General features: G+C 34.5%; 2 protein-coding genes and 1 long non-coding RNA gene across 4 annotated transcripts; 1 reads left to right on the forward strand and 2 right to left on the reverse strand.

The window, feature by feature from the left end:
* Nucleotides 1-14440: 14440 nt before the first annotated feature.
* LOC131660862 (THO complex subunit 5B-like) lies at nucleotides 14441-19466 on the forward strand. The gene is made up of 8 exons (XM_058930214.1): nucleotides 14441-14815; nucleotides 14907-15197; nucleotides 15317-15653; nucleotides 16128-16465; nucleotides 16578-16828; nucleotides 17275-17845; nucleotides 17929-18063; nucleotides 18313-19466. Exons 1-8 carry the CDS (start codon nucleotides 14570-14572, stop codon nucleotides 18574-18576), a joined length of 2433 nt encoding a protein of 810 aa, XP_058786197.1. The 5' UTR covers nucleotides 14441-14569; the 3' UTR covers nucleotides 18577-19466.
* An 11613-nt stretch (nucleotides 19467-31079) lies between these two features.
* Nucleotides 31080-34968, reverse strand: LOC131660863 (bZIP transcription factor 46-like). 2 transcript variants are annotated; one of them, XR_009301052.1, is made up of 6 exons: nucleotides 34767-34968; nucleotides 33065-34239; nucleotides 32637-32734; nucleotides 32367-32438; nucleotides 32224-32253; nucleotides 31454-31476 (listed from the first exon to the last, which is right to left on the reverse strand). XR_009301052.1 is itself a non-coding variant. In XM_058930217.1 (5 exons), the coding sequence occupies exons 2-5, from the start codon at nucleotides 34202-34204 to the stop codon at nucleotides 31402-31404; spliced, it is 1317 nt and encodes a 438-aa protein (XP_058786200.1). In that variant the 5' UTR covers nucleotides 34205-34239; nucleotides 34767-34968; the 3' UTR covers nucleotides 31080-31401. The 2 variants fall into 2 exon arrangements, 1 of the variants encoding a protein (XP_058786200.1); XM_058930217.1 differs by lacking the exon at nucleotides 32637-32734 and having other exon boundaries at nucleotides 31080-31476.
* A 16409-nt stretch (nucleotides 34969-51377) lies between these two features.
* LOC131655324 (uncharacterized) lies at nucleotides 51378-56189 on the reverse strand. The gene is made up of 5 exons (XR_009299727.1): nucleotides 55980-56189; nucleotides 55619-55687; nucleotides 54666-54771; nucleotides 53805-53882; nucleotides 51378-51876 (listed from the first exon to the last, which is right to left on the reverse strand). It is a non-coding gene; the product is annotated as an uncharacterized LOC131655324 (long non-coding RNA).
* Between the last annotated feature and the right edge of the window lie 9983 nt (nucleotides 56190-66172).

Genomic DNA, 66172 nt, shown 5'->3' on the forward strand with positions numbered 1-66172 from the left:
TTTTTTTTTTTATAAAATTGAAACAAATTTTTTAAAAAAATATTTAACATATAAGAATTAATATAATAATAATAATAGTATATAAAAAAGTTAATAAATTTAAATTACTAAATTTTAAAGTAACTTAAATATGGATTTTATTAAAGAAAAATTAAAAATGTCTGTTTATATCATTTTAGATTTATCAGCTAGTAAACTGTTAATTTTACCAAACACTTTAATTACCTTATCAGCCATAAATTATCGCCATAAACTAGCTTATCAATCACCTGTTATTTTTATCAAACAGAGACATAATATCTTTGGCTTTCGTCCTAGACCCTCTATTTAATTAAAAAAAATGTCTTAAAGTGAAGAAATTGTAGACTTTCCATCTGGTTGATAAAACTACCAGTGATGCTTTAACAACACATAAAACAACCCTTTTATTTCCTTTGAAAAATGTTACTTGTCTCTTTAATTTCTAAAAAAATTAAATATTTTTAAAGTAATTTTTAATTATTAAATAAAATAGGATTAAATATGTTTTTGGTCTCTAAAAAAATAATTTTATAAGAACTAAAACATAACATTTTTTTCTATGGACTAAATGTCAAATTTGAGATATTTATAGGACCAAAAACATATTTTAGAAAAATGAAGAAGATTTTTTTTTTAATAGGCAATTTAGGCTTAGCAGAATTTAAACCTGAAACCTTGAGGGAACACACCCTAAGACTTAAGCTTTCACCACCAGACCACACACACGCACGATAAAGTGATGTCTAAAAATATTAGGTGTTGGTGGTTTATTGTAAGATTCAATAAACTTTCAATATCAATCGTTCGATATATTTTAATCAAATCAAATGATTAAATATTTAAAAATAATAGGGTCTATGATTGACACTGACACTCAATAATATTGCATCATCTTAGACATTTATAATTAAAATTTAAAGAAATAAATTAAATTGTTTAACAGAATTAAATTTAAAACATTATTAAAATGTAATGTTTATTAATTAAGGGACTAAATTAAAATTATAAATTAAGTTAAATGATTAAATATCATTAAGTATTTTTTTTTAATCTATGTTAAAGTATGTGAAAGTGTAAGTATAACACTTCTTTGAAAAAGAATGACATATTTTTGAGTCGATAGCAGTATTACATAATTAATAAAAATAATAAACAATTTCTTGTTGTTTTTGTTAAAAGAATTTGGATCTCATTTTAAAATGTAGCTTTTGAGATGAAATCCAAACTTATTTAACATGATATTCAATTGCATTTAACATGAAGGTGGGTTTTGATGTTATATTATTGTCGTTGAAGTTGGATTGAAGTTTGACGTTATTTTCGTATTCACATTATAATGTGTATAAATAAATGTCTTTGAGTAATTTTATAATTTAAACTAACTTTCGAAATTAAGATAGACTCATTAAAAATATATATTATTTAAAATTATATATATATATATATATATATATATATATATATATATATATATATATATATATATATATATATATATATATATATATATTACCAAAAGTTATATTAAAAAAATACTCATATTTTAGTAACTTTCACATTAACATCTATAAATTAATGGTTGTGAAAAAGTCTAAATTACCCTTATTTAATTTTTTGCCACCACATTAAAATTGTGGTTTTTTGGTCTTTCTACAAGTTCTTAATTTTATTATTAAAATATTACAACTCTTATATTTTATCAAACTTATCAAATCTCTCTCTATTCTCTATTTTTTTTCTCTTTCATCTCTTTCTCACTTCTTTCTTCCAAACAAAATCTATCAATATATAATATAAGAAAATTAATGGTTGTGGAAAAGTACAAAATACTCTTATTTAATTTTTTGCCACCACATTAAAATTGTGGTTTTTTTATCTTTGTACCATAAAGTTCTTAATTTTATTATTAAAATAATACAACTTTTATATTTAATCAAACTTATCAAATCTCTCTCTATTCTCTATTTTTTTTCTCTTTCATCACTTTCTCACTTCTTTCTTACAAAAAAAACTATCAATCTATAATATAAGAAAATTAATGGTTGTGAAAAAGTTCAAAATACTCTTATTTTTGTAAATGATACCTAAACAAAATGAAGTCCGTATACGGTAAAAAATTTATTATTGACCTAAATATTTTCATATACGAGAAATTGTATTTACGATCAAATATTTTTTATCAAACAATGATATACGAAAAAAAATATTATTGATCTAAATATTTTAATATACAAAAATTTAATATTGATCCAAATATTTTTGTAAATGATACCTAAATAAAAATAATATTTGTATACGAAAAAAAATCTATTATTTACGAAAAATGGTATTTATTACCCAAATATTTTTTATTTAAAAATGGTATACGGGAAAAAAATTATTATTGATTTAAATATTTTTATATATAAAATTTACTATTGATCCAAATATTTTTTTAAATTATACCTTAACAAAAATGAAGTCTGTATACTGAAAAAAAAATCTATTATTGATTTAAATATTTTTATATACGAGAAATGGTATTTATGATTAAATATTTTTAATTCAAAAATGGTATACGGGAAAAAAATTATTATTGATCTAAATATTTTTATATATGAAATAATCAATTATTTTTCTAATTTTTTTAAAACATTTTTATTTAAGATAAATAATGTATCAAATCGCGTAACCGAACAGAACCCGTGCGTATGCTCGGGTTAAAACATATTTAACTAGAGCATGATCGGTAAGGGCAAGTTCACAGCAAAAGTTTAAATGTGAGGTGTCTCTGCGGTGGGGAAACAAAGTGCATAGGATTGTGTGTAAACGTAACAAGTAGAAATCGGAAAAGTGATGCATGAGAAATCCACGTGATAATCTGACAAGATTGCGGTGGTTGCGTTTAGGATCGGGCACGGAGTGATGACGTTGTTACTTGTCAACACCCAGACACGTGATTCCCATCTGCTTCGTCAACTATTTCAACTTACGTGTATATCCACGTTGGAAATTCATTCGGACAATTTTATTTTAAATGTTACTACTGCTGAATAGGTCCACTAAATCACCTTATTCTAAAAGTACTGCACTGGATCACCTGTGAATTGGTCCACTGTAATATAATATGTTATCATTTTAATCTGATGTGATGTAATAGAGTGTTGATTTTGTACACTTCTACATAAATCAATATCTATGTATTTTTTCTTTATCATCGGCTTATCACTTCTCTCTTGAAATTCCATCTTTCTCAAAAGTGTAAACTAACATTTGAGTTTTTTTAATGATTTTTTTTAAGTTTAATTAAATTCAATTAAACTTAAAATACAAATGAATTTTTGACTTAAATAGTTTTTTAATTTTTATATATTCCAATTTATATTATTTAATTATTTGAATATTATTTTAACTATTTAGTAAATTATCAACGTAATTATTATTATTCAATTATATTTAACATTACTATTTAAAATTTCTACCAAAACTTAACAATACTACATAATAAGAAAAGAAAATTTTAAAATTTTAAATAAAAAATTTATATACATTCCTATGGATGTGTTTGTTTCAAGGTTTCAAATTATATTCTTTAGAATAGTATTCCCAGGTTATTATTCCTTTCTATGTGTTTGGTATAAATTAAGGGTCCCTAGAAACAATTATAAATTTGTTTAATTTAAAATTAGAAAAAAACTAAAAATAAACATAAATGTGATTAGTAGTGGGAAGTTATAGTTGGTTGGTTTTATTCCCATGGGAATGTTATATTCCCACCCTTTAAATCTTGAAATAAAAATAAAGTAATCATGTGTAAATAAGATTCCATGGAATAACCAATCGTTAGTTGGTCCAGTGGTGATTGGCGCTGGACTTGGTAGGGAGAACCACGATTCCTTGGAATAAAAAATTTCTTGAAATAATTCTTTTAAACTTGAATCAAATATAAGAATATTGAATTCCCATAGTCATATTTCCGAAAATATTTTTTTGTAACTTTGAAACAAACACACCCATATGCATTGCAATTATAAAACACTCAAAACAAGTGGCATGGTGGAAATGTATGGTTGTTGTAAATAAGAGGTCCAAGGTTCAAATTTTTTTGGAATCATTGTTAAAAATTACGGCTTTTGCTAACAACAAAAGTTTGCTAATTGACTAAAAAAAGTTTGCTAATTTATTTTTTAAATTAAATGATTTGAATTAAAAAATAATTAAATTTAAATAGTTTGAATGAAAAAGACTTAAAATTTAAATGACATAATTGTTAAAAATTGAATAGTTAAATTATATAACTGAAAATGACTGAAAAATAAATGTCCAAATAAATAAATTAGTGAAAAAATTTCAAAATGATGTTTTGGAACAAAAGATTGATGAGAAAATAATTTGCTTTGAATTTAAAGTACATGAATTTGTACTTGTGATCAATACAATGATGTGAATTCTGCTTGTGTAGAAGAGACTGATATAGCTTTGGGTGTTGAATTTATAAAAAGTGAATGAATCTTCTAAATATTTGGTTTAGAGTTGATATACACCATACCTCATGGGCTAAGTAACTACTTAAAGTCGATTTCATCCCCTACTCGCTCGGTTAGGTCATGCAGATAGGAAGATCGGTTATCCCTCTTAATAGGGAGAGTGATTATTGTGAAGAACCATTACAATGTATATTACTTCCTATATATGTGGCCTAACTCGTCCACAAATGACCTGATGTTAAGTATGTAGGAACGGGTCGGACAATCCAGGTTTTAGAGGTGTTAGGCTAGGTTGGGCAAGCTCTAGTGCTTCCAATGTGGAGTCGCCCTAATTCTCCCACACAAGCTCTCATGGCGTCTTTAGGTCGGTGTTACTTGGGTCGGTCTCTTCCGAAGCCCAATAAAAATTATCCCAGTTTATAATCTCTTAAGCTGAGGCCTAAATGGTCGAAATGCTTAAGTTATAACATATCGACTCACAGTCTTTCTATTGTAGGGCAAAATGCTTTAGATAAGGAAACAATAATATTATGTCGACTAGGCTTGGAATGGTGAGTTCTTCGAGCAATGCTTGTTGCTTGTGTGACAAAAATAAGTTTTAAAATTGTCGTATCCATACGACCAGTTGTTTTAAAGATAAAGTAGCATAGATTGATTATTCTAAGTAATAAATGGATTTGGTGTTTATTATGATGCAGAAAAGTAAATGACAAGAAATAAATAATAGAGAGTAAAGTTGGAGATTTCAGTAACAATGAGAATGCTTATCGCGGGTAGATTTCATCATTCCGTATCTATCATGCACATCCATAAGTCAGTACTATGCTCATCTATCCAGCGTATAATACTACCACCTCATACTCTCATTCGCATCTCCTTTCGGTCTCCACGTCGTAGGGTCAATGTATCACTTAATTGAATGATATACGCTACTATTAACCAATATAGAGCATTAAGTTACAACAGTTGTAAAGTAGCGAGACTCCACACTGATCGTGCTACAATATGTATGGATATTAAGCATATACTTATGTCTAATCTTAATACTCAATAGGTGATTATCTTGGATCTAGTAATGAGAAGAACCTTTCGATGTCAAGTCACACCATGAAAACAAGTTTTAGGTTGCAAAGCTAAAATAAGCATTAAGATTAAATAGTCACCAATATTACAACATGAGTAAATTTACATATAACGACATGACATATTTAGTACATGAATATAATGACTACATCTAACTTGTTAATAAAAACTTTATCTACGCTTACACATGGTTAGTGTAACAGCTGGCCTTTCTAGAAAAATTGACTTTGGAAATGGGATATGCCATGTCACTTGAGTAGTGCTTTTTCCTTCAAACTTCCTTTTTTATCCTCTTATTATGGACTATAGTGAACCTACTAATGTTCTGTACTCCTCCGATCCACCAAAATTCTCTTTGAAGTGAACTGAAAACTTCTATTCATAAGCGAAATTCTGAGGCTCTTGTTGGGCGCACCGTCCTTGAGCCCAACACACCTACCATGCTCTGACAATACTGACCAACCTGCATGTCTTCCATGTGTCTTTGGCCGCCTTTGCTTTCCTAGAGCACCACCGTTTCGACTAGCGCGCCAAACCTTGCTTCACCGTGAAGTACTTGTGCCTAGTGCTGCCACCTAGCCCTACTGTATGCCTAGCAAGCCTGTCGACGGGGCCCAATGAGCCTTGCTTCTTTAGGGTTTTGCTTTTGCCTGTTTCCTCGTGCTGATATGTGATTTTCTAGTTCTTTTCACTTTTTTAGATAAATGCATGCAATAAAATCCTAACGGATGTTTCTTTACTTTTCATAGATAAATCATGGTATTTTTTTGTAATGATTGCTTGTGAAATAAGCTGATAAATTCAGATGTTTTGAACATAAATCTAGAACTTATCAAATTTCCCCAACTCACCCTTTTGTTTGTCCTCAAACAAATTATCATATTATTTAAAAAAATGTTCCATGCTTCTTTCGACAGGTTGACTGTGTAACACCCCTTTCTAATGTCCCAAATAATTAACATATAATCAGAGTAAATAAGCATACATATAAACAAAGGGCGTCACAATGACATTTTTAAAAACTAAAAGCTTTCAAAAACCAACATCATTCATCATCAATATACAATTACTCATGGTCATCAAGGTAACACTTTTCACTTGTCATCTCTACCATCCTAACATTCTGCATATCACAATAATTTAACTCTATGAATTATCCACCAATTGTACATATACATATTCATAACAAATATATTATTGACATATATAAGTCAATTATCAAATACAAAACACAAATTCCAATTAACACTAGTATCATACTATCTCATGTTAATTCACATTTGTCAAATATATATGAATACACACTTTCACAATCAATCCACTAATCACTAGGATTCATGTCATACGGCTACCCATATAGAACATTATCAAAAAAACATCATTGACATAGCAATATATTATTCTCAACATAAATATTCAAACCAAAACACAATTACGGTCAAATTCTCAAGATACCGTACTTTACCGACAAACCGAATAATTGATCTAAGTCCAAGTATATTTCAATCAATTAGACTCATTGAAATTAATTCAACTATTAATTTAACCAACCAATTAATAATCACACTATATTAATTTCAATTCAATTATATTTCTATTTCATTTTCCAATTTGTAGTATTCTAATGTACAGGACATTTTGTTCTACTAGGCTACTCTTTCACAATTCATTTCATTCCTAAAATATGTTTCAATTTTCATTTATATATGTACCACTACAGTGAAGTGGAGACACTCGCTACACTATGTGGGAACATAATAAGCAAGCTACAATGAATTGAAGCTATAGTGAATTGAATTCATACGCTACAGTGAAAGCATGTGCTACAGTAAGTGAAACCAATATATAGCACTCACCTCTTTCATTATATGCGCTATAGTAAGTGGCTATTATATTCATTAAGTTGTCGCTACAGTAGATACAAAGCAATACCTTATCAAATTGATCGCTACAATATATATATATATATATATATATATATATATATATATATATATATATATATATATATATATATATATATATATATATATATATATACCACTATAATGAACGCTACAGTGAATGAACAATTTACTCTCACTACAGTGGGCATGGAAAGATGAAACAGGAACATACATTGTCCAGACAATTATCGCTACAGTATCTATATTGGTATAGTATCAATATATGCCAATTAGTGATTCTCAATCATTCCCTAATTTCACCGATGTATCAATTACTAATATCAAAACATATTTCTAACATCAATTTTTTTTTATGGATTTCAACCAACAACAAATCTAATCATGTTAATCTACCCATTGATCCAATCATACTAACCCATAATAATAAAGATTCTCTCTCTTACCTCTTGAATTTCTTGAAACCCTAGCTCCCACCTTGTTCCTCTTTTGCTCCTCTTCCCCTCTTTCTCTTCTCAGCAAAATGGAAAATTAAAAATGATACTCCTAATCCTCATAAAACCCTTACTAACTTATTGTCATAATGGGCTTGATAAAATAACACCCCCAATTTACTTCTACTTCTAATAATTAGGCCAAATAGTTATAATCCTCTAATAACTCAATGTCTCATATTTCCGGTCTATTCTTAATTACTCGGAAAATTCCCAAAAGGCTAAATAACTCATTAATATTTCTAATACTATAAAAATATTAAAATTTTCGATTAATTATCGATCCTTTATCCCGAACTAATACCAACTAAATAGTCCCAAAACGCGAAAATTTTAATAAACATCACAAATGACTAAATTAAGCAAATAATTATTTTTTCCGGGCGTTACAGACTAACTTCAAGTCAAGAGTTTTTGAAATTTTATTTATAGCATGATGTTCTTTTTTCAAATGCAAGTTCATAATCAATATCATAACTATTCATGAAATATGGCATACAAATAAATATTTTGCTTGATCATTTATTTAAGAGTTAAATATGTTTTTGGTCTCTATAAAATTACCAAATTTTATTTTTGGTCCATATAACATATGACATATCTTGTTCCCTATAAAATTACTACGCACGTAGTTTTAGTCCATGTTGTTAAACAGTGTGTATTTTTGAATTATTGTTTTCCAAACATGTTTAGAACGTTATAAAAAGTTCCTCGAAAAAAGGAGCTCAAAATTTCATTTCTAAGTCGAAATTTTCATTACTTTTATCATTATCTTTTAAAATTTTAAAAATTCATATTTAATTCTTTTTATTTTAAAAAATTCTAAAATTTAGTAAAGAAACTTTCTATAGTATTCTAAACATTTACGAAAAAATTGTTTAAAAATTTAAAAGTTTAAGAATAATTAAACAATTTCTTAAAATTTTAGAAAATAGCAGGGACTAGAACTGCATGCATAAAATATTTGCAAGAATCAAAATTTATCATTTTTTATAGGAACTAAAAGTAAATTTTAAGATAGTTATAAGGACCTTTTAACCCTTTATTTAAAGTAAGATTTTTGAAACAAGTCAAAGTCAATAGTTGATCATTCATCAAGATTGTGATCTCAAAGAGTATCTACCATGGTGAATGTTTCCCTAAACTATTCAGACAATGCATATGCTAATGTAATACTTTGTATTTTATTTTAGCATTATCACAAGATATATCATAAGTCATGCATCACTAAGGTTTTTCTTTAAGTTGTAATGTGGTTGGACTTACAAAAAATTATGATTTTTCTTTGGAAATGAAAGCCTAAATATAAGAGAGTGTAAAATATTTCTTTTTCATGTATTTCTCTTTCTTTATTTCCCGCTTTCATACAACTTCTTTTATTTTAGTGCCTTTTTTTCTTTTGATATGCTAGACTTTTTTTTTTTAACTTTGGCTTTTGTCAATGCATTTTTTATTTATTTTCCATGCATAAGCACTACTTGAATTTTTTCTTTGAAACTTTTTCTTTTTCGTTTTCTCTCCAACTTTCATTTTTTACAGTACCTTTACTTTTTTGCTTTCTCTTTTATCCTTAAGATAAGATAGTGAACATTATTTTTCTATTTAAATTTGACTAAGGATTATAATTTTGAAAGAACAAAATAATTTTTGTGAAGTCAAGCTTCTCCAACATTCTGTTTTGATGAAGACAACTTTAAAACTCTCAAGACCATGTACATATATCAAAGAAGAAGGAAAAAGATGCATGACTTTATTCAAGCTTTGTGATCAAGTTTCAAGGTATATGAAATATGTAACAAATATAATCTTAGTGCTCAATCTTTTAAAATCATGCATTTATAAATTTCATATAAACTTTGGTAAAATTATTTTCAAATGTTTTTACAAGTGTTGGAAAGTATTGTTTTGCCATTACATATATCTTATGCATAATTTCAGTGAATTGTGAATTAGTTTAATTGGTTGAAAGACGTGTTTTAAGGAATTTAAAGGTCTTGAGTTTAAGTCTTGTGTATGGCATTTTTTATTAAAAATATTTTCAAAATATTTCAGCATGCATTGTAATACAATTTCCCTTCAATCGATTGAGATAAGGCTTTAATCAATTGCAATAGTGTATTTTCACGTGTATTTATTTCATGCAATCCATTGCAATTTTGATGCAATCCATTGCACCTGAGTTATTTTGAAAAATGTTGCAAGGTAAAATACCTTTTTACCAAACCATTTCAATTTAAACTAAATTATTTTCACGTAGGCCCAGCCATGTGCAGGAGCAAGAGGCTCTAGAGCACAGGGCCCAAAATTTTTGAAAAATCCATTTTTTTTTTTGCATTAATATTAATAAATATATAAATTGATATAAAAAAAATTCAATAAATCAAAAAAATGTTATCATAAAAATTCAATACAATAAAAAAATGAGATTGATTAAAGTCCAAATAATTATAATTAAATTTGTTTTGTTAATACATAATTATATTTTATATGTGCCATTTTTATTTATTATAATTATATTATTTTTTAAAAATTATGGACCAATTTTTTAAATTAGAATGAGACCTTCTGTTTGATTGGGTCGACCCTGTTTTCACGTAATAATTTTCAAACATTGCCATGTTTTATCAAGAGTTGTTTTCACTCTATAAAATGATTTTCAAATTTCATTTTACTGTAATCTCTTTCAAATTTCTCATAAAATTTTTGCATTATTTTCAACAAAACTTTCATATTTTGATACTTTGTGAGAAAACTTGCATACCATTTCAAAAGCATCATTAAGCACTTAAGAGAGTATTTTGTTATTAAATTTCATATTGAAAGAGAAGAAGTCCTTCATAAGATTTATATACTACAAATTTATTCATTCAAAATTTCTTATTTGTATCACATCACATCTTATTTTTTCAGGATTGTTGAAATTAAGATTGTGTGAAGTGTATTTCTTATTTTCAGGATTGTTGGAAACAAGAGGTTGAAAGTGAGTTGATTGTTCTCATTTCAACTTGGTTGATCCAAGAGGATTGTTCTTGGTGGTATTGTTGTTAGAAGATTGTAGGAGAAGTCTTGGGTTTAGGCTTGTACAAATATCTAACAATAGTGAAATCTCTTTCGTGTTGAAAGGGGATTGGAGTACTCTCGGACTGTGAGGGGAACCCGTATACATCAGTGTGTCCTTTATTTTTTTGCACTTTATTGCTTTCATAATCTCACCATAAACCAGAAAAATTATATCCTCCATCACTAAAATCGGATAAATTTTTAAAATCCTAATTCATCCCCTCCTAGGCGCACTCTTAAACTTACAATTTTTCATAAAGGGGTTTGTCAAAGGATTCTCAACCTCCTGAGGTAGGCTTTGCAACCCCAAAAATCAATGAAAAGCATGCTTTGGTTGATTTTATTTAAAATAGAAAAGAAGAAAACAACACAAACGAAGAAAATGTCACCCCTCCTCACACTTAAATCATGCATTGTCCTGAAGGAAAGAAAAATAATTATAAAAACAAGACAAGTATAAAATAAGAGTGAGAAAAAAAGAAGCTCCTTGTTTTAACTTTTTAACTGCAGTGTAAGTGGACTTTTCCAAGGAAAAATCTTCATTGTTACATCTTTAAGTGGTTTTGAACTCTCATGGAATAATTTGAGGTCTTGTCCCTTGGATTTGAAATTTTTATCAGTGCCTTCACTTTTTACTCCAGGATCAAAGATCATTCTTCTATAGGTAAAGTGTCGAATGGACAAGTGAATGTGGTTTTCTCTTGGTCCTCCGGTGCAATATGGATCTCATTTTTCCCAAGATCCAAAATCAAAGGGTTAAGACACCTTTGGGGTTGCCTAACTGATTTTTCTCATCCTCAAGTAGTATCTAATACATACATATTGACAGGCTAATGTTAGGATTGTTAGCCAGTGTCCGTCCAATTGCCTTCTTGTGCTTCTTCAATACCTGTAGCAACTTTTGTTCATATTCAAGTTCAAGTTTAGATGAAATTATTACATGCAATTTTTTTCCAATTCTAAGAATGCATATTTTAAATTTGTTGGGAGTGACTTAAGCTCAAAAGCATGTGGTCGCTCAATGAATAACAAAATTTCGGCAGCAGGAACTATATTTACATCTGCAACATCAACTTTGTCAATAGAAATCTCATAAGAAATATTAGAAGAAATATTAACCTGTAAAAGAATCTTCAATTTCAACACACACTAAACAAAAGTGAGTGTCAATGCATGCATCACAAGTGTAAGTATCATAAAAATCATAAAACAGTTCTATTTGAAAAATAGAATGCTCTTCCATGAGATGTTTCATAGTAACTAGGATGCTCTACCATATCATAGTTACTCTCGTCCATTTGTTGTCTTAACGCTGCTACGGAGTAATGGGTGAAAGTCAGAATTTCCTGGGAAGAAACATTCATTCCCGTGGACATAAAAGTTTGATGTAAGTTATTAACGGCCAAACCTGACCCTTGTAAAGGCGAAAAAAGTGGTTGTCGTCTGGTCAGCAAATGTCGAAGGTTGTTATACAGGCCTGCCATCATTGATGTTGGCATACCATAAGGCTGTTCACGACCATTTAAAGACATAGTAAAATTGGACATGAAACGCCTATGATCACTAGCCGCTGGCGGTCTAGGAGTCACATGATGACTCTGTGTAGTTATTAGGGATAATATTGTCCCACTCTGCACCGTCGACAGTATAGTCGTCGTACTCGTTGTGGAGACGATTGCATCAGTCGAATTTGTAGCGATTGTACCTTCCCCTGTTGTATTAGTAGGTTGTTCTCCATTGTTGTTATTCTTTGGATTTACCATCCTAGTATATTTTCTTTTCGCTCTATTAGGATAATCTCTTGAAATTCTACCACTCCTCAATCTCATACACACTTAAGACTCATAAGTTTTTTTTAGAACAAACAACTTTATGTGCTACTGAAAGAAGAAATATTAACTTTGACACAATATCCCACTGAGCGTGCCAATGTGTTTACCTTGAATTTTGGTAAACAACTGTTAGTCTTCGAAATAGGACTAGATTGATCCTACGACATATGTGTATAAATTTCTAGAGTTTGTTGTAGCTTGTGTTAAAAAATAAAGAGTTTGATATAAGAAAACAATGTAGAAATGGTTTCCAACAATGGAAAAAAATGTAAAAGATTTCGACAGAACAATAAAGTGCAGAAAAATAACTTAACAAAATTGACTTTGCATTGCATAAAAGAAAGTGGTGATTCATACGTACATTTCACTCAGTGACTATTTTATCAATACGCTAGATACTTTGAGTATTTTTGAGTTTGTATACAATTGAACACACGATTTCTATTGTGAGAAACCCTATTTATACTAAATTGAAATAACTGTCTTCAAACGGTCTTTTCTTCAAAAATCGACATGTTTCTGTCTACATGCATCTTGTTCTTGACTTGTTTCCACATGTATTTCGCCAGTGGATAAAGCCAACAAACAATTACTTGACATGATTTCAAATTACCTTGTTTGCAGTTGAACTCATCTTTAATTTCACTTAATATTTCACTAAGTTCATTTTCATGACTGCAGCCGTAGGATCTCCGATCGCTTTTCCGCAAACTTATACGTCAAAACGAATTACTTATGCATATATCTGTCGAACTAGCTTCAAGTTATTCTAACCTTTGTTCTTATTTAACACTTTTGTCTGATCATTCAATACGTCGAAAATATCCAACTAAAAAAGTGTATCCTCATTACTTTAGTGGAATGATCCGGACTGATGACTGAGTCAATAATCACATATATCATTGCGATGTTGCATGAATAATTTTGTTATCTTTATTAACAATGTTGTAGGATAGGAATTTTTCTATTACTAACAAGTAATGTAACTAGACAAATATGAGAAAATCTCAATCCACCCCTTGAATCTCTTAGCCACATGGCGAAATTTCATTCATGTCCTCTGTTTCTGTAGATGTACCTTCGAAAGCATTTTTTTTTAAAAATTCGTTATTTTCGTAGGTACACTACGGAAGCTCTAAAAACATAATGAAATTTGGAAATATCCCAAATTAATTGAGAAATCCAAATTAATTGGGAAATCTAAATTAATTGGGAAAATCTCAAATTAAATGAAATCTTCCGTAGTTATATCTACCAAAGGTTTTGAAAATAGAGTGTTCCGTAGATGTACCTACGAAATATTCTATTATATTTTCAAATCAACTACATTTCATTTCTAAACTCCAATTTTTATAACAAAAACGAAACATCAAATTATAGTAAATCACATAGTGCAATTGAGATTATCCAATTAATTAGAGTTTAGGAGTGAAATGTATTAAAAATTTCCAATTAATTAGAGTTTAGGAGTGAAATGTATTATAAATATAAAATGGTGGGTGAGAGATGCAATGAGTGGGGTAAGAAATCCTCACAAATAATTCGAATATGTATTTTGTTGTTCTATTTAATATTTAAAAGTATTGATAAAACAAGCATGTGAGACTTGTTTCCGGCTTTGATAAACTATAACGAAAACAAGCAGGTGAGAACCGGATTTAAGGGAAGAAGAAGGGTTTTAGGTCAAGCAACAGAAAAAACAAGCGAAAATGGAAGACGGTGAGATAGAAGAGGGTTCAATCGCCGTCGAAGAAGAACAACACCAACAACCGTTTCCCCATTCCTCAGAAGACCCCATCTCGGAGGAATCACCCTACGAAATTCTCCACAACAGCAAATCCTCCATCGAAACCATCATCTCCGATATCCTCTCCATCAAAAAAGACGCCAAACCCAAACAACTCCTTCGCGATCTCGTCACTCAAATGTTCCTTCACTTCATCACTCTCCGTCAGGTCCCTAGGGTTTCTTCAATTTCACATTTCCTCAATTCCATTCTCATAACACAGATTCGATAACTTTCAATTTTAACCTAATTTTTTTCAGGCGAATCGCTCTATATTGATTGAGGAAGACCGTGTCAAAATGGAAACGGAACGAGCCAAGGCACCGGTGGATTTCACGACACTGCAGCTTCATAATTTGGTGTATGAAAAGAGTCACTATCTTAAAGCGATTAAGGCTTGCAAAGACTTCAAGTCGAAGTATCCTGACATTGAACTCGTACCTGAGGAAGAGTTTTTACGCGACGCCCCCAAAGATATCAAGGATTCCGTTTTGTCAAAAGATACTGCTCATAATCTGATGCTCAAGAGGCTCAATTTTGAGCTACACCAGGTAATAAAGAGATATTCTGTTGCGAAATCATACATATAATATTCAGCATTTCGTAAATAGCTTAGAAGAAATGTGCATTAAGTATGCTTATGATGATTCTTATGTGAAATTTCTATCAGCGTAAAGAGCTCTGCAAACATCATGCGAAACTGGAACAACAAAAGAAAATCCTTTTGGATACTATTGCAACCCGGAAGAAGTTCCTGACAAGTCTCCCTTCACATCTTAAGTCTCTTAAGAAAGCATCATTGCCTGTACAAAACCAACTAGGAATTATGCATACAAAGAAACTTAAGCAGCATCATTCAGCAGAGTTGCTTCCACCAGCTCTTTATGTGATTTACTCACAGCTATTGGCTCACAAGGAGGCCTTTGTAGAACCCATTGATTTGGAAATTGTAGGGAGCCTGAAAGATGCTCAAGCTTTTGCTCGTAAGCAAGCTCACAAGGAAACTGGTAAGTGAGGGCTGATACGTGAAATTTAGCATTCTATAAGTATACTATATTACCAGATCTATTGCCACTGCTGACAGTGTATATTCTGACCCTAGATTATATTTATAAACACAATTTTTGTTTTAATTATTTAACTTCAAACTAGTGAATCACACTATCACTCCAAATGTACGAATAGGACATTGTTAGCTCTTGTAAGTTTTAGATAGTTGTAATGCTGACCTCAAGGTAACAAGTAAAGGAAGGGAAGTTTGTTACCAACAGTTAAGTACTGCCATGATTACCAAGTTTATTATTGGTCTTAAGTTTGTGTTTTCTCTGCTTTGTTTGCAATCTTTCTATGCATGTTCCCTATGTGGCTTTAGAATTTCTTGAGCATTTGAAAATTTTAAAACTGAATCTTGATTGATTTGTTATTTTCTTACTCAATTTAAAAAATATTTGCTATGATGTGATTTTGTTTTTATTACTTAGGCATTTCTTCTGTCACGGAGAGTTCTAAATTGGAAGATGATGTTCCTGATGATGAAGATGATGGTCAGAGACGTAGAAAAAGGCCAAGGAGGGTACAAGTCAAGGAGAGCTCTGACCAAGGGGGCATATTTCAAAGTCACCCACTCAAAATCATTATCCATGTGTATGAAGATGAGACTTCTGATCCTAAGCCTGCAAAACTAATTACTCTAAGCTTTGAGTACATGGTGAAATTGAATATTGTAGGTGTTGGAATAGAAGGATCTAATGATGGTCCAGACAATGACATCTTATGCAATTTATTTCCTAACGATACAGGCCTTGAGCTTCCTCGCCAGGTTTGATTGCTTTCCTGTTACGGGCATGGTCTTCATTTCACTATCTGCATCTTTGATGTATTATCCTACTAATCATTTATCTTCCTTTTCTTTCGTTTAAATGATGATGCAGTCAGCTAAGCTCTTTGTTCAAGATGCTACAACGTTCAATGCTCAGAGAACTTCACGTCCTTACAAATGGGCTCAGCACCTGGCAGGGATTGATTTCTTGCCTGAGGTATCTCCATTGCTCCCCACTGACAACAGTGAAGTAGCAAGGAGCGAAGATGTTATATCTGGTCTCTCATTATATCGCCAACAGAACCGAGTACAGACAGTTCTGCAGAAAATCCGCTCAAGGAGAAAAGCTCAATTGGCTCTTCTGTGAGTCACGGCTCTAGCATGTTTACAGTTTTAGAATTTTAGAATATCAAGGATCTTTTCTTGATGTTCAACGAAGATAAATACTGTAATTCTATCAACCTAAGATTTGCTATCAGGCTTTGCTTTGGTTGTGTTTTTATCATTGACATCTTAGTAATGTTTCTTTGTTTGCCCCCCTCTTCTGAATCTTTTAGTGTTTATGCTGCATGTAAGATTTGCCATCAGGCTTTGCATTGGTTATGTTTTTGTTATTGACATCTGAGTAATGTTTCTTTGTTTGCCTCCCTGTCCTAAATCTTTTTAGTATTTATGCTGCATGTATGACTTTTTTTAGTCTATTTACAGAAATTAAATTATATTTTCAAGGATCTCTAGTTTATCTTGATTATCCACGTTGATGGGCATGCTGAAGTTAAAATTTGTGGAATTCCTTGGCTGGCTTACAGGGAACAGCTAGAATCTCTTACCAAGCTTGAGTGGCCTCTTTTGTCCTGCAAAAGTGTTCCATGGGCTTTGCACACCCCTCTGTGCAAATTGGATGGCTGGTCACCTATAAAAGCCTTACCTGTACCTAGTGAAACTTCACCTCTGGCTACCATAGATAAAGAGGAGCATGTTCAAGAATCAATGGATGTTGATGTAATTGAAAATTCTAGTGCCACAAAAGAAGATCTGGATGGTATGACGGAAGATGGAGAGCTTCCTACTTTACTTCCAAAGATGACTAAGTTTGACCACTCCAAACAAGCTAGCTTAATTTCAAAAAGTATCATTCCATCACTTAGTAAAGTTAGGTCCAAGAGTTTCAAAAAAGTTGATGATAGTACAGATTTCTTGCTGGATACTGATAGCGATTTTGATGAGCCCGCACAAATTGGAAGTGAACTCGAAGATACTGTATCTGATTACTGTGCTGGAAAGTCTCTTTCTTGGATAGATTCTAGTGTGAAGGAATTTCTCCTTGTTCTTAGCAGAAAAACTAACACAGATGATAGAAATGTGAATTTGGAAGCCAAGGTAAGAAAACATCCCTTTTTTAATCTTACAAAATGAATTCAAGGATCTATTGGAATTTCCACCTATATTTTATTTTTTGACAGATTAAGATCAGTATGGAATATCCTCTAAGACCTCCACTTTTTGCACTGAGTCTTTGCCGTATACCTGTTGGGGAGAATCATTTTAAGAATGATGGATTGGAGTGGTACAATGAACTTCGCGCAATGGAAGCGGAGGTGAGTAACTGATCGTTCCAGATGTTACTGCTGTATAATCATTTGCTGCATCTTATGATTTCTTCAAGGAATGGGACTCATAATCACATGTATTTTGTTCTTGAGACGAGTCTGAAATCCATCTCCCCTCGCTAAAATGTCCAAGATAAAATAAACAGAAAAGAAGAAAACAGCATAATATTCCTCTGCATCATCACAGATGTTGCCATTTTCTTGATTTGTTTTAATGTTTTCCATTCTAAATTGTAGGTCAACTTGCATATGGTAAAGAAACTACCTGTTAATGAACACAATTATGTATTGGCTCATCAAGTGAGTTGTCTTGCCATGTTGTTTGATTATTATTTAGACGAGGGCTCATCATCTAAAAGGACAAACTGCACTACCTTGGTTGATGTTGGATTATGCAAGCCTGTTAGTGGCGGGTTCCTGGGAAGATCTTTTAGAGGAAGGGATCACCGGAAGATGATCTCCTGGAAAGACATGAAATTTACTTCAACCCGACCCCAGTAGCGGTAGGTTTCCAGCTAGATCTTTCAGAGGAAAAGACTGCAATGCTGATCTTCTGTGAGGACATTGAGTTCATGTCAAATTGACCTTAGTTGTTATGTTCAGCTCTAGACAGCACACATGGACTATATAGTGCTTGTATCGACTGTTGTAAAACTAAGGCAAATTTTCATCCCTTGTGTGTTAGCTAGCCTACCATCATTCCTCGACTTTACCGTTGCAAAACTGGTTGAGACATTGGTAGATTGTGGAACTGGTTGAGACATTGGTAGATTGTGGAACTGGTTGAGATATTGGTAGATTGTGGGGGTCATTTCTGCCACTGATTATTTGTTACAGCAATTCAATATTTGGCAAGTGCTGCTGCACGGGTTTAACTATGCCCCTACTTTGAAGAAAACACTTGAATAGTGGCTGTAGTAATTTTTGTAGTTTCATTATAAATTGTAATTTATTGATTGTGTACTGTAGGGCATCTTTATTCTTTCTCAGTATAGGTATTTCCTTGTACAATTTTTCTTCACAAAAGTCTGTGTCTATGGTCTATAACCCGTGAGTGTTTAGCCACATGATTGTAGTTTTTCTAGCCACATGATTGATATATCCGTGGACTGATGTCTATTTTTAATCAATGATAAAATGAGTATTTTTCCATTTTAATTAATTCATACTTATGTGTGAGGTCTAGACCATGGATCCTCTCCTTCCCTCCTTTTCTCTCCTTCACAAAAACAAGTGTAGTAGAATTAATTGCATCAAGAAAAAATGATAAAAAGAAGAAGAGAGAGAAAATATTAGAGATATATAGAGAGAAAAGTGTGAAGGAGATAATTGGAGAGAAGAAATTGATTGAGAGGATCCAAGTCCGTGAGGTCTATCCAATGTTCCAAATATATCAAGTGTTTGTTGAGTTAATTTGTATGAGTTCTTATTTAAAAACAATTTATATTGGGCCTATGGCTGGCCTACTATCGGGCAGGGCCTAGTCCGGGCAGGGCCCAGTCCAGCGCATTGCAATGAAGGTCCAACAAGAGCGACCCCTTTCAAGAGTATGTGGCCAACTGCCTTCTGTAAGAACTGGTCCTTCGGCCTGCAAATCCAATCTAAAATAGTATATCTTGGCCCAGCGTTGGGGTACTATAAAAACTTTTTTTCCAGCTCAAACTCGACTCGTTAAGAATTGACCGAGTTCGAGTTTATCACGAACCTTTTTTTCAATTCAAACTCGACTTGTTAGAAGTTCACGAACATCTTGATTCAACTCGTTAGGTTTATATTGTTAGGTTCATCTAGCTTAATTCACAAACTTTTATATATATATATATATATATGATCGTACCTGATCAGGAGAATCGTCAAGGCAGCAGAATCTGGCTTGGAGAGCAAGATGGGGGGGGGGGGGTACCTGCAAGGTTCTCCGATGCTTAAGTTAGTAGCTATCAGAGAGTGAGGGTTGAGAGTGAATAGAATGGAATACCTGACCCTCTGGTGAGAGAGGGTATTTATAGCCCCCAGCGCTGGGCCAAGGTTTCCTAATTGGGCCAAATCTAATTGGAGGCCCACGTGCTAGGAAACTGTCAGAACGTCCTTGTGCTAGGGCTGAGTCAGCAGGTGACGCACGTTCTGGATGATCATAGCGTAGGGTTCGGAGGTGGTTGACCGAATCCCCCGCTGCGTGACGCGTGGTCTTCGCGCGCGGATAACTCCTTGACGGTTATCCAGTAAATGGGCCCAATGAATTGGGCCTGCTCGGCTAGTAAGAGGAGCTGGGCCTGCTCGGCCCAGGCCAGAACAGGAGCCCCCCAAGTCATTAGTCTTGTGAGAGTGATGACTTTAGCCAAGAGGCTGGCCGAGCAAGAGCACGAATGTTGGTCGTCAATTGGGATCTCGTCGTACGACTAACTCTGCGAGGGAAAAGGTTGCTGCTGGGGATAAGAGCCAAGGGTGGTCGGATGGTGTCCTCGAAGACCCGTCGAGGAGGTAGCTGTCCCTTGGTTTCCTCTTGACATGCTTGGTTGCTTCTTGTCAGAGTGTGGCTGACAGGTGGCAGTTGCAGAGACTGTCATCATTGCAGCGCCGTTTTTAGGCATAAATGCAGACTGCGCCGTTTGGGTTTCCAAAGTTGTTTCGTGACGTGGCACCCTTTCGTGGATGGAGCTGCCTTGGGGGTGTAATCAATGATGGCGTCTCCTAGGCTGCCTAGGCTATCATGACACCCTTTGGCCTCCTTTCCCTATATAAAGAGCAAGAAGACCATTCATTCGTCACTTAACATTTTGCAAACTTACAAGACTCGCTCACAGCTCTCCTCTTCGTCTCGCACTTCTTTCTTCTGCTACTTCAAGTAAGTTCCTCGTCTCCTCCTTGCTTTTATTTAAGTTTTATGTTCTAGCTTCGAGTGCGGCGGGCAGGATTGATGAGTGCGTCGAGCAAGCTTCATGAGTTTGTCGAGTAGTCGTAGGAGTTCGTTATTTCTTTCATGCGTTTGCCGAGTAGGATTTGAGTGAGCGGGACAGGAATAGTTGAGTTAGACGTCCAGGCTTTAGATTTAATAGCGAACAATTTGTATGAGACGAGCGAAGGAGACGGTATGCCTCAGTTAGGGTGTGAGTTTGCCGGGGAGCTAGAAGCACCTGCCGTCCATCGCCGTACGTGGCAACTTCGAGTGCTCCTAATTTGGTTCGTTGGCGTCCGAGGGGGGTGGAATTCTTTCCTCGTCTCTTTTTCTCGCCCTTTCACTTGACTTGCGGTGGAAGGGTGGATTTGACCAGTCGAATTCACTGTTTCCTCTGCTTTTCAGGTAAATGGCCGACGAGAACGAAGACGATGTTGCTTTCGATATATCAGACGGGGATGAAGCTGTTGGTGGCTCGCAGGACGAGGGTGTTCCCGTCGTCGAGACATCCCCGAGGAAACTTGAGGATTGGGTGGCTGTTGCTCCGAGGACGATTGCGTCGCGCTTCACGAGTCGTCCTAAGGAAGCTTTTAACGTAATCGAGGATCTTGACCAAGACGAGGAGCCTTCTTGGGGCGCCTTTGTGCCTAAATCTCATCAGAGGATCTGCTCGCAATTCCCTGGTCCTCGTTTCGCAATGTATGAATTCGTCTTTAAGGAGGCTGGTCTCCGTCTCCCCTTCACTCATCTGCAACGGAGTGTCTTCAGTTGGTTGCGCCTGTGCCCGTCTCAGCTTCATCCCAACGCTTTAGCGTTCTTAAGGGCCTTTGAAGTCGTATGTGGGTACTTGGAGGTCGAAGCGACTCTGCCTCTTTTCTTCAGAGTGTTTCATTTGCAGAGGTTGCGCGATCCGGACGGCAAGTGGAGTTGGGTGTCCTTTAAGCAGCCGAAGAAGCTGTTCGCCATTTACCAGGACTCTATCAAGCATTTCAAGAGTCGGTATTTTATAATTAAGCCGCTCACTCCTGATGCCGAGAATCATTTGTTCGAGGAACGCGAGTATATTGAGGATGGTGTGAGGAGAGTGGGCCCAGCTGCTCGGTTCCCGTTAGAGTGACAGCCTGACCATTTCGAGCATGGGACCGACTATTACATCTTCCGGGACGAGGATCTCAATGAGCGCGATACGGGGGGGTATCAGCGGCTTGCTTCTTTCGTGGACGGGTTTAGACCGGCAGTATGCACCTATCCCAACGGGGATCCCTTAGTCGAGGAAGATGGAGGTCCTATGCTGGAGCCTCGGCATATCAACACAAAAGCCATCCTCGAGTGTGGGAGTTACGGGGATGCGATAATTTTGTTAGGTGAGATAACTATTTCTTGTTCGAATAGTATCTTTTCGGTTCTAACTCTTTATTTTGCAGGGAAAATGGCCGACCTGCATGACAGGATTGTGAAGATGAGGGCAAAGAACAAGGGGCCCATCAAGCTGAGTGTGAAGCGATCGCGGGTCGAGGAGGTCAAGGCGGCTGCTGCGGGTGCGCCTGACGGTGGCTCCCCTTCGTCGGTTGGGACGACTTCGGGAAGTTCTCCGGCCGGGAAAAAACAAAAGAACGAGGGGACTCCCGAACTTCGCCCCCTTATCAATGACAACCCGTCCGAGGAGGACATTGTGTTGCCCTCATGTACTCTGCACAGGGGGGTCTTCTCCAAGAGGAAGGTGCTGCTGGAGCGCGAGGAGGTGAGGCATATAGTCAGGCGTGATCGGGCGGCCCGGGATAAGGACTTGTCCGAGGATCTTGAAGGGATGATGAGGGTGGCCGCCCTGGCTTTGGCCCTCAATGCCCAAAGGGTCTGCCCTCAGAAGGACTATGATGCTCTGCAGACCAAATATGATGAGCTGGAGCACGAGTTTGAACAGTACAAGGACAAGTATGAGGTTCAGAGCGGCATCGTCGAAGACCTCTGGAAAGAGCGGAACAAAGTCAGGGACTTGGAGGCTGAGGGAGAAAGGCTCCGTGAGCGAATTGCCGAGCTAGAGAGGTCTCATCTCCCTGCTGCCGAGGAGGATGAAGACGAGAAAGCTTTGGTGACCCGCTCCCAGCTTTTGGGCAAGGTGAGGGAGCTGGAGGTCGACTGTGTCGCTACTCTAGGGGTTGGGTTTAAAGCCGCAGTGGATCAGCTGAAAGTCCTCAATCCGCGCTTGGTGACGAAGGGCATCGGTCCGTACAACAAGGTTGTGGACGGTCGGATTGAGTCGAATCCGGAGTTCGAGGACTGGGAGGATGAGCAGGAGCCCCAGGGTGAGGACGACGGTGCCGAGGAGGAGGATTGTGATGTCTGACCAGTTTTTTGATAGTGGCCTGCGTGCCAATGTTTTGTGGCCTGCGTGCCAATGTTTTGTGGCCTGCGTGCCAATGTAGTTAGTTGGGCGATGCCCGGATAATTTTTGTAATATTTGGATATCCCCGGCCAGTTTGGTCGGTTTTTAATATTGTTCTGCGTTTTATGCTCCAATACTTATGCTTATTTGTTAATCGAATATTTATGTTTGTGCTCGGCCGAGGTTTATTGCCCGGGCGTGTTGGGAACGGTCCGGGTGCGCAGAGCAGGTGTGCGCTATAAGAGAGCTCGAGACCGTGGTCGGGGCCAGGTGCTCGCGGCGTGAACGATCCCATCGCGAGCTGGGGTTCTGCCGTGCAGGTACTTCCGCGGAGGGTCTGTGTGTAAGGCCCGCCATGTAGTCGGCTTTGCCTCCTGGTAGGGGTTATCCGACTGAAGCTGTCGTGGAGCATACGCGCTTGTACCATGGCGCGAGTCCTTGCCCAGCCTTTCCTCGTGTTCGTTACGAGCGGCCGGGTAGCGTTAGGTTGTTTCTAACTGTAGTATCGTCTGAGTTTTTCAGCGTTCCAAGGTCGAGCAAGTTTTTCGCCGAGGAGGTTTTCGAGGTAATATGCACTGTTTTCGGTCTTGTCGTACACTCGATACGGACCTTCCCAGTTCGGGGCTAGTTTGCCCTCGCGCGAATCTTTCATGTTTCTGCGGAGAACCAAGTCTCCGATTTCGAACCCGCGTTTGATAACTTTAGTGCTATGGTGTAAGGCTATTTGTTGTTTCAGTTTCGCTTCTCGGAGGGAGGATCCTGTTCGGATTTCCTCGACCATGTCGAGCTCTTCTCTCATAGCTTCGTCATTGAGTTCCTCCTCGAGAGGTGACTCGGTTCGACGAGACGGTTCTCGGATCTCTACGGGGATCACGGCTTCGGTGCCGTAGGTCAATCTGAACGGTGTTTCGCCTGTGGTCGAGTGTGGGGTCGTCCTGTACGCCCAGAGGACGCTGTGTAACTCTTCGACCCAAGCCTTTTTTGCCTCGCCCAACCTTCTCTTTAGTCCACGGAGAATGACCCGGTTGGCGGCTTCTGCTTGTCCGTTCGTTTGAGGGTGTTCGACTGAAGTGAAGTGTTGTTTCGTCCCGAGTTTGGTTACGAACTCTTGGAATTTTTTGTCCGTGAACTGGGTGCCGTTATCGGTTATGATCGCCTGTGGCACTCCAAATCGAGCGAGTATGTTCCGCTTATAAAAGCGGAGTACGTTTTGGGACGTGATTTTGGCGAGCGCTTCAGCTTCTATCCATTTCGTGAAGTAATCCACAGCGACCACTAGGTATTTATTTTGGTAAGACCCGACCGGGAAAGGTCCAAGGAGGTCCATTCCCCATGTGGAGAAAGGCCAAGGCGAGGAGAGAGATTTGAGCTCGTTCGGGGGCGCCAGGTGCATGTCGGCGTGTCGCTGACATTTATCGCATTTCTGGACGTATTCTTTGGCATCTTGTTGCATGGTCGGCCAATAGTAGCCGGCTCTGAGGGCTTTCCTCGCCAGTGATCGTCCGCCGAGGTGTTGGCCATTGATTCCTTCGTGAAGCTCTTGGAGTATCTCAAGTGCTTGCGAAGCGTCGACGCATTTGAGGAGAGGGATGGAGAAGCCTCGTCGGTACAGTTTGTTTTCGAGGATAGTATACGAACAGGCTCGTCTTTTAATCGCTGAAGCTTCCTTTGCCTCAGCGGGAAGTTCGTCTTTGGTGAGGAAGTTATATATTGGGGTCATCCAGCAATGGTCGTCCCCGATAGCGAATATTTGTGGAGCCCGCGCGTTTTCGCCTATGCTTGGCCTGGGTAGGATTTCTTGGATGACCGACTTTGTTCCTCCTTTCTTTCTCGTGCTCGCAAGTTTGGATAGTACGTCGGCACGCGAGTTGTGTTCTCGGGGGATATGCTCGACTTCTGCTTTGATGAATTTTTTCATCTTATCCTTGACGAGCATGAGGTACTCGGCGAGTACGTCGTTTTTGGCTTGGTAATCGCCGCTGATGTGGGATGCGACGAGTTGGGAGTCTGTGTAGATCTTGACCTCACGTGCGCCCACATCCTCGGCAAGTCTCAGTCCTGCAAGGAGGGCTTCGTATTCGGCCTGGTTGTTCGACGTGTTGAAAGATAGGACTAAAGATACCTCGATGATGAGTCCTTCGTCGTTTTCTAGGATAATTCCTGCCCCGCTTCCCGAATTGCTTGAGGCGCCATCTACGTAAATAGTCCATTTGTTCCTGGTCGGGTCCGGGGAGTCGGTCATCGAGGTCATCTCTGCCACGAAGTCTGCCAAAGCCTGAGCTTTCGACGCCTTCCTGTTTTCGTACTGTATGTCGAACTCCGATAGCTCGAGGGACCACCTTAGCATTCTGCCGGCCATATCTGGTCGACTGAGGAGCTGCTTGATGGGTTGGTCTGTTCGGACGAAGATAGTGTGAGCGAGGAAATAGTACCGCAGCCTTCTGGCCGCTATCACTAGGGCCATGGCGACTTTCTCGATCTGTTGGTATCGCACATCGGGGCCTTGCAACGCTTTGCTGGTGAAATACACGGGCTTTTGCCCGCTTTCGTTTTCTCGGATCAGAGCCGCGCTGACTGCCTCGTTTGAAACGGCTAAGTACAGATATAGAGGCTCGTTGGTATCAGGTCGAGAGAGAACTGGCGGTTTAGAGAGCACTTGTTTGAGGTGTGAAAGTGCTCGTTCGCATTCCTCGGACCATTCAAAGGTCGCTTCTTTTCGGAGTAGTTTAAAGAAAGGGAGTGCGTGTTGGGCGGATTTCGCGACGAAACGCGATAGTGCGGTGAGCATCCCGTTCAAGACTTGGATGAATTTTTTATTGTTAGGAGTGGGTAGTTCGGAGAATGCCCGACATTTGTCCGGGTTGGCTTCTATTCCTCGTTTGGTTAGGTAGAAACCGAGGAATTTGCCTGCTCGGACGCCGAAAGTACACTTCTCCGGGTTGAAGCGCATCTTGCAGGATCTGGCCCGCTCGAACACCCGCTCGAGATGGGAGGTGTGGTCGGCGTCCTCTCGAGATTTGACGATCATGTCGTCCATATAAACCTCGAGGGTGTCGCCGATCTCTCCTCGGAACACTTTGTTCATCATCCGTTGATACGTGGACCCAGCGTTTTTGAGGCCGAAGGGCATTACATTGTAGTAATAGTTGCCCGACTCCGTCATAAACGCTGTGCTCTGCTTGTCGCTCCTCGCCATGGGGATCTGGTTGTAACCTGAATAAGCATCCATAAAAGACAATAGTTTATAGCCGGCCGAGTTGTCGACCAGTCTATCAATGTTAGGTAAAGGATAGGCGTCTTTTGGACATGCCCGGTTAAGATCGGTATAATCAACACACATTCTCCATTTTCCATTAGATTTCTTAACAAGTACAACGTTTGAGAGCCAAGTTGAATATTTGGCCTCGGAAATAAAATTTGCCTCTAGGAGGTCTTTTACAGCTTTCTCGGCAGCCTCCGCTTTCTCGGGAGACTGCCGACGCCTACGTTGAACTACGGCCTTCGCGGCTGGATTGATGGAGAGGTGGTGGCAGGCGACCTCGGGGTCGAGTCCGGGCATTTCTGCGGCGCTCCAGGCGAACAAGTCTGCATTGGCTCGAAGGCAGGCCATGAGCTGCTTCATTGGTAGATCTGGGATGCCCTTGCCGATTTTTACTGCTTTATCGGGGTTGTCGCCCAGGGGGACCAGCTCGAAATCTCCGTCAGGGATGGGTCGGACGGGATGAGTTGCCTTTGATTGCGTTTCTTCCCCGATCTTCAGTTCTTCCTCTGTGAACCGTGCGTCAAGGTCGACTGAGCTGACGTCGGTTGTCTGATGCTGATCTTCTCGAGGACGCTTGTCTTCGGCTCTTGGCTTTTTGTTGGAGTTGGTCGGAGGGGCGATCAGTTCTAGTCCTTTGACGGAGGCGTCAAAGATTCTCCTGGCAGCTTCGATATCGGCGTTGATGGTGGCCACTCGTCCTGTCCTCGTGTAAAACTTCATCTTTAGGTGAACAGTGGAGGGCACGACAGTTAGCTCGGCTAGAGTGGGACGCCCGATAATGCAATTGTACAGGGTTTTGCAGTCGATCACCAAGAATCTGGTTTTGACTTTCCTGGAGGCTTCCCCTTCTCCGAAGGTGACAATTAGCTCGACGTAACCCCATGGTTTGGTGGTAGCTCCGTTGAAACCTTGGAGGTCCGAACCCACATAGGGAGTGAGATGTGATTCGTCCAGCTGGAGTGTCTGGAAGAGGTGGGAGTACATAATGTCGACCGAGCTGCCCTCGTCGACCAAGACCCGTCGGACGTCGAAATTCGTCATTCTGGCTCGGACGAGCAGGGGGATTGTGGCGTTTGGAGCTCCGCCGGACAGTTCTTCCAGGTAGAAAGTGATTGGTTCTGACTTTCCCCGGAACTTCCGCAGCGTAGGGCCGAGGTCCGCGTTGGCGCTGAGCAACTCATCGAACTTTCTCTTGACGGAACTGACGGTGAGGGAGCCTGGATCCCCGCCGTTGGAGACGACCATGGTGAATGGGAAATTTTCCCATTTGCTGAGTGCGGTGAGGATCCCGGCTGATGGCACGAAATCCTCTGGGCGAGTGACGGACAGTGCTACTTGTAGGGGCCTGTTATCCGGTGAATTCCCTTCGTCAGAGTTTCTGTGGTTGTCCCTTCGGGAAGGTTCCCCTTTCTTTATGTATCTCGAAAGGCGACCCTCCTTGATCAGTGTTTCAATTGCATATTTGAGATGGATGCATTCTTCGGTCAGATGGCCGTGACTTTTATGGTATTTGCAATACTTTGATTTGTCGGTTCCCGGCCTTGCGGGGTTCGACTTTGGGGGCCTGATGTTTGATTTCTTGAAGTCGGTGTTTTGGCATTCGGCCAGGATCCTTTCCCACGAGGTGTTCAGAGGGGTGTAGTCATTGAAGCGACCAGATGGTCCTCGGCACTCTTTGATGTCGAGAGACCTGTCGTCTTTCCTTTTTTCATGCCCTCTCTTCGAGCCTGGGTGCTCGTAGTTTGAACTGCGAGCGGCGTCACTGCCTCGCGAGGCTTTGATGGCAGCAGCCTCTCCTTCCTCGAACGCGATGAACGCTTGAGCTTTGCGAAGGAGGGCGTTCATGGAGTGGACCTTTTCAATCTTGATGGCCTTCTTAAAGTCATTGCCGGGGAGAAGTCCCCGTTCTAAGAGGTATCTCTTCATGTAGTCTTCTGTTTGTACTTGGACGGCCTCCTTGTTGAACCTGTCGAGGTAATCCCGAAGAGGTTCGTTGGGCCCTTGTATCACGGCCTCGAGATTGGCCTCTGATTTCGGCTGTCGCTGGGAGGCTGTGAAATGGCTCAGGAAGAGTTCCTTGAGGTCAGTCCAGGAATGGATGGAGTTGGGGCAGAGGTTTCTGTACCAAGTCAGTGCTCCCTTCCTGAGGGTGGTCGGGAAGATGCGGCACTTGATAGAGCCCTTGACGACGTGGTAGTCCATGACCGCTTCGATGCTCCGAATATGGTCGTCGGGGTCAGTGGTTCCATCATACTGGTCCAACGCCGAGGGTTTTTCCATCCCTCGAGGAAGGCGGGCTCTTCGGATGTCCTCGGACAAAGGGCTGCGGAAGTCCTCTTCGTCGCTCGGTCTTGGTGAAGTTGAATGTCTGCCTCGCCGGGGTCTTTCCTGGTCATTGTTGGGACCGGCGCGATTATCCCGAGGAGAAGGACGCTCGCGGGGTTTCAGCACAGCCTTGGAGGGGCCCTGATGACCCTGCTCGGGAGAGAGGCTTCTTGCTTCAGTGGCCTCTGGTCTCTGATTCTTCCTGCTCTTTCTTGGAGGAGAGCGGGAATATGATCTCCGACGGCGGTGTCTTCTAGGTGGCGAGCGTGAAGAAGATGGGGAACGCCGACGGTGCCTCCTCGGAGGTGAGCGCGAGGAGGAATAGGTGCGCGACCGGTAACGTCTCTTTGGAGGGGAGCGGTACCGTCGCTTCCTTTCCAGCTCGTGGATGCGGTCGTCCTGAATTCGGAGGAGGCTGTTCGTCTTTTGCAGTTCTTTGAGCAGGCGGACAGTGATGGGATCAGTGCCCTCGGGGATGTCGAGCTGTTCCTCCTCTTCTACATGACGGGTCCTCTGTCTCTCGGAGGTGTGAGTGAACGAGGAAGCGGCGTGCCCGTCTCTGGCGTCGGTCTCATTCTCGTTCTGGGGGCGTTCAGGTCCATTGTGGGTTCGGGCCTGCTCGTTTTCCCCGTTCTGAACGTGTCCCTCGGGAGGGTTTTGCTCGACATTCTGGACCTGTTGGAGGCCCTGCAGCTGCTGGATGTTCTGGACCCGCTGCCTCCCAGGTTGCGAGGTCTCATGCCTCGGCCTTCTCTGTCCGGCAAGGGCATGTTGTGGTTCTTCTTGCCGACGACGATTCGTCACCTCGCGGGTGGAATCTTCGATCAGACGTTCCAGGAGGAAGGGATCGGAGCTTGGGATGTTGTTGTTGTTAGCCATGACGATCGTGAAAGGTTATGCTTTGATCTTTGTTAAAGAAGGGGGAGCAAGATTCCCACAGACGGCGCCACTGATCGTACCTGATCAGGAGAATCGTCAAGGCAGCAGAATCTGGCTTGGAGAGCAAGATGGGGGGGTACCTGCAAGGTTCTCCGATGCTTAAGTTAGTAGCTATCAGAGAGTGAGGGTTGAGAGTGAATAGAATGGAATACCTGACCCTCTGGTGAGAGAGGGTATTTATAGCCCCCAGCGCTGGGCCAAAGTTTCCTAATTGGGCCAAATCTAATTGGAGGCCCACGTGCTAGGAAACTGCCAGAACGTCCTTGTGCTAGGGCTGAGTCAGCAGGTGACGCACGTTCTGGATGATCATAGCGTAGGGTTCGGAGGTGGTTGACCGAATCCCCCGCTGCGTGACGCGTGGTCTTCGCGCGCGGATAACTCCTTGACGGTTATCCAGTAAATGGGCCCAATGAATTGGGCCTGCTCGGCTAGTAAGAGGAGCTGGGCCTGCTCGGATAGTTCGACTTTAATATTTTTTAAAGAAAAAATATAGAAATAAAATAAAAGTTATAAGATTGGAATTTATACGATGTTAATTTTATTTATATAATTATTTGTAGAAATATTTTGCTCACTTGAGAATATAAATTATAAATTAAAACCGTTAGATTAAAATAAAACATGATACTAAGATTTAGAACAAATCTTTAAACTTACTCTTAAAGACAATATAATTCATCTCATATAATCAAATTGACTCATGAACTTAAGAGTCGAACTATGTATAGTTCAAGGTTAGCTCATTTAGTTAACAAACTTAGTTTTTAGCTCATATTTATCTCATTTGATTCATGAACCTAGTTCAACGATTTAATTTTTGAATCGAATTTCGAACTATTTTCGAGTTAATTTAGTTCATTGTCAGTCATATCATAAGAGGGTTAGATATTCACTTTCATTCTTTGCTTCGTACTTGCTTTCTCACTCTAAACTTCACTTTGTCATCAGAGTGTCTTATAAATACACCTCTTATTTCTCTTTGGACCGACCACAGTCACGTGTTGTAAGCCACGAAGTTCATCTCATCCCAATAAAATCATATATACGTTGCTTTTTTTTTTTTCCTTCGCAAATATCATTAAATTATTGGTATAGTTCATTATTTCAGTAGTTGAATAAATTATGAATCTGAGTTTTCTTAATGCTCGCGGTCTCGAAAAATGATGCAAATAACAAATTGTGGGCGCCGTCTCATAAAAAACTTGTAAGCCACTGGTCCAAACCCATGAATAGTGCATTAAATAGAAGTACGTACATGATGAACAAATATTTCACCCTCTCACTGAATCATATTCAGTAAAGGTGTCTGTTCTGCACAAACATAATGGTGGCATGAAATTGGACGGGCGCTAAAACATACTCTCACGGTACTGTGCATATCCTCCCTAACTATGCAAACTGTTAGCAAGACATTCAAGTTTTCAAGGGCTAATCTAAACTACAAAAGCCTCAATCTACAGAAAAAACATGTATTTATGTATTTACAGAATGTTTTAACTGCGGAGTAATAATTCAATCTTCAATCTACCATGGACCGGTTTGGGTTCGTCTTAAGCATTTTCTCTTGACTTCTCGCTGCAAATTCATCATTTCTTTAACCTGCGATATCACGAGTGCCAAACAGTTCAGTACTAAGGTGGCAAAAACATGATTTGGAACATGCGTCAATAGTCTGAGAATATGTTTAAACAGAAATCAGATATGTAGATACACATGATTTGGAACATGTGTAAATGGTCCAAAAGTATGTTTATACAGTAAAGGCAGATGCCAAAACATTCATAAAAAAATAGTCAGACATCACATGCTAGTTCATCAAATCAATTCTACAAAATTAACTGAGAATACATTGACAGAAGATCAAAACGTGTTATGAGTATTTTTCTTGGTACCAGAGAAAAGCACTCACCGAGTCACCATATACTCCCGAACAGTACACGGATTGGTATCTAATCAAATAAAAATAAAAAACTTTTTTTTAATATTTGTTCGGATCACCCCTTAACACCAAACCAGCCGTTCTTATGCTGAACATGACCAGCACACCGAAATGCGATGATTGGCATAGCCTGTGATCAAATGTTATCTTCACAATCTTTATCAAACTCTCCATTGCTCTTGGCAAGAGGATTGACCAATTAGCATGTTATATGAAGGAAGCTAATATGAAGGAAACTAAAACCACGATTCATGACATCTTGACCATTTAGTCACAAAACAGGGCACAAGAAAAAGACTGTTTTAGAAAAACTTGTGACATGTACAGTTAAGGTAAATTCAAATACATGCAATGACAGAAAACCAAAAAGGAGTGATTTCCATTATTTTTCTGAAAGCTGAACTTACTTGATTTTTCTGAATTTCCATGATTTCTTCCTGCAGTATTCAAAATAATGGTCTGTTAGAAACATTTTAGAGTTAAGGACCTTAAGCTACAAATTCAAATGAACGCCTGAATCTGTATGCGACACGGAAATAGCCAGAATTACCTGCTTTTTCTGAAGTTCTTCATTCTCTTCTTTTAATTTTGCAACTTCTGCTTCCAATTCCATGGTATAAGCCTGAAAATAAATGAAAATAAAAATGTAAGACTGGACTTACAGCTGATATCTTAATATTTTAACAAAATTTCTAAGCTTCAATTCATTCCCATGTCATGTTCCCACCAAAATCCCTTATACAGGTTACTTATTATATGCTTTTATGGATCTTATGACGATCCAACTGCAGTAACGTTCCCCAATCAGCTGCAATATTACCTTGTTAAAACCTGAATCTGTACAACTTCCCATGACTGTAACTTGTCAAAAATCTTTCACTTTTCATCAGGTCAGTTCGCTATCATATTACCACTCTGCTGCAGATACACAGCATGTTTACAGAGGACAAAAGCAGAATGTCAATGGCTTAGTAGTAAACCTAGTAGTAAAATCATAACATGACTCTAATCACCTAGAAGTAGAATCTACAGCTTGCATTGGCAGGCGTTCGATTCTATCGCTCAGACCAGTACATGGAGGTTGCAGTCACAAATTTAAGTTAGTATTCTTTGGGTTTAGATCTCAGCATAAGTTAGTCTTCATGCATCCAAGTAAGTATTCATTCGAACAAGTTAGCGAACTATGATTGCCAAATTTAGATCAACAATAAAATTACAATAACTAGACGTTGAACAAAAAAGATTTACCTGCTTGCGAGCGCGGGATCTAGCAGCTGACTCTCTATTCTTTATCATTCTTCTCTGCCTCCTCTCAATCACCTTCTCCACAGCTCCATTACCCTTCCTTCCTCGCATACCACCATTAAATACATAAGGAACCGGCGACACAGAAGAAGTATCACCATTAGACTTCCCAAGTTTATCACCAGATATTTGGTTAGCCGGTGATACAGCACCAATTTGAACAGCCCCAGGTGCCAAACCAACCATACCAATCCCTCCACCCTGTACAAGATTAGCATTCATGCCTTGATCAGGAGAAAGCCCCATAATTCCACCTCTCAGTGCTTGATTACTAGACAAAGGCATCTGAGTTGCATAGTTCAAAACAGGTTGCTTAGGAAATATCTGCTGCTGCTGCTGATGTTGCTGTTGCTGTTGTTGCTGCTGAAGTTGATGTTGCTGAAGTTGTTGATTCTGAACTTGTTGCTGAGACACTGAACTCTGCATCTGTTGCTGATTCGCTGATCTAATCCCATTCACATTCAACGGCAAATTTGTAGGACTCTGAAGACCAACAAGTGGATCATCATTAGTACCACCATTCATTCTATTATTACCACCCATAAAACCAGCAACTTTATTCATCTGCTGAGCCTGAAAAGCCAAACCCAAATTACTATTATTCCCAACACGCGCTAGATCAAGAAAAACCCCATCATTCGGTTTCGCATCTTCCCTAACAACACCAGCTCTAACCAAAAACTCCTCCAAAGTCATCTCCCCCAAAGTTGGCTGTCTCTGAGCCTGGGGTGCAGCCAAACTAGGACCATAATCCTTCGAAATATCCTTCCAAACTTCATCAACTGTCTTCTGACTAAGCGTCCGCGGCAGTGTCAAAGAGCCCTGCCTCTGCAAATGATTACTAACAGCCTCTTCACCACCCATTGTTTGAACCTCTTCCGCAGTCCAAATGTTCTTCAACAACTCATCCATGTTCATTGATCCAAAATCTTTCCCAGAACCTCCCATACTATTCATAAATTCATCAATCGTCAACGAGTACACCGACGACTGCCGTGCCAGAGAAAAACTCCCCGCCGTCGTCCTCCCACCTCCGCCAGCCACGGAGGCGCCCGGATCATTCCCAAAACCCTTGAAATTCATACTTTGAAATTAATCACTTCCGGTTTCCCCCAAATCTGAAGCAAAACACAATCATAATCACTTCTAAATCACAAATCTAAACCCTAACTCCCAATCTTCAAACATAAGCTAACAAAATCACAATTAAACGAAAATAAATAAATAAATAAACAACTCAGATTTTCAATTCTTTACAACCAAATTGATCATGAAAAGACAAAAAAAATTTCCTTATTTTCTTCTCTTTTTCAAAAAAGAACAACAGCAACAAAAAAATTAAAAAAAAAAAAAAACAAAAAAGTTGAATTTGTTGATGTAAGTGTGATACAGGTGGATTAGATTTGATTGGAGCTTATTTTAAAAATGCATTAAGTTTGATTTATACGCTAATCAGAAATTTGTATAGTGTTTGTACAACGTGGAAAATTTCTTCTAGATAATGAATAACGATAAAAAAAATTTCAACACTAGTGCAAAATATCTTTCTCGAGATAATCTACAACTAAGAAAAATGAAGTTAGGGAAGAACGAAAAGGGGGAAACACAGAGAAGAAAAGAAGAAATTAAAGAGAGTTACACTTACATGGTGTGGTATTTATTTTACTATGGTTTAATAGTTATTTGAGGTATTCCTGATTTGGTATGTTTTGGGGAAATTTTTGGGAAGTTTTGGTTTGTGTGTGTGGTGGGTTTGATTTTGGCTGCGTTGCGCTCTTCTTGATTTCAAGAGCTTGCTCTCGATGCGCCAAGTGTCCAATGTCTCTTCACACTTTTCTCTTTCTCTTTTTTTTCTCAGGACTATGATTTTTTATTTATATGAAGTAGGGATTGTTTTTTTATTATTAGAATTTACTGGAAATAAATAAACTATATTATTGTTGTTTTCAACTACTTGTTTTTAATGGTGGTTCTTTTGGGAAATGTGTGTGTATTTAAAAAATGTAATGTAATTGGAGTACGTTTTGTGTTTATTTTTTGTTTTTACTGGGTTGAGAAATAAATTATAATTATAAATAAAAGTGATATTAGGAGGGGAAAGTGTGAAAAGAAAAAATGAGGAGAAAAAGGGAAAATAATGGAGATGGGTATTACTGCCGACCAGGGTACGTGTACCAATGGAAAGAGGTTGGAAGTTGGGAGAGGAATGATGTGACAGCAACCAATAAAATTTTGCTTTCTGTTACAATCCTAGCCGTACACGTTTTCTCTTAAAGATATGGTCACTAATGCATACTTTTTTTTTTTTTTAAATATTGTTTATTTATTAAATAATTTTTCTGACCAAAAGAATATTTTTTTGAATATCCATTTTCTAAAAGAAGAAAGTATGCTATACTCCCAAATTTAATAATAGTCACTTTATACTCGAAAACTAGTAAGAAACCCGTGCTATCGCACGGGTCCCGTTCGGGTTTACATTACACGTCTATCAGATCATCATTTATAAAGTATCAATTCATTTTTCAATTGGTTAATATTCACATAGTTATAAATATAGGCTAATGATACGCACTTGTTAGTTAAGCATCGATCAATACTTATAATAAACCGTACAATTGATTCTCTAACTTCAATTTTATTAAATAGTAGCAAAAGAAAGATTTAAAAGATGGACATTTAAACTCACAGTCTACAACTTATATCTCATAGAGACGTTCACATCTACCCGTGAATCCATATGAGCTAACAAACACCAGTTGAATCCATATGAAATTCTAAAAATTTATTAGACCTATTTTAGATATTAGCCCATTTTTCAAACTTAAAATGTCTGACATCTGATCAAATTTCAATTTTAAAACTTTCTTATTATATTATATTATATTTACATTTTTTTACTACCTACGCTATACGCTATATGACAACTCCCCGTTAAATTCTTATTAGATCGTATTTATATTTTTTACAAACATAAAACGTATGACAACACCCCATCAAAATACAATAAACTTTATAAAATATGCTAATGCGTATTCAACATGGAGATTAATATCAAACTATAACCTAATCTTCAATAACATTCTTAAAAATAATAAAAAAAAAGTAATCATATATAAATTTATTGTAAAATTTTATTAAAAAAATACAAGTTAAAAAACCAAAAAATATCATCAATTATATATAATTTCGCTAATTTTATTTGTTATAATCAACTATTAAATTCAGAATTGAAAAGTTTTTAAATACATTATAATAAATATTTATATGTTGTTTATCTAAGTTTTAATTAAGAAATAAATTGATATTGTACTATTATATTTTAACATTTTTAATATGACACAATTATATATAAGTTCACTATATATCAATTGGGTATATGACTAATAAAAAATATTTTTTATATTGTTTTTATCAAAATTATTTTAAATATTATCTTTCCCATCTTAATTTTTTTATTATTTATTTTGAAAAAAATCCAGCTCTTATTTAAGATTAATATTTTTGAATTTTAAATTTAAAAATAATTAAGAAAATTTTATTTTATTCATTTAATTTTTATCAAACTTGATATACTGATTTTGTAACAATATTAATATGTTTTTGTAAATTTTATGGTTAATGAAATATTGTTTTTAACTAAATGCACTTAATTAATTTAATTTTTTATATAAATTTTATTACTATACTTATTTATTATAAATAAATTGTTCCACAGAGGGCATATCATATGAGAATGACATATTTATATGAGAATATGAGAATGAATCTGAACCATTGGATTTTAAAATAAATGGTGGAGATTATGAGTGAATCTGTTTTTTCTCATATGATATGCCCTCTTATTCCATAACTATTAATAGTATGAAGAGGTATTGTATAGCTGTTTAATTATATCCCACGAAATAAATACTATCAAGCGACATCTTTCAATTTTCGATATGCATGATATCATAACATTTAAAAATCATTAAACTTATTTTGATATAAAACTTTTCATTATACATTAATAGAAAACATTATGTTTATCAATATCATGCATAACCTACTATGTATGACAACTCCCCGTTAAATTACAAACCTAAAACCTTCTTATTAGATCGTATTTATATTTTTTACAAACATAAAATGTATGACAACGACCCTATCAAAATATAATAAACTTTGTAAAATATGCTCATGCAAATTCAACATGGAAATTAAAATCAAATCTATAACATAATCTTCAAAATAAAAAAAATAAACTTATATAAATTTATTGTAAAATTTTATTAAAAAAATGAGTTAAAAAACCAAAAAATATCATCAATTATATATAATTTTGCTAATTTTATATGTTATAATCAACTATTAAATTCAGAATTGAAAAGTTTTTAAATACATTATAAAAAATATTTATATAATAAATATTTATATGTTGTTTATCTAAGTTTTAATTAAAAAATAAATTGATATTGTACTATTATATTTAAACATTTTTAATATGACACAATTATATATAAGTTCACTATATGTCAATTTGGTATACGACTAATAGAAAATAGGATACTCTTTTTAGTTATTATTTTATTATTTTTTACATAAAAATAAAATTATATATAAGTTCACATTTAATCAAATAGCTATAACATAAAATTTAAAATAAAATATGTTATGATTTTTAAATTATTCCATAACATTTAAAAATCAGTATTTTTCATTAAAATTATTTTGCCATAAAAATCAACTTATTTTTAAATGTATAGCTATCAAAATCAAATAGCTATATATCTCTTATTTCAATATCATAACATTTAAAAATCCGTATCTTTTCATTAAACTTATTTTGATACAAATCTTTTTATTATACATTTATAGAAAATGTTATGTTTATCAATATCATGCATCAATATCATTATGAACAATTATCTCTTCGAATGAATTTTTTTATTGAGAAATCAAACAAATTTTCCTCAAAATAATAAAGAGAAAGTTTATGTATGTTTATCTATTATAATAACATTTTTTACACAAAACAATGTTCTAATTCATATATTAAATATTTGTATATTTTTATTTCATAAAATTAAATATTTGTATATTTTTATTTCATAAAATTAAATTTTTGTATATTTTTATTTCATACAATTAAATGCATTACATATTATTTATTTCATTATGTTTATATCTTTCCCTATATAACATTTTAGTAATTGTAAATTAGAGTTATTAAAATTTTAAAAATTAATTCAACTGTCTCATCAATATTTAGCTATTCATACTTTACAATGATTTTTTTATTTAATTTATCATTTAATCTATTTAAACTACATTATTTAATCTATTCCAAATCAAATAAACTTACTATGGAAAGCAACATATCAATATATATATTGTAATGCAATTACATACATTTAAAACAAAATTGGAGAATACAATTTTTCTTTTTAAGAAGATGATATTTATTGTGAAGTTAATTGAGTAATAAGTAGTTGTACACATCATCAATTACAATTACAACATTAAAAGTAATTTAACCATTATTATATTAGTTATATTTTAGGAAAATTGAAAAATCATATTTAATAATACCAAAAAATCAATAACAAATTACCTTAAATATTATTAACAAAAAACCAATAATACATTACCTTACAATTTTTACAAATAAAATATTTCATAAAATTTGTTACAGAAAGTACTAATCAGTTAATTGCACTATTTAGTATTAAAAAACATAAAAAATATTAAACGAAATCTTCCAAATATACACAAAATACATTGTTACTATAACTTTAAAAAAATCATCCTAACTTCTATGTAACAACAATTTCAGATGTATCAGATGTATACAAATCTAAGTTATAAGCAAGTGCTCCAGCTACGGCTCCAACAATTGGGCCAACTACATATATCCATGAACCTTTGTTAATATGTACGTACCACAACTGTACACCATGTACCTACAAAGCATGAACTAACATCGACAAAACAAAATAATATGTTATTTAATCCATAAGTATTCAAGAAATCATAGAAACATCATTGGCATTCATAGAAACAATAGACCAATTGAATATTTAATAACAATAAAAAATCCAACAATAGACCAATTGAATATTTAATAACAATCACAAATCCCATAATTTACAGAGTTGAGTTTTCATCACATACATGTTCTGAATCATGAATTTCATTCAATAAAATCCTAACTCATTTCAAATTACAAATCCATCAAAATGTACCAAAATTAGTTTTAAAAAGTGTGATTACTCACCTGTGGTAGAGTTTTCAAACTCACAAATCGTTACAGACTGGGTGGAATTTCTTCAGTAACATGGACAGACTCTATAGTGAACAATCAAAAACAAAATTTAAAATCCAATCAATCAAATCCATGTTATAAAACATGTAACACAAACACCGAAAATTCTAACATCTCACCATCTCTTTCATCAAGTCTTTCAATTCCATCACTTATAAGTCGATGAAGACAGAACACCTGCCACAATGCTTAATCAGTACATTAAGATCCAAAAAACGGATTGAATTCAAAGGAAAGAAAAACAATTTTCAAATCAATTATGAGTATGTATTAGAATGAAATACTATTTGCCACAACAAAAGCTATTCCTACTTGATGATCAAGAATGACAGAGTCTGGATCGACAGTTCGCCTTTTGGATCTTCCCGATTAAACACAGATAACCAAACCAAACCATTAGAACAAAAACAAATATGTGAATATGAGAACATAAAACGTATATGGTATGTTGAGAATAATGGTTTAGCCGAAATTCAGTATTTGTAATCGTAATTTAACAAAACCTCTTCAATGCTTTTGCTCTTGGGAAATGATGCTTTGACTTGGCAAACGTGAAAAGTGGGAGAATTCATCCAATTTCAGGATGGCTGCTCATATTCCGCAGCCAGCATTAATCTTGTATCATAATTTAGCGTGTAATATATAATTAAGGTTTATTGAAACAAATTTGTAGAATTAAAATTAAAATAATTTAAAAACCAGCAAAAAAGTAGGGTTGTGCCACATCAGCGGCATTTAATGCCAAGTGAATATAAATTAAGTAAAGTTCAAATAGTCAATAATATCCCTTATAATTTGATTAACGATGACTTTTAATCAAAGGGCTTATCTTGTCTTTTCCAAGTACTTTAGTTTTTATATATTTATAATAGACTTCATCTGGATTTTTTTAAAAAAATTTAAAACTTTTTTTAAACTAAAAATAAGCAACTTCATCTTCAAAAATGTAATTTATTGAAAAATATATATTAATTTCATATATTAATAAAAACCCTTTTATAAAATCTACAAAACAACTATGAGAAAAATAAAGTATTTTTATGTCGAATTTTAAATTTGATAAGAATTATCGTTGAGGAGATTTCTTGTTTAAAAAATGATGGATATAAATATCTCAATCTTTAATTAGGTGACGTTAAATTTATTTTAAGAGGTTATTATATGATAAAATTTCAATATTTCCTTGTCATTAACTGAACGATATGGAGGGGGTCAGAGAAGCATATGATTTTTCTAAAGTTAGCATCTTAACAAATAGTAATACAAGTTAACAAAGATTGAACCTCTGCATATTATGTGTTCGATAAGTCCACCCTACCATATTAACCAATCTAAAATTGACCATCTAAGTTGCGCACTAGACAATCTTAGCCTATATGACTTAAGTTCATTAAACCATCAACATTTAGGATCCAAGTATCTTTGTCACAATATTTTCAACGCACTTCCTTAGAGGATGCAAAAAGGAGAAAATATTTGAATTACCAAACACGGGTGTGATATGTGATGCTACGAACAAATTAAAGTAATTGTATATGTAGTTGTTGATTGCGTTCATTCAAATACACGTGTATTCCTTGTATGCCACAAGTTCCACATAATCAAAGAAGCAATGTTACCTACTTCGATAATCATATTTTGTATATAAGTTAAGTCGTTCATAATATTTATTTTCAATACAAAAAGGACGTGTATGAGAAATATTAACAACTTTATGTTGTAGGACATACTTAGTTGGAAGTAAATTATCGCAAACCTAGTTAAAGAAAAAGTTGAAAACTTGTTGCAAGAGGTAACTTCCATATTCAATTTCAATGTTCATTAGAATCACAATTCTAATGTTTATAAGACAACCAACGAGACGTTTTTCTAGTAGTATACTAACAATTAAGATTTTCACTCGACACCTAATATTTTTCAACAGAAGCAACTAAAGTTTGTTGCAATCTCTTAATAGAAGTAATAACTTCTAGGAGCAGCGAAAGATTTAAGTTTGCAATGATATTTTACTCAACCCATAGATCTTTGATATTTAATTCCATAAGCTAAGGCATAATATATTGTATGTTTTAAAAAAAGGAAGTTTTTCCAGCCATGGTTGAAACAAAAAATCGGTGTCTCTGTCTCCTACATTTAAAATAAAACCATCCTTCATCACATTAAGAGCCTTGAGAATGGATTTCCATATAGGTGAGTGATATTTCATGTTTTATTATTCATATATGTTTGAATCTATCGTTTATTTCCTACTTTTGTTTTTCATTTTACTCCTGTCTATTCATTTTTACTTTGTTTCAGGAGTTTTAAGAGAATTGAAGGTTCTAAGCCATGTTCAAATGAAAGAAAAGGTAAATATGAAAGATGCATGAAGATGTCGGGAAGTTTAAGCAAGAAAACAAAGATCTTGGCGCGGGACAAAGGTCATTACGGTCATTCCGTAATGGGCATTACGATCGTAATGACCTCAAGAATGTTGGGTTTCTAAAAATGCAAGTATGACACAAAGCAGTGGCCATTACGATTAATCCATAATTGCTCTATTGACCTTTAAAAATTTTTGTTGTTGTCTCTCTTCTTGGATTTTCCATTCTCTTTCTGTTACACACTAATATAACCAAGCATAACTGCGAGTTTTGGCCATCATAAAGGGTTCAAAGGCTACATAATTAGGTATAAACATTATATATAATTTCTCTCTCTCTCTCTCTCTCTCTCTCTCTCTCTCTCTCTCTCTCTCTATCACTCTATCTCTCTCTCTAACACACACACGCTCTCTCTCTCTCTCTCTCTCTCTCTCTCTCTCTCTCTCTCTCTCTCTCTCTCTCTCTCTCTCTCTCTCTCTCTCTCTCTCTCTCTCTCTCTCTCTCTCACACACACACACACACACACACACACGTACACAAACACACTCTTACACACACACAATGTAGAATTCTTCATAATTTTAGTTTTAGTTTCTCTAAAATTTTACTTTTTTTTTTGTAAAAGTTCCATTGGAGGGAAACTTTGTTGTACTTTTAATCAATTATTATTTCCATATTTTCTTTTATATTGCTTATTGCTTCTTAAATATTGCTTGTTTTATTTACTTAAGCTTAACATTATGTATGTCATGCATCAATTTTATATTTTCTACAATTTTTTCCATGATTGAGTAGTCTCATTTAGATTTAGGATCATCAGAAATATCCAAAAGACAAACCTCAAGTAAAGCAAAAAATACACAAAATTCTTTTGTACAACACACTGTTTTTTCAATATGATTTTTATGCGCTTAACGAATGCGTCTAGGAAAGTTGAGGCAACATCATATATGATGGTCTGAAAAGTGATGGTTGATATCCAAACTTTAAAACCAAATGAGTAGGTCGACACATAACAATATTTTAGGTCTATTCATGAAAGCACATACCTGTGCAAATAAGAGTTCTTAACGGGTCAAGTCGCTATATCAGACCAAAAAAATAAGGGGTTGATAAACTTTGAATATGAATTTATGCTTTGAAAGAAGATACAACCTATAATTTTTTGTATGCCTTGCTTAATATTGTGTATGTCTCACCTCATTTATATTTCATGCAACTTTTACCACAAGTGAGTAGTCTCACTTATATGCAGGGTCACGAGGACTGTCCAAAAGACAAACCTCATGTAAAGAAAAAATGCTTGAAATTCTTTTTTACATAAACTCTATTTTTTTCAATTGTAATTTTATGTGCTTAAAGAATTCCTCTATAAAAGTAAAGGAAAATTTAGATATCAACCAATGGAATGAAAGGTGATGGTTGATATCCCAAATTAAAAACTAGACAAATATGACACATGAAAATAACTTAGGCTTGTTCGAGAAAGCACATACCAATGTTAATAACAATTTTTAACAGGTTTTATCGATGAACTTAACCGAAAATAGGGGGTTCAATGACTATATGGAACTATATACTTCATATAATTTTCAATTATTTCTTTGAAAGCTTAAAATTTCCAAATCATAGTTAACAACATTCTTTTACTTGACCTGTGTGAAGGATAGAAATCATGACCCTAGGTCTAGTTTTTATTCAATTTTTAAAACAAAAATTACCAAAATCTAAAAACTGATCCTTTTAGCTAATCATCAAATACACAAAACTATGTAATCCAAATATTCCTTAGTGAAACAATACTCTTTTTACTATATTGATAGAATAATACGCGTACAACATATGATAGATTTTAAAGAAATCCTCTTTTATTGTGCGTATGGGTTTCATTTGGTATCCCAAATATTTTTCTAACCTAATAGTAAAATCTAATACTTGTGATATGCTCAAGATCATCTTTAACAACTTAACTGACACCTTTACAGGAATAAGCTCTAGACTTATCTAGACTTTCTTTGAGAACTAAAAAAAATAGAAATTATCCCAAGGTTAGTAATGAAATGAACTTGATAAGATTTCAAATTCAAAAATAATAGCACATCAACCACAAAGAACAAGTGATATATTTTGGGACCATCATGTGTGATATATAGAGGTTTCCAATGATTATCATAAATTGATTTATCAAAAAAATAACCAAGTATTTCTATGAAAAGAAGAAAACTATAGGGAGATAAATGATCTTCTTATAAGAGAACAGAAAGAGACATAAGTAGCAGAAATATTGTTCATGATCAAAGAAAAGAAACATAAGTAGAAAAAATATTGTTCATGATCAAAGAAATGATTCATTTAGCCTTTTCAAGATCAAGCCTATAAAGAACATCATCCTGTTTCTTCTTAGACTCGGGCATATGGTAAATGAACTATTGGAGAATAGTATCATTATTAATTGTACCTCTACTTGGAATGAAGCTACTCTATAGAGGGCTCATAATCTCACTAAGCATTAGTTGATTCATAAAAACTTTTGAGACTAATTTATAGTTTATGTTACACAAGCTAATAGGCCAAAATTCATTGAAAGTATGTGGGATATCATAAGAGACTCATTCCTGATTCTTCTTCAAGAGAGCGTAAAGCATCCCTCACTCTAGCGAGAGAGGTAGAAGCATTCCATATTTCTTGCATATATTTATCCCGCTAAAGCTTTATATCGCTAACACTCTTCTTTAGCAGTTGCTTCTCAACATGGTTGAAGGGGTGAAAAACACTTAGAAAGGGGGGGATTGAAAAAGGGTTGTTTCTAAAAAATGGCAGATAAAAATTAAACAGACAAATATTTTTATCCTGGTTCGTTGTTAATCAAACTACTCCAGTCCACCCCTTACAGAGTGATTTACCTCCACTGAGGATTTAATCCACTAATCAATCTTGATTACAATAGTTTTCCACTTAGACAACTTCTAAGTCTTCTAGAGTATGATGATTACAACTTGATCACTCTAGGAATTCTTTTACAGAATATTAAACAATGTTACAAGAGTTTAAAATGCTTCTTAATAAGCTATAATCACCAAGTGATTTACTCTCAAGATTAAGTTCTAACACTCACTAAGATATTACAATATTTGTGAGGTTGAAGATGAAGATCTTTGCTGTTTGTGTGATTAACGTGTAGAATCAAATGGGCAGCGTAAGATTTCTTTTTGCGTTAGTTCTTTGTTTCTTCAGAGTCCAGAGCTTCACTTATATAGGCAATGAGAGAAGTGACCGTTGAGGAGCATTTAATGCTTTGCGTGAATAGTACACTGCTGCATTTAATGTTTCACTCTTTTGTCAACTACCTCGAGCCTTGTATCAACTGCTCTTGCTGACTTTGCCTTTTGTAGCTTCTAACGTTCCTTTTGTCAGTCAGATTTGACATTGTAGCTTTTTCATCTTGTACTTGCTTCTGGACTCAGATTATTAGAATGACGTTGTATATTAGAATCTTCAGCGTTGATGCAGATGCAACTTCAGTCATCAGACTTTGGAAGTGCTTTGTAGCGTGATACCATCAGATTTTTAGAGTCTTGCTTCTGATTGCCATCTTCTGATGCCTTCCAGATCATGTTCTGATTTTCTCAAGACCATCTTCTGATGTCCTCCAGTCCATGTTCTTACGAAGTCATCCAGATCTTCTGGGTCAGAGCTTCTGAATGCTGATTTTGTGCATACTCTCTTAGACTTCTCCTGAAATGGAAAACGTGAATAATTAGAGTACCACATTAACTTATACAAAATTCATATATAATGTTATCATCAAAACCAGAAATATTCATCAGAACATTTCATGTTCTAACAATGGTGTGGGTCAAACCAATTAGCCTCCTAGCGGCTCTCTCCACCAAGGGCCAAAGTAGTAGAAGCACAATGGGTATACTGAGCCAGAGTGGCCAAGTCCTCCTCCAAACTGGCCTTGAAAGGTTGGCCAAATAGGGATAGTCCTCTTCCGTGGGATGAGTCTGACAATTTTTAGGGAAGCTTGAGCTCGACCTCGTCAGCAAAAAGCAGGAATGAAAGACCAGAACATTTGGAATCAGCAAAAGAATGTCCAAAGCAACGTCACTTTTGGTCGTTTGTATTTCTCACCTCAAAAGGCGAGATTTACTTCATCATTTATATGATATGCACACCATCATAATTAGTGTCAGAATTTATACATCGTGAACAAGAATGTTAAAGACATAAAAGTAGATAGTTTCTAGGGCTTACCAAAGATGACATTTCTTTCCTTCTGAGAACTGGCCCACAACAACAATCAAACATTAATGAGACACTGCAAACATTTTTTATCAGCATCTTCCATAGGGATACTTCCTCTAAAGTATCCTAGATTATCTATGAAGCTCACCAAAAAATTCTATTTGAGCAAAGCCTCGTAGAAATATTTTCAGTCCAGTGCGTACTTGGGAAATAGCTCGACGCATCGTCCATCCACTTTGTACCTAAAAATGCAGACCGCGGCATTAGCCCTAGGTCTAATAGGGATGACCAAGAAGAAACAATCTTCAAAGGGATCTAACTAAGAAAGAGACCCAAAGCTTTGTACAGTCAGTTCCGAGAAAACCAACCCTTTAATTTTTCCCCATGGTCACAAAAGGATTTAGTTTCTGATACTCGCATCAATACTGATAACCTCCACATATCCCGAGCTTCCAATGAAGTTGCAAAGGATCCATCGTCATATGCTTTGAGACTTTTTCCTCAAAGGAAGTAAAGGGTAAGCGAAGACCCAATATGAAGAAGGTTAACTCATAAAAGGGAATGAATTAATCTCCATACTTGATTCATATTCTTTCATCTTCGATAGAACTCAAGACTCCCCAGTAGAAAGATGGATCGACTTCGGTAAAGGTGTAGTCAAGACCACATACTTTAGTGAAAACAGAAACAATATAAGAGAAAAAAGAACTCACCCAAGAATATAGAACATTCTTGTGGGTTTTATGAGCGCTCTTTTGTGATTTTCTATCCATGTCACACTAAATTTTCAGGTATAGGAAAGTGAAATGCAAAGTAAATATAACTGAGAAAATGACTAAAAGAAATAAAACACAGACTCTTTAAGAACTATATTCTAGCTGGCGTGCAAAAAATTCAAGACTCTACCAAACGTATCAAATCACACGCATGAAACACTTAAGTGTTTTGGTTCCCCAGAAATATAATGATGATACTATCAAAAAGACATTTTGACTATGTAGCATTTAATGCACGAATCCTCAAGGAATCGAAACACTTTCTTTTGATCTTCCAAACATAAAAACGGGAGTGGTTGGCAACCAAAGCTAAAGTAATAAACTCATGCCATGATAAGCATAGGAACGGGTTGGGGGCAACTATTTTGGGCTGGTTATATCGACCCCGACCGACCACTATGATGGATTAGTACTAATTCTATAATATTTTTAACACAATCACTTTTCTCATGATGTTATTAAAGATCTCAACTGCAAGTGCATCCATCTGCTCTCCGTAATTCACTTCTAACAAATAGCGAGTTTGTTATTTCCTCTCCCTATATATAGAGAAAGCGCCAAATTGAGGAAACAAGTTTCAAACACAATTTCAATTCACTCTTCTCTTTTACATATTGATGACTTGAGCATTGGTGTGATAATCTTACATGCCCCTTCTCTCTCCCACGTCAGAGGTTCAGATTCATCATCGCTTTCGATCATCACTCCATTTCTGGTTTCAAAACGGGACAATATTAGTTTTTTCATTATGTTAGTCTAAAAGATGGTTTAAGGGTGTGCTCAAGGCCAAAAATAATGTTAATCCATTATATATCATGACATTCTAAACCCAATTTTGGTTTTTAATTCTTTTTGTGGATGAGATCAAACTAATTTATTGCTTTACCCATAATTGTTTTACCAGACAAGATACAAAAATCAATAAGAAAATTTGTTTTCCCTGCCTCCATGAAGGTTTTACTTTAATCATTTTATCAAGAGTTATTTATATGAGCTTCTTATTTTGTTTATATGAGCTTCTTATTTTGTTTTTACTTAGACTGTGTTGAACAATCATAACATTGCAACACATATATGTTGGACAATAGACATTAGTAAAAAAATATGTTTTAATTTATAGTTGGAGTTGTTAGTTTGATTTGTACCTTGATTGGATTTATGAGATGGTGTAATTTTTATGCACTTGTTATTTGAGGAGAAGAGGCAAGAGCAAGACTAAGGCTTGAAGAGGGGATAACACAAATCACCAACCTTGATCAATTCTGAATTTTTGATGCTAGGAACCTGAGATTATGTTATGGATTGTGATTATGTTTTAATTTGTTATTAATGCGTGCTAATATGAATTCCTGAGCATGATACTGTTATAATTCTGTTTTTATGATTGACTTTCGTGTGGGTTATGTGTCATAAAATTATATTTAAGGTTTAATAGTAGTTTACCCCCCTGTAATATGAGCGTGTTTCGGTTTACCCCCCACCGTTGCCAAAGGCAGGTTTTGGCAACGATTTTTTTGAAAAAACCGTTGCTAAAAGGTATGGAGGGGGAAAAGCAAAATTCGCTAACATTACAGGGGGTGAATTACTATTAACCCTATATTTAATTATGTCTATTTGGATAGTTACCCTATTGTTGTGTTTTAAAGGTTTGAAAATAAACTTAAAATCCATGAAATTGATGATGACAATATATGATTTCGTTGATGCCAATTTGTGATATATTAAAAATTTTGTTTATTTAATCATTGGATAATTGTTGTATGTCGAATCATGAGACCGAGGCTTTTTGTGGAATCAAAATCGGAGCTCCGGAAGCCTCCAACGATGTAAACTGCAGAAATTATGCATTATGCAACAGCGTAATGGTCGTCACACTTGTGATGGAACTCCCGTGATAGCATCCACCGAGCTAAAATCGTCATCTTTGTGACGGTCCACCCGTCGTGACCAGGCTGATTTTCGTTATATATTATTTTTATTATAACTTGAATTCCGTGACTTCGTTTGAGACGCGGTTTGAAGCGTTAGAAGCTAACACGTATTACTATCTCATCATGGTGCCCTAAGAGACTAAACGTGCACTTAAGGATATGGATATACTGTTTTACTTAAGGTGTAGCATATTTAAGAGTTAATGATGATGAAATAGCTTAATTGTTGTGCGTTATATTATACACGTGATTATGATTAAATCGATTATGCTATTTGATGAGTTTATTTGGTGAGTGATTATGTGAAGTGTGCATAATTGTGATAATTATATTGTGGTGGATTATTACAAATGATTTGATAATAATTGAGTTATCTAAATATTGTTGTTGAGTTGCATGTTAATGATGTGAATGCGTTTTTAGTGATATGTTGTGAATTTTACCATGTGTTGTACGTACGTAATTATATGGTGATTAAGTATGTACTATTATTGTTGTGACTTTTGGATAGTAATTCAAGTGAGGGGACTACTATTGTGTTGTCAATTATGTTGTTTATGGTCATAGGGGGGGCTTTAAGCATTGTTATTGTTGTTGCATTGATTTGTATGATATGTATCATTTCTGTCGTGTCGTTAAAAGAAGAATGTTCATTAGTTCGGAAGGGGGATTAGTGGCTTATTCCAGGCTCAAAAGGGTGGCTTAGAGCTCAAAAGGAGGGGCTCATGGGTTCAAAAGGGGGGACCCGGTTCTTGAGAGAACCAAATATTGAGTTGGTACCACATGCATAGTGTCACGTTGTGTCGTGAGTCTCATTGCATCTATGTATATATTATTATGAAATGAGTGTGAGATTGTGATGATGTTGATTGTGTATTGATTATATGATATGTTGTGTGTTTATTTACCCTTACATTCTTTACACCGATTTATCTCAAAGTTTATTTCTCACCCCTTTGCTTAATATTGTCCACCATGGACATCTTACAGATAATCAGGAGTCGAGCTTTATTGTTGTGAGTGGAAGATAGCTTATTGGAGCTTACCTTCATTTATTTATTGTTTATCGCATCTTTAAGTGCTCTGATCTTGTAACATATGAAACATGGCATTTTTATTGTGTTTAAGTAAATGTTAAATTATGTTGTTTAGAGTTTGATACTTTAATTGAGAAGTTTAAATTGAGGTTGTTATGAAATGATTTTTCGCTGCATGTTGTTAAATGATTTGAAATTTTTTTGGATGGTTGTCGTGGTGACACCTTAAATTGACAATTAAATGTTTTTATATAAGTTTTAGTGTTTAGGGTGTTACAGTTGAAAGTTTCAACCATGATGAAAAGTCAGTATGTTCAAATTTTCATCTTTGCCATATGATTTAGCTGACAATATTGAGAACCATCACAATATAGCAATATTAAATATTTCTAACACAACAACAACAACAACAATAACAAAAAATTAGTAGAATTGTTAAATATTAAAAACAACAACAAAAAACAAAGTCAATAGAATATCAAACATTAATCTCAATAATAGCAACAATAAAAAACTAAATAAATAGAACCGGTTCCGTTACAAAATCAGAAATGAAATAATGATTGAAAGTGGTTGTGAATCTGAACCTCCGAAGTGACAGAAAGGAGGGACCTGCAAGGTAAGCACTCCAACGCTTAAGTCAATATGTGAGGAATAAGAGTGAATTGAAATTGTGTTTAAAATAACAAACTCGCTATTTGTTAGGAGAGGATTGCAATGAGCCGTTAGATGCACTAGCAATTAAGATTTTTGATAATGTAATAAGGAAAGTGCTCATGTTTGGAAAATCATATTAATCCATCAGAGTGGTCGGTCGAGGTTGAGATGACTGACCCAAAACAGTTTCCCCCAAGTTCGTGTCTATGTTTAGCAAGGCATGTGTTTATTACTTTACTGTCGGCTGCCGACCACTCCCTCCTTTATGTTTGGGAGATCAAAAGAAAGCGTTTAAGTTCCTTGGCAATTCATGCATTAAATACTACATTCTTGAAATGTATTTTTGGTGTTTCGTGCACCTAATTTGACACATTAGATAAAGTCTTATCTTTTGCGCGTGATATGCACTTCTATTTAATTATTTGAACGATGCAATTTATGAGTTATAATTTACACAATTGATATTGATGATTATTCAGTTATTCTATTATAAGCTTTTATTTGCTTGATCTTTGTTGAATTGATCTTAAAGAGTAATTTATTACTAACCCTAGATATTATTTTTGAACATAGAATAATAATTCATTAGATGGGTGTTTTAGAAATTTCAAATTATCTATGCTTGATAAGAAATTTTAGTAGCCATTCATGCTTAAGATGATAATCGTTTTCCATACGAAATTAAGATTCAATGTTCGATATATAAGACCTTGTGTTGAGTTTACAATGCCAAAGGAGAGAGAAACATGAAAAATAATTTTATTCATTGTAAAACTAACTATTACAATGTACAAGTATTGTTTATATATGGTAAACTAGTTAACTAACTAACTCTTAATTTAGCAAAACTAATTAAGTTACAACTATGATTAGCTGAACTCAACTAGAATTAAATAAAGGACTAGCTAACTATTTACATCATGTAATAGCCCCCCACAAGCTGGACTATGGATATCTAATAGGCCAAGTTTGGAAACCAATGAAGTGAAGGAGGGAGCAGGCAGTGGATTGGTAAGCACATCTGTAACACCCCAATTCTACCCATAGAATTTAAATAAAATTAGAGTATAAAAATTCACAAACAAATAATTGAGGTATCACATATTCATTTTCAAAAGCAAATCACCTCGTCGCATAAAGCAGATACATAGCATTCACAAAATACGGGAGAACCGAAACATCAAATGATAGTCTTTAACATAAATCAACTTCCATAGAAGTGCAACGGAAACTCAACAATTAGTTCAAGGATTCATAGCATCTTAATTCAACAATTAACACACTTTAAAGTGACAATCTCAAATAAACAACTCAAGTATTTGCCAAAACATAATAATCCAAAAGCAAGTAAATCAACTCGTTCGTCCCCCCGAGTGCTACGTATCAGAGCGACAACGACTCAAGACCAACTCGGCTAACCTCTCCTTAATGTGAATCACCTGCACGTTACCAATATAAAGGCAACGGCGAAACAAAGAAATGGTGAGATATCAATTCATATAATTGAGCGCATGATAAATTATATATCAAAAACTAAACATATTCGGTTAATCGCATTCACAAGTATTGGTATCTTCATATTATTCACAAAGTCATTAGTTCACAATTCACTTACTTCCGTCATATGACAAGTCACAAAATACAATCACAATGTAATCACACACGTCACACTATGACTCACATAAAAATGTATGGGACATGACTCACGTATATGCATGTGGTACCAATCGAAGCTTCAGCCCCCGTCACCAATTGGCCAATTCAGAGGCACAAGGCATAAGCCTTCGTCACTAATTTGTCAATCCATGCCGTCACAATATATATGCAAAATGTATGCGACTCGATGAACCGAACATCACACAACATCATCATCATTTACTTCACAAAATATTCGTCACAAGGCACACACCAAGAGGAGGGATATTCGTCACAAAATATTCTTACTTCACAATATATATATATATATATATGAGGAGGGATATTCTTACTCCAAGAGTAAGTTATCAAGACTTACTCCTCATCACGACCATTGATTCTTCTCAATCTAATGGTTAAAACTAATGAGTATTATTTTTCTCTCTCCACATTTAATTACTTATTAATTTTAACTATTAGAATGAGAAGAATCAATGATCATGATGATGAGTAAGTCTTGATAACTTACTCTTGGAGTAAAAATATCTCTCATATATATATATATATATATGTATATATATATATGTATATATATATATATATATATATATATATATATATATATATATATATATATATATGTATATATATATATATATATATATATATATATATATATATATATATATGTATATATGTATATATATGTATATATGTATATATATGTATATATATATATATATGTATATATATATATATATATATATATATATATATATATATATGTATATATATATATGTATATGTATATATGTATATGTATACATATGTATATGTATATGTATACATATGTATATGTATACATATGTATATGTATACATATGTATATGTATACATATGTATATGTATACATATGTATATGTATACATATGTATATGTATATATATATATATATATATATATATATATATATATATATATATATATATATATATATATATATATATATATATATATATATATATATATATATATATATATATATATATATATATATATATATATATATATATATATATATCTATATATATATATATATCTATATATATATATATATATATATATATATATATATATATATATATATATATATATAGGGAGCATATCAAGTGAGAGCATTTTTTTAATGAGAGATGAGAGGAATAAATATCAACCATTGGATTTATCAAGAGAGAGAATGTTAATACATTAATGTGGCTATTAATTTCTCTCTCTTAATGAATCCAATGGTTAATATTTGTTCCTCTCATCTCTCATTAAAAAATGCTCTCACTTGATATGCTCCCTATATATATATATATATATATATATATATATATATATATATATATATATATATATATATATATATATATATATATAATAGGAGCATATCAAGTGAGCGTATTTTTAAATGAGAGATGAGAGGAAGAAATATCAACCATTGGATTTATCAAGAGAGAGAATGTTAATATATTAATGAGGCTATTAATTTCTCTCTCTTGATGAATCCAATGGTTGATATTTCTTTCTTCCATCTCTCATTTAAAAATACTCTCATTTGATATGCTCCCTATATATGATAAAGTATATATGATAAAGTAGCTAACTAACTAACTTTTAATTTAGCAAAACTAATTCAGTTACAACTAGAGTTAAATAAAGGATTGGCTAACTATATTACATCATGTACCTTGAGTTAAAAAGTTGATCTTGGTCTACTTTTCTAAATTACCGTAATCACAAGTTTATCAATTGTAGTGGTTAGAACCTATAATAACAAATAGTTAATAAATATCAGATTCAAACAATTCCAAAATACATTATTCTAATAAAAAATTTCAATTTATTTTCAAACAATTTACTTTCTATTACAAATCAAATCCTTTGCAACTCCCTATTTTCTAAATATGTTCATGATTATTGAGTTTTCTAAATTAATCAAATTCATATGGATTCAAGGTAAGTTTCACAATCATAAATTTATCAATTATCAAGGTAAGAACCTCTGTTACCAAGTAGTATATAAACAGTGGATTAAAAAAAATTTAACAGTCTTTATTATAATAAATTTAAATCAACTTACTTCCAGTAAATTTACTTTCTAAATTAACCAAAATTCACGTGGATGCAAATTGTGTTTTATTATTTAATGACAAATTTGTTACACTTTCTAACTAGACCCGTATTTTTAAAATTAATCACAATCCATGCAATTACGATCACAAGACAAGCAATGAAACTTTTAACCCTTGGAAGCAAAAGTGACTATCAATATTTAATACTTGTAAATGTATAACTTCTAAAACTCATTGGTAATATATTTGTAACTAAAAGAGTTGCTAATTCTATTAGGTTAGGCTCAGTGGCGGAGCTAGAAAAATTATGAAGCCTGGGCAAAAATTTAATGACCGCAAATTCATATTGCATGTTCATCACAATGTTTCGAAAGAGATTCTACAAGTTATCTTATTAAACGATAAAACATCTTATTAAAGTTAATGTTAATAGAATGTGTGTAAATTGGAAACAGAAGAATGAAGATTTCACATACCACTATAATCATAACCCAACCTTTCTTGAATTGAGTTTATCTCCATGCAGAGTGACTTTTCACCAACCAAATCGGAATGCAAATACAGAGCCCTTCTTTGGAACAGCTGCAATGTCACAATTCAAAGTATTTGGTGAACACAAGTATGAAAAGAATACATTATAGCATAATTTTATAATGGTAGCCGATGTCACAACTATGTTTTTCTACAATTGATGAGTTAAACTTTCCAAATGCACAATTAAACAACTAATCCTTCATAGATGGTTGTATCACAATCAACTATCTTCCTATAATTGGTCTCCTTCCAAATACAAAACCAGTAGTTCTCTTAAAAATGCAAACCAAATTACAATTTGACATCATAGGACAATGACAGATCTTCTGATTACAAAAAGAAAGGGGTCTAAAATAAATAAACATACAATTAACAAACAGGAATTGTAATAGTTTTGGACAACACTCAATTCATGAATTTCAGTTGACAATAACTTTCAATACATCAAGTCTGTTGTGGTTGACCAAATATATTCTAATAGTGAACCACACAAACAACACAGACAATTAAAGGTTTCAACAATTTAAACAAACATATTACAAATAGCTGACTAATAAATATTCCATGACATATTACATGAGCTCAGGTAGCATTCTAGCTCATCATATTACCCTCAAATATCTTACTGATTGGAACATTTGCATTCCTATAGTTCATACTACTACAAGATAAACATAGTATACCTCATTTTTTATTACTAAAGAAATGCTCAACAAATGATCAACCGACAACACTACACGACCGGTGGAATAGATCGTCTATTCTTAAAGAAGCTTTCAAACTTAACTCTAATTCGAACATCCAAATCAACAATCAATAACAACAATTAAGCACCATATTACGTAAGAAACATAAGCGGAAAAAAAAGAAAAGAAACTTTGTTAAGACAATTTACCGAACACTTAGTGTGCAAGTTGCAAAATGGTGGAAACGACATTAACAATTCGACAGATAAACCACAAACCTGCAACAACAATAATAATTCAACATCATTAAATGAAAGAATTAACGCAAAAAGAGGTGAGAAATTGGCTAAAGCATTCTATCAAACACCTTGCGGGCAAGACTAAAAGTTGAATTTTTTTGCATTAGATGTGAATTCCCGACTTAAATGGACATATCTTTTTATGACTTACATGGACATAAACTCTCTCTTTCTTTTAAACTGAGAACATTATATCCAGACAAACCAACAACTTTATCGGTTCAAACAAAAACAAAGTGAAAATAATTAAACACGGGAAAGACAAGACTACCAGTGGCGGTGATGTGCAGATTTCGGTGTCGACTCGTGGAGGGACTGACCGACGTCATGAGTGGCTGAGACATGGAGGAAGCGGTGATGCGACATGAGATTATGTTGGGTTGTATATGGTGTGATGAAAGTGAGGATACGAGGAAGAGCCTGGGCAGTTGCCCAGCCTGGCCGGGGCTTGGCTCCGCCACTGGTTAGGCTTTGAGATGAATCCCTTTTTAACTATTTAAACGATATATTTTTTTTATTAAATATGTCTGAGATCCTTATAAATATGACAACCTTAAATTTTAATCCCTATAAAAAATTTCTTCAATTATTAGTCTTGGTAATATTTTCCGTTCATATTTTTAATCCTTCCCGTTAGAATCTATTAACGATGACTGACGTGTCATATCAACTATGTTAATTTCTTTGACACGTAGGTCCATAGACCTTCTAAGTTATTCAGGGGCATAAATACTTTTAATGATACTCACGAGATCCGATAGATGGATTTGACCTTTGTCATAGGTTCTCGGATGAACCCCTTAACATGTTAAACCAAAGTATATTGGGTCTTGGCCTAGACCAAAAGAACAAGTAACATTATCGAAGTTACGGGGATGAAAAGTCATATACAACAAAGAATCAACTAACAAACGAGGTGGGAGATCATGTCCCTCTAGTGAGGCGACTAAGCCAACCATGAGGCGACTAAACAAATGCTTAATTATAAGTTTTTCTTTGTCTGGTCTGTGAGGCGCCTTGTCCATGCATGAGGCTAGAGGTGGTAAAACGGGTCGTGGCCCTCCAGACCGATCCGCGCACCCGCCAAAAAATGGCAGGTTTGATTGGAATATAGGACCCGCCGTCCACCTAAGTCCGCCCCGCCAAAACCCGTCGCCCGCTAAAGCTCTTCCCTCTGAAATTCGCCGTCAGCCAAAGTCTTCCTCATCTATTCGTTGATTCCGTTCCACCTTAAGCCTGCTATTTTTTAGTTGATTATAGTAATTACAATTCTTGATGGTTTTATTTTATACATATATTTGTGAATATATGCAATATTTTTTAAAAAGATGCTTTATAAAAAATTGTTCTAAAAAATAAGTGAGAATTTTAATTCAAAGGTAAAAGAAGCCAATTAATCTGTTAAAAAAGCGAAAAAAATAAATAAAAAATAGACGGGCAAGTCCGAAGCCCGCCAACCTGCCACCTTGGTCGGACGGGCATGATTTTTATGTCCATTTCCACTTGGCGGGCTTGCCCGCTCGCTTGTTTTATGGCGGACTTAAGATGGGGAGGGGCGGGCGGTCCATTTTGCTAGGGGTGGCAGACGGGCATGCCCGCCGCGCAAAAATCCGCAAGAAAATGGGACGGGGTAGAGCGGGCATAGTTAAGGGTGCAGACCTAAAACTTTGGCTCGCCCCGCAAAAAAATGAGGGTGGGGCAGTCCGCTGGCACTATTTTTTTAAGTCTATAAATGCAAAAATTTATGTTAATTTCCGTGCCCGCAAAAGCCCGTTTAAAAAACGGGACGGGATAATCACATTATAGGGTGAGGGCCTAAAATCTTAGTCCGTCCTACACTAAAGTGCCGGCAAAACAGGTATCCGTATACCTAACATGTCGGATCCGTTTTGTCATTCCCTTCCTTTTGCCACCCTACATGAGACAGATAAACCCATTTTAAATTTAGGCCTACGTTATCTCGTCTATCCGACTAGTTTATTTTTCGTAATAGCTTATATAAGATCAATTTTCCGACTAATTTATTTTTAGTAATAGTGTATATAAGATCAATTTTCCGACTAGTTTATTTTTCGTAATAGTGTATATAAGATCAATTTAGCTAGGAGAAATGATATCTCATTTTTAAAGCAAATAACATCAACTCGGCACAATCTCGTTCTAAAGACTAACGGTGACAATTCTCACTCTTAAAATAAGAGTGACAATTTCCAATCAATATTTATGAATGTATAACTTCAGCAACTTATTTCCATTATCTTTATATAAAATCTAAAAGTGTTTTTATTTCTCCATATAACTAATCAAGTTCTAAAGCTTACTTTTCCTATATATGAATATCTCTCTTTTATCCTAACATTTCTACCAAAAATAGCACCTAAGATTATTGTTTTCATCTGAAGCCGACAAAAATTGTTCTTAGTAATCTGTATCCGGGTTGAGTAGCCCTTGTACTCTTATTATTATTAATATATATTGCTTATAAAAAAAAGTATTCTTTATCTCATCTATCTAATAGTAATAAGATGCATGCATGACGATATAATATAAGTTCAGTTTGTGCCTAAGTGGGTACCCATATCCATGCATGGTGGGGTGTGACTCATGATAAAATTGTTTTTGCGTAAATAAAGACAAGCACCTTTGTTATTTCCGCATGAGAAAAACATTATTATCTCACCAATATTTGGCTTTAGGCATGAAGTGGGTTTTGCTTAGGCCAATGGCTATGATTGAGTTTGTGGGTCACAATCTCTTGATTTTGCAGCCTAATAAACCCTTGATTGTAACACAAGAATGAAAAACACAACAATAGCTGCCAACAACAAAATTACGTGGAAACGAAAAAGAAACAAGATATTATTAATATTGAGGTTTGTCAAAAAGTAGCAGATGCTGGATAAACTAGAGTGGGTATGTTTATAGGTGATAAAGATAAGATAGTTGATAGCGATAACACTAATCTATAGTGGATAAATTTTACTAATGTGTTTGAAAAATTTAGAGATTGATTAGTTATAAAAATAACATTTTAATTATTTCTACAAATTTCCTCAATCAATATAGTAGTATTAAATATGAAAACTATTTTAGATTAAATTTATCCTTCAATTATAAAATTATAAATATATTTTTCTATTATATTAAAGACTCTTTAAAAAATATTTATTTATTTATAATTAGTTCAGTCAGAATTCAATTCTAATCTAATTTTAAAATCTTAAACCCATAAATACATCAGTTTAATGTCCGTCTGATTTTAATTATCTTGTTAAAGATGTCTCTATAAAAGAATGTGCAAGTGCAACTGATCGCCAAGACTTAAATTATAGCCAATAAAAATCATCTTAGTTGATGAAGAAATAACTTATATTCAAAAGATTGTGGGTTTAAGTTACACTGATTATTGTAGATATAAGAATTTTTTAATGTATAATTTGGAAGTAACTCTATAAACACTTTTTAAATTCTATAAACACTTTTTAAACTTTGAAACGTGTTATGATTTTGGTAAGTCTATGAAATCTAATTTGTCTAAATTAATAATAAATTTTAGATTATGAAGAAAATCTAAAATAGTAGATGAGATATTTCAAACTGATAATACTAGTGGAACTAATAGATGTAAATTGTTGATTCAGAGTTCAATCTTTCTCACAAGTATTTTTTAATATATTTTTTACAATATATTAATATAAGGAAATTGTTGATACTTATAATCAACGCTTTAAAAATTTGTTGGGTATATATTTTTCATCTAATTGTGTAATAATATATCATTTTTTATATTGACTTACTTAAAAATAAATTTAGAATTTAAATAAATTTTATCTACGACATAATTGATATCCAATCAAAATAGGATAATCTCGCAAGCATCAGTCTTTTTAGAATTGGATAAAAAAAACTCTATTATACTACGGGCATAAAATATAATATTCAAGTCCAGCCTTAAACGAATGCGGGCTACCAAACCCTAAAGAAGTAATTTATTTATTGTATTTTAAAAATAAATTAAATAAAAATTTCGTAATATTTATTATAAAAAGTTTATTATTTTAATTATAATACATTTTAAAGTACTATATTATTTTTTTAAAATAATCTAACACTTTTAAATACAAATAATAATAATATTTGTAGAATTTTTAGTTATGTTGGCCAAACAGGCTACCTATGGCCCATACATGTTAATTTTAATCGGCATACTTTTTAGGGGAAAACTAAAAAATCTCTTGCAAAATTCACACTCTAATTTTAAAGTTCAGACCTATATTTTATCTAGTTTTACAAAAATTATCTAAGCCTTAAGAATTTTCCTCTAACGGTATAAATGATCGAAAAATCTGCTATCCCCGCAACCAACACACCATTTGGATTGATATCATTTTTTGGTGAGAACATCAGTATATATGCTCATGACCCATTCTAGGTAGGCACCCCTGATTAGATGTCATAGGTTCTTTATTGGAGCTACCTTGTAAGGACCTTGCCAAATATCATAGTTGCACTCAATACCATGAAGATACATTTCAACCCAAAGTAAATTGAAACAAACAATAATTCATTTATGCCAGCTATTGTTTGGAGAAGGTTGCGCCGATATACCAACGCAAGGTTGCGTCCCTGAAGGTTCCAAGCAACAATTTTTACTTCGAGGAGTCGGGTGCTCCGAATCTGACTTAACTGAATCTGATATTTGTGGAACGTAGTAATCCTAGTAATCAAAGGTCAATTTATATAGACGGAATCAGTGTTCTACTTTAGAATGAAGTGGTAATCAGAGAGGTTGAACTGATATGTTGTTGCAGTGGCCCAAGGTTATGATACAGTGGAGAGAGGTTGACCAGCAAAGTTATCACTCCAATATTCAAGTCAGTAAGAGAGAGAGAGAGAGAGAGAGAGAGAGAGAGAGAGAGAGAGAGAGAGAGAGAGAGAGAGAGAGAGAGAGAGAAGCGTAGTGTAAATGGGAAAATGAAATCCGTATCTAAGAAATAATACGTTTATCTTTTTAAATAGAAGAATTAGTTAATAACATAATGCAAGAGTTGAACGTAAGATGCGGATGACCGTCAGATGGATCTGGATGGTGAGGATATGTTAACAAGAAAGTTTACCTATGAGATATGGGATCCATCTTTTAGGCCTTGACACACATTATATCGGTCTTGGGCTTTATGCTTTTTTGGGCGGCCTAAAATAGGTTAGATTTTGGTTTTAAATGGTTCGTGATGAATTGATACAATTTTATTATCTTCAATGAGAAGTGTCTCTTCTTATCCGTGTAGTTATTTAATAGTTGTCTCATTAGAAATTAATTAAAAACATAGAACAAAAATATGGTAACTTACCCTCATAAACTCCTTCGATCGATCTTATATTTGGTACGTAACTTTATACCAGAAAACATTAGGTATACTAAAGTTTTATTTGATAACAGTACTTTGTAATCAAAATTTATTCAAAACTTATATTTACTCTAAAATGATTAAATATAAAATAAATGACGTGACAATATATGATTGGATGATGAGTATTGGTTCGAGGTGGACCTTGAACGATGACCTGAGAGACATTCAGAGGTCGAAGGCGACATTTTTTCATAAGAGGGGTGGTGTACCCTCAAGCACTCGAAAAATCATTTCAATGGTTAACGGAAGGTGATAAGTTTTAGGGATTATAAAATGTGCAATATGACCCTAGTCATGAGTTAGAATTTATGTGAAAAATTCTCGAGCTTTTCTGATGGGAATCCTGTTGGGTTTGGGCTCCCTTCCTATGTGGAGAAAGACCCAAATATGTTAGCCCATTTGTATTCCTTATTTAAGTGGAGATATCCAATTTAGGGTTGTGGGAGATAGAGAGAAAAGAAGGCTTCAAAAGAGAGAGAAAAGATGAGATAACTCTATTCTCACTTTTCTACAACCAATCTCACTAAATCGAAGATTCTGAATTTGTTAACTGTCAGATCGAGCTCAAATTTAGAGAGCAGATTTACAGATCCTGTATCTACCTTTTGATTGTTTGGATCTTCAAAACAAAGTCTAAGCTGAGAGATATTTGTTTCGCACTAAAGCTGCATCTTTGAGTAATTTTTTAGCTTATTGATTTTTATTTGTAAGCTAGTTTATTTTGTGATTTGTGGTTGTTAGCATTGGTTTGTGAACCATTTTAAGACACTCTTGTACCCTTATTTAATTATAAAGGATATATTTCTTTTGTTTGGATGACTTGTGATTTTTTACTCTCATATCGAAGGATTTTCACATTAAAATATTGATGTTCTTTTTTGCCTTTATTTTTTATATTTGCTATCGTATATTTTTTTGTTGATTACAAACCGTTAGGATTTTTGCAATTCCTTTATTTTTTATTATTTGGTAATTTTGTTGATGTTTTTGCAATTTTTTATTAAATATCATGATGAATTAATAAAATAATTATGTTCAATTTTTTTGCCGCACAACACGTTTATTCAATCACATCTCTCTAACGTCTTAGGAAAATTTGTAGTTGAAAAATGTTTTTATCAAATGTTAATTCCTAATATCACAAATCAACCAATACCATATATTTAGATTTATTGGATGTTGAATGATATAATTAGGCAGAGTTGATATAATGTAAGAAATCATTAAAAACAAATTATGTTGAATAATATTAGCAAGACACTTGAATATATAAAGTAAACTACATGGTTCAAGCAACTCGAATTAGATTTATCTCCAAAGGCCTAATTTAAAGAAACTTAGATATTCATGGTATAAACAATCGTAAGCAAAAGTTTAGAGAATGAATGCATGAATTACAAGAGAATAATCACTCCAATGGTGAAAGAGTCTCAATCCTACATTGTTGGAAATATGCGACCGTCTCTTAATGATTAAAATCTAAAATCCATTATCAATTACATCATATTTCACTTAAATAGAGGGTTTGGAGTGCATAAGTCTTCCCATAATACCAATCCACTGCGCCACGATTTAATACATAATTGACGTGGCAAGATAATTTTCAAGAAAACTGCATGTGATGGTGCAATTTTATCATATCAATTATTCAACATTTTCATCAAACAATTGTGCCACAACATCTTTCCATCTTTCCATCGTGCCATGATTTTAGCATGACCAAACTTCTTTGTTTGCATAATGAGATAGCATTATGATCCTATCTCATAGTAACATAATTTTGACAGAGTGAATCTGAATCTTCATTCGTTTTGTTTCTTGTGTGTTTTTTTCATTTCATTTCTCGTCACGTTAACTTATGTCACGTATAAATATTGTAGATTCGTCTTTGAGACTTTGCAAAATTATGTAAAATTTGTTACAAAACGTGCATTATTGATAAAAAAACAAAATAACATAAAATAATAATATGTACCTTTAGAGTATTTTCATATTATGGTCTTTTGTGATCCAATTTCTTAATGAATTTGATTTGAGTCCTTCTAAAACATGTATGTAGCAATAAAACACCATAATATTAAAGTGTTTATAATTAGTATATTTATTTCTAGAATATACATAATCTTAATCTAATATGTATCCAAGATTGTTATTATTCTATTTAAATCCCTCAAAATGTTCTATTCCATTTGTTTATAGAAAAGGAATTTAATATTCAGAATTGAAAACTTTTGATGATTGTTTTGATAGTGAATTTCAAAGTGAGTTAGTTGAACTTGACTTTATGTTGATTAAACTAAGCACAATATATTTTAATTGAATATCTTCTACTGAAAACTGATCTAAGTTCAATGCACGTTAGGTCCAAATGAAGAAAGCTACAAAATCACTCAAAGAAAGGAAATCCTCTGGCTTTTCTTTAGAATAGAAATATGAATATAATAATTTTATAAAGTTTACATCAATTTGCCAGCTATTGCAAGTATCCAAAAGAATGGCATGAGCTTCTAGATAGTAGATATCACCAAAGTATATTTGTTTTTTTAGTTTGTTTTTCATACTCATACTTTTTTATTATCTTATACTTTTAAAATTTAATATTCTTTTTTATTTTATTTTTCAAATTTAAAAAAAAAATTGACAATTCATTTTTTTTTGTTAGTTGCATAATGTATAAATTTCACACGAAATAAGTGAAATGTCGCAAATTCAAAACTAAGATTTTATCGTCGATATTTCACCACAATTACGGACTGAACTGCTTTAACGTCATTTAATTATTTGTTTTTTATATATTTTATAATTATGATTCTAAATCGAATATTTTCTACGCACAACTGAAAAAACTAATCCTCAAATTTTATAAAACTATAATAAATAACAACTAAGTTCGAATTCAAAATCTCTAACTAAACTGAAAAAGACTCCAGTATCTTATCCTAATAGTTTTGGGTTATGATGCAAATATCTATTATCATGCATATAATATAAATAATATAAGCCTCAAGAGGAAATGTACAATCTAATAAACACTTTATAAATAGATTAAGAATAAATTATAGGTTTTAACTGTCTATATACGATGAGCAGTCAATCATCTTGATCTATTTGTGGTAATATAACTACCTAAAGTGGCAAGAGATGATTCGATCTCCCAATGATAAAATCAAACTGAATGTTATTAAAGGAAAGAAATGTATTCTGTTTCAAGTCATGTGGTCACTGAGCCACCAACCAACTAAGGAACAGTCCAAACTCATTAGGACACCTGCCCATTTTTCTATCATCAAAGACCAATATAATACAGGTGTCTCATAAACAATGGAGAGACAGGAAGTATCAATTATAGTAGTCCATTATCCATTAGTACATTGCCCATTCAAAAAGGCATCAAAAACTGTTTTTATATTAAGACCAGCATGTTAGCATTAAGGACAACAAAATGGGGAGAAGACACACGTCGTATTTTAAACTCTCCAGTACAACCACCTCGTTATCTTAACCTAAAAGTGCGCTCCACATGTGCGGCATAGACGTAAAATTTTCATCATGCTAACAAATTTTGGTTCACAACACTAATTTTAGAAACTAGAATGATGATTCTTGATACTCCCTCCGTCCCACAATGAGTGACCTAAATGGAATAAAATGATGTCCCAAAATGAATGAACCATTTCAATTTTCTATACACTTTTTCCAATTTTACCCTCTACTTAATAAAAAGTTCACAATTCCCAATACATAATAAGGGTACTATAGTAAAAATGATATTCTCTCTCTTACTTTTTTACACTTTTCTTAATCTGTGTGAAATGGTGTGCTGGGTCACTCATTATGGGACGGAGGGAGTAGATTATTTCTAAAATATTTTGCAATGCACTCACGCTCTTGTGACAAATTGCGGGTGCTGATTGGCTATATTAGGTGGGGTTCATATCATCAAGTAGTGTACTACTATGTCTGTTGTATTTTAATTTTGGATAAATCTAAAGCCAAGGACGAATGAGGAACTGACACCTCTAGTTATTAATTTGGACATAGTTTATCTTAACATCCATGTTGAAAAGAAAAAGATAATATCACTGTTGTTCAAAACTAGAAACAAAAATAGGGAGAGATCGAATAAAACAAAGTTCTAGTAAGCTATAGTGAGTTTTTAATACGGTGAAGTGGAAGTCAACTTATAAAGTTAACACTTCAACGATTAAATCAACGAATGAGTAAAAAATTAATTTAAAAGTGTAAATTTGAAAATATCTAAATGACATTTGTTAGGCTTTATATAGAGTAAGTGGTTAAAATCATCCTCATGTGATATGGCGCCTTATCTGAAAGATCCTCTGAATACATTTGATGGTGGGTGACCATTTGAGCATGTGATATGGCGCCTTATGTGAAAGATCCTCTGAATACATTTGATGGTGGGTGACCATTTGAGGGTGAGGATCAAGTATGAGTCTTATTGTGGATATTCTGAGTCCTCAACGCCTTGGTATACACGTTCTTGAACTGAGTTTCATTGTGATTGAAATTTCCTACCTTTGAGCATGTAGTCGAGCTTGAAAAAGTTGCCCCCAAGTTCTCCTATTGCGCAATAATGAAAAGACTTCTAGAGTATTGGTTCGTCGTTCCCTTCTATCGTGATAAAAAATTTTCTTGCATAAGTAAAAAGTTTTCCTATACCATGGTTCAATCGTAATAATATTATAAAATTTTATTTAAGTATCATTTAACTATATTTTCACATCCTCAATGACAATTCCTATAAAAAGAATATAGAAGAAAAGTGATGTGAATATATATAATCACAAGAGAGAGAGAGGGGGGTTGAAACGAGTTGATAAAAATTGTTTAATTAAATAATTAAAATTTTGTTTAATTAAAAAATTAAAAATTATTTTTAATTACAAACCTTTTCAAAAAATATTGTGAAATGAATGAACCAACATCAGAGAGGAAATTAACCCAGAAATTTGTATTAGTTCACCACTCATCTGATAGTATAATCAAGACCCTTCAATATAAAGGATTTTCCAGTAAATTTAAGTGAGAC

The sequence above is a fragment of the Vicia villosa genome, linkage group LG3 (assembly GCF_029867415.1).
Source record: "Vicia villosa cultivar HV-30 ecotype Madison, WI linkage group LG3, Vvil1.0, whole genome shotgun sequence".
In the NCBI taxonomy this organism is placed as follows: Eukaryota; Viridiplantae; Streptophyta; class Magnoliopsida; order Fabales; family Fabaceae; genus Vicia; species Vicia villosa.

Coding starts and splice junctions, on each gene's coding strand:
- LOC131660862 (XM_058930214.1), top strand. CDS start 14,570: ATGGAAGACGGTGAGATAGAAGAGGGTTCAATCGCCGTCGAAGAAGAA. Junction 15,198..15,316: donor TCAATTTTGAGCTACACCAG/GTAATAAAGAGA, acceptor AATTTCTATCAG/CGTAAAGAGCTCTGCAAACA. Junction 16,829..17,274: donor AAAGCTCAATTGGCTCTTCT/GTGAGTCACGGC, acceptor GCTGGCTTACAG/GGAACAGCTAGAATCTCTTA.
- LOC131660863 (XM_058930217.1), bottom strand. CDS start 34,204: ATGAATTTCAAGGGTTTTGGGAATGATCCGGGCGCCTCCGTGGCTGGC. Junction 32,439..33,064: donor GATCCCGCGCTCGCAAGCAG/GTAAATCTTTTT, acceptor ATTTATTTTCAG/GCTTATACCATGGAATTGGA. Junction 32,254..32,366: donor AAGAACTTCAGAAAAAGCAG/GTAATTCTGGCT, acceptor TGAATACTGCAG/GAAGAAATCATGGAAATTCA.